This window comes from Benincasa hispida, chromosome 9, assembly GCF_027475165.1.
Source record: "Benincasa hispida cultivar pf3 chromosome 9, pf3_genome.v1.1, whole genome shotgun sequence".
Taxonomy (NCBI): domain Eukaryota; kingdom Viridiplantae; phylum Streptophyta; class Magnoliopsida; order Cucurbitales; family Cucurbitaceae; genus Benincasa; species Benincasa hispida.
In genome coordinates, this window is record NC_143486.1 from 8,931,399 (window position 1) to 9,003,487 (window position 72,089).

General features: G+C 36.3%; 1 protein-coding gene and 4 non-coding genes across 5 annotated transcripts; 4 read left to right on the forward strand and 1 right to left on the reverse strand.

Moving 5' to 3' along the window:
* The first annotated feature begins 1,287 nt into the window (after window positions 1-1,287).
* TRNAD-GUC (transfer RNA aspartic acid (anticodon GUC)) lies at window positions 1,288-1,359 on the forward strand. The gene has a single exon. It is a non-coding gene; the product is annotated as a tRNA-Asp (tRNA).
* Window positions 1,360-21,012: 19,653 nt separating this feature from the next.
* On the reverse strand, window positions 21,013-23,829 carry LOC120086217 (putative 2-oxoglutarate-dependent dioxygenase AOP1). Its single transcript, XM_039042756.2, has 3 exons — window positions 23,387-23,829; window positions 22,123-22,450; window positions 21,013-21,484 (listed from the first exon to the last, which is right to left on the reverse strand). The coding sequence occupies exons 1-3, from the start codon at window positions 23,764-23,766 to the stop codon at window positions 21,242-21,244; spliced, it is 951 nt and encodes a 316-aa protein (XP_038898684.1). The 5' UTR covers window positions 23,767-23,829; the 3' UTR covers window positions 21,013-21,241.
* Window positions 23,830-25,001: 1,172 nt separating this feature from the next.
* On the forward strand, window positions 25,002-25,073 carry TRNAD-GUC (transfer RNA aspartic acid (anticodon GUC)). The gene has a single exon. It is a non-coding gene; the product is annotated as a tRNA-Asp (tRNA).
* A 13,979-nt stretch (window positions 25,074-39,052) lies between these two features.
* LOC120087474 (small nucleolar RNA R71) lies at window positions 39,053-39,156 on the forward strand. Its single transcript, XR_005484615.1, has one exon. It is a non-coding gene; the product is annotated as a small nucleolar RNA R71 (small nucleolar RNA).
* Window positions 39,157-65,587: 26,431 nt separating this feature from the next.
* On the forward strand, window positions 65,588-65,659 carry TRNAD-GUC (transfer RNA aspartic acid (anticodon GUC)). Its single transcript has one exon. It is a non-coding gene; the product is annotated as a tRNA-Asp (tRNA).
* Window positions 65,660-72,089: the final 6,430 nt, after the last annotated feature.

Sequence of the window (72,089 nt, forward strand, 5' to 3'; positions counted from 1 at the left end):
GACGACTATAAATTAGTATGAACTAATTATTTAAAATAATGGTCTGCGGAGGTGTCCGTTTGAAGGTTGCCAGAGGTGGCGGCCATCGGCCCGTCAGAGTTGGTCGGTGGTGGTGATGGTTGGAGTCGACCAACAAATAGCAGTGATAGCCACGACAACAAAGTGGAAGTGAGGTAGATAACTTTTGAGACATTTTGATAATTTTAAGAAGTATACAAATTAGTGAGAGTTTAACTATTAAATACTTAAAAATCATTTTTCTAAAAGTTGATTTCAAGTGTTTATTCTAAACCAATTTATTTTATAAATTCATTATTTCAAAATTCGTTTTGAGTGGTTGCTAAACACTTGAATTTTTTTAAAAAAAATAACTTTTTTTTTAATTCCCTCGAAAAAGTATTCCAAACAAATCTTAAATATATTTTAAATAATGTTGAATTTTGCCTTCAAATGAAGATCGTAATTTATATATATATATATATATATTTGCTATATATATGGTTTTTGGTTTTCTAGGTCTCAAATAGGGCCTAATAGATCACATAAATATAGAAAAGCTCAATTAATTTAGTAGTAATTTATCGAGTGATACGCTTATTAATCTGTTTACATTCTTTTATAATGGATTTATTAGAAGAGGGTTGGAAATTTTATTGGCTGGTTTTGAATTAATTTAGTTGTTGTCAAGCTTATTGTTAGATGAAAATTTTTGATACTTTACAAATGATTATGTCACTATGATTAATGACAGAGTAATTACAAATTGATTAATTGTCTAAATTAAATTTGAAGGGCCAAACCTAATATAGCTTTATTGGTATATGAATGTGTTAATAACCACGAGTTTATAGTTCGAATCCTCCTACCAATTTGAAGATAAAAGAATGAAAAATTTTAAATAATGTCATGTGACTTCTTCATCATGACTTTTTGATCAAGTAAGATAACTTGATCAAATTCGACAATGTGATATTTGGGCTAAGTCCGACATTTAATTATGTCAATTTGAGCATATGACACATTACAAATTTAACTAAAAGTAGAATGTGCTTCTTTTAATTCATATAATTTTATATTGTTTTGCTCAAATAGAGAAATGGAGGTTAGAACCTGTGTCTTTGGAAGTTATTTTCACATTCGTGGATTTCCATAAATATAATTTAATTTTTACATTATGTTTACTTGGTAAATTTAGATTTTATCAGTAAAAATGAAGCCTATTATCAGTAAATGGTTTTATTTGTTGCCTGACAATTATTAAAAAAAACATTATAGGAAACAAATCAAGTCGTTGTAGTATAGTGGTAAGTATTCCCGCCTGTCACGCGGGTGACCCGGGTTCGATCCCCGGCAACGGCGATTCTTTGCTATTTGTTCTTCCTACGAAATTTTTAAGCGGAAAATCAATGAAAATTACTTCTGTCTTTCGGTATTTTTTCAATTTTTACCCCTTGAAAACAGTGAGATCAACGAACATAATCAATAAATTAAAACATCATTTTGTCGTCTATTTTGAAATTTATTCAAATTTTAGTTCTTATATTTTTAAATATATAATTTTAGCCTATATATTTTGAATGAATTTTAAATTTAGTCCCTTGAAATTAAATTTTATCAAATATGCTAAATAATAATGTCAATATGTTTTAGAATTTATAGTGAAAATATCAATAAAAATAATGATTTTTTTTTTTTTAAAAATAAACAATAAACAAGCAAGACTAAATTTAAGATTTCTTAAAAGTAGATGGACTAAAATTCAACATTTTAAAATTCATAGACTAAAATTGAACAAATTACTTCAAGTTACAAAGACCATAATGATATTTTATCTCAAAAAAATACATGTTAATTGTCGCTAAGCTATACTCATTTTGGTGAACTGTAATAAACTAATATTGATAGTTTTATATCATGCAAATATTAACAAATCAACAACTTAGTCCCTATTTGATAACCATCTTTTGTATATAAGTTTTTTTAAATTAACCTGCACTGCAAGAAATCTGGGCTTTGATGTCGGTTGGAAAAAATAAAAAGGATTTACAATGTCTGTTTCTTAAAACAATAAAAAGCATATCTTTAATGTCGGTTTTAAACTGACATTGTAGGCATATCTATAATGTCGATTTAAAACTAACATTGTAAGTGACCTACTCTTTTGACTTTGAAACAATTTTTTTAATCTCATTTTTTGTTTCTTTCCCCATTTTCATTTTCCTCTCAAATTTATTTTATTTCTAATTTAGATTTTGTACTTTTTAAAAGAAAGAAAGGAAAGCAAAAAGGAAAGTTAAATAAACTCTAGCCTCCTCTCATTTTCCCCTAAGCCCAGTCGTGTCTTCCCTCTGCCCGACCCGCTTCAGCCGATTCGCGCTTGCCCAGCTCAGTTGACCCCCGCCCAAGTGGAGCTCCAACCGACCCGCGTGTGCCTAACGATGGTGGCTCAGTTGGTTCAGATGGTCTAGACCAGTTCGGTTCAAGCTGGTTTGACCAGCTTTGACCGATTTTAGGCTATTTTGCAGTTTTGAAGGCCGGTTCAATCTTTTGTTCAAGCGGTTCGAGCTAGTTCGAAGTGTTTGGAGATGGTTCAAGGCTGTTTTCTATTTATTATTGTAATAAATGTAGCTTTCAAGTTGCTTAGGATGCCAAAACTGGTTCATTCTAGTGTGTTTATTTAATTATGCATTGTGAATGTACGAATTAAATAATTTATCTATTATGTGCATATTGTATACCATAGGATAAGTATGTAGCATGCATTGCAAGTATATTATAAGTGTTATAATGTATAGTATGCATGTGTATGATTCAATGACTTTTGATATAAGTAGTTATATTAATGCATGGAATGAATGTTTATACAATTGTTATATAAAAGCATGTTATGGATGCAAATTATGTCTATTATTCTATAAGTTGTTATAAAATTGGATTAGATATTAAAATCCATAACAAAGATAAAAGCATGCTCACGTAGGTTAACCACCTATTCTAATAGTTAAAATAGTCAACATATTGTAAAATACGGTTACAAACTCAACCGATATATAATCCTTTCTAAGGCTGGGGGTACTTAAGTTGACGGTCTATAGAACACCTCCTACCTGGGGATTATGGCCGAATAATTGAGCGTTGTTAACCAGTTTTATGAGTACACGTGAGCAGTGTGAGGTGTTAAATTTGGTTTTTCACCTAGACATCGTAGGTTAAATCCAATTATAAATGTTATACTTGGATTAACACCTAGACTTAGGTTGTTTAGTTAGTAGGAACATTCCTAAGTAAAGTTTTACCTAAAAACAAGTAGAACACTTCAGTGGAAGTTTAATTACATATATGATATGGTGTTAGAACGCTTCAGTGGGAGTTTAATAACGTATATGATATGTTGTTAAAACAATTCAGTAGGAGATTAATAATATATACAATATGTTGGTTTTAGCTTTTGTGTCCCTAAGAGTTCACATCGAGATTCATGCAACACTTTGTATCACATTGGAAGTGATCTCCATTCGGAAAGTGTTTGCATGAATCAAGATTAAGGTGAATAGGGGAAGTTGTTCACAGTAAAATCAAATACACAATGTTTTGATTTTAATTCTTACATCCCTTAAAAAATTCATACCGTGAGATTCATACGGCGTTTCGTGTCACCTTGGAAATGACCTCCATTCGGAAAGTGTTTGCATGAATCGAGATCAAAGTGAATAAGGGGAAGTTGTTCATTAGAAAATCAAATATGTGGTGCATCAGGGGTTGGAACTTGAGGCAATCCTCAATTATGAAAATTTTGAGGTCGTTTACCATGAAAAACATTTTAATGGATTCTTTCCCCATCATGTAATCGAAATCGGCCAAACTAGAAAAAGCAACTAATAGAAAATCGCTATTTGACGTATTGTTGAAAAATAAACACATTGATCTACATTAGATTTTAGCATTACTCTTTAAAAAAAAAAAAAAATCCAATCAGTTTTAGCAAAATCTAAATGAACCCCATTTAACATCTAATTTTGTAATGACGCTTGAGTGAGTTAGGACAAAAGCCATCGAAGGGTAGTCAGTTTCTCCCTTCATTGAATTGAGACACTCTCAACCAATCATTACACTAGAATAATTCTTATTCCTATGACGATCAGTCCTCATTTATTTGGTCAATAAATCATTAACTTGCTTAATAATTTCCCATAAGTGTGACCATTCATTTTAAATCCTAGAGTTCCGCCTCAATGAGCCAATCGAAGGGAAAAACCGATTGTGGCAAAAACTAAAGCGATCCTATCCATTTCTGGAGTTCACTTTGATATTGGCCAACTGTAAAAACCATCCGAAAAGGGACACTCCCAGGGCACCTCGAGGCTGTGCAAGAAGGTTTCGTAGTGCAAACCAATGAAAGAGACCACGGGACATTTTGACACGTATCCTTCTCCCACTTACTATAAATACTCTCTCCATTCACCTTGATATTGACCCATGGAAACACCATCCGAAAAGGGACGCTCCCAGGACCCCTCGAGATCACGCATGACACGGTGTGAATATTAAGGGAGAAACGTAAGTGAAAAAATGACATATCATATACATCTTTTCCTCCTGCTGAGTATTTCAACAACTTAGGGTTTAATTTACTTAGGAAAAATATGGCTAATTATTTTTACTAAGTGATTATTTAAGTTTTTCCAAAAGTAACACTTACTTTGGAAAGTTAAACAATTAAGATTAATATTCGTTAAACACTTTAACAAATGTTAATAAAAAATTTCATGCTCTTAGCAAATCTATCAAATTTACCTTTCCAGGTAGGTTCCTAGGTAGGGGTGTTCTATTTCTATTAGCTTAAGTACCCTAGCCTAGCCATAACCTACCTTAGACAAAAGGTCCTTTATAGATATATTTCCTACAAATTTAATCTTTTATTGAAATCAATTTAATCCTATTAAACCAGTTAAAAAGATTAATCTAATTTCTAATCTCATTTGAAATTTGTGAACTTAGATCTATCTCAATCATATTTTAAAACAATTTTAAAAAATGATTTCACCTAAGTTTGCATGCAACTCTTAATTATTGATTTTAATTTCTAATTTCATTTATTTATAGCTCTTATAAAGTAAATGAAACAAATTAAAACCCACATTGCAGTGATTGACATACTTTATAAAATTATCACGCTTATAAGATTACCTAAAGTAATGTCATGCATCATGCAATGTTCATTTCATTACTATATATATATATAGCACTTATACATAATAACAAAGTAATGAAAATAAATAACATACGTCACATGCATACATTCAAACTATATATTATAATGATTATAATATAAATGATGCATGACTATATTATTTATGCATGCAAGCATATAGTACAACACTTATATTATATGATGCATGAGCATGCTATAAAATTAAATCATGTATATACATATATTATAACGCCTATAATATAAATGATATATGAAATTAAATGCATAACTTATGGTGGGTTTTCAAGCTATATGACATACATTATAACATATAAGAAAAACATACATCACATGTATATTTAATCTAACAGTTGATTGATTGGGATATGACCTCTAAAAAGGAGAAAATAAAAGGCTAACTATTACAAAAAATGAGTCAACTAGTTTGAAACAGGTGAACAGGATCTTGAACTACTTGAACCAAACCGCCCTTCAAAGAACCACCTTGCAGCTAATTGTGTAGAAACCAAACCATGTGTTAAGCATCTATGCGATGAGCATTAAAGACTACACAATCGCATAGCTAGCAATTATGCGATGAGCATGAAAGTTTACGCGATGTGTATGAAGGACTGCATGGTCACTTTGCTAACAACCATGCGATGAGCAACTAAAGACCACGCGATCGTTCAACAAGCAACTATGCAATCTTGTAGCAAACGACACACGATTGTGTAGCAAACTCTACACGATCGCGTAGCATTAGCTATGCGATCGTTTAGCTGAAGGAAATCGAATATGAGGATTTCCATGAGCAGCGGAAAGATAATTTCAAATTACAATCATATATGAACTTTACAATTACAGTCATAAACAGAAACATACAGTTATGCATTCATTACAGAAATTACAGCATGATAATACAAATAATCAAGGAGAAATACTACACACATTTGTAGACTCATCGCCAAGGTCCTTGATAACAAACGCTCAAACACAGCAACCTCGAACGCTCGTCCAACATGACCGCTACACCGCACGAACTCCGTGCACTCGATCTTAGTGATCGCCTCGTTCACGAAAACCCTAATAGCACGAACGACCTCCACAGTACCTCAACGATGTTGAGTTAAGTATGACACCACCAAGAAGGCTACCTTGGTATTCTCGGTGTGAGAATCAAGAGAGTGGGCTCTATGTGGACTTGGTTTGAGGCAGACGACAGAGAAAACAACAATCGTGTAAACGATTGAGCAAGTGGGAGAAGGCTGAACCTATCGTATAAGTCTATGCCCAATCGTTTAGCAAAAGCTAAGCGATCATCTAGCAAAAGCTCAGTGATCGTTTAGCTCATCGCTTAGCTGCATGTCTGTAGCCTACAAACACTACACGATCGCTTAGCTCGCTCTAAGTTGTTACTTAGTAAATCCTATTTACTTGACAACTTCCGTGAGATTATTTTCCGAGAGAGAAAAAACTCAAGCTTACAAGACTTAACCTTACTTAAAATTAGGAAAACAATTTTCCTTTTATCTCACGGTTACCATGAAACCACCAATAACCTCCCACTCAATTGGTTATTAGAGAAAAAGATTTAATTATCCAATAATTAATATGATTATAAATATAAATGATAACCAACTTATCATACTATATTTATAACCTATAGTTTTAATATTTCGTCTCATGAAACATACAAACCATAGCTCTTTTTCTATTCCATGGCACTTAATGTAAATCTTATTTATATTAATCCTCCACTTGATGTATCTCATATACCATACTGATCATATCATATATAATTGAATTACCTCTTGACAATTTGAACATTTCAAATCAACACCAAGAACTGATCCTTAACTGAATCCATTGAGCTACCAAGGGGACCTCATAGACCTATAGCTCGAAGCTCCAACGGTATATAAATAACTGATTAAACTCTTTAGTCACGACATCTACCATTCGTTAACTGCCAGGCACTCCACTAAAGACCGACAGTTGAACTCTCTTTACCACAGATATATTATGTGTCCATCTTAACCAATTAGCAGTACGACAACCCTTCACAGATTGCTCGTAAGTACAACTGGGCCAATAACCATTATGCCCCTGTAGTTACATTTAACTCCTTAAGTACCACTGATCCCTCTAATGAACATAAGTCATAGTCCTACTATGACTGAGTCCTCTCTTCCAAAGAGAAGCTGTGGCTACTATGTTCAAGCCCCAAAATCAACCCTTAAGGGAGAAATCTCTCTACTTATACCTACTTCAGGAAAGAAGTGAATTTCATCTTGTGGATTGAGTTCCCAGCTCTCAAATCAGATAAGTCCTAAAAAAGGTAGGCATATTGAGTTGGAAATCTGACCACTCTCACCCATACTAATCAAAGGACCACCCTCAAAGGCAGGAGTTCCCAAAACACTCAGGATTGAGGTCGTGTCACCTATGGTCGTTTAGGTGAGATGTATGTCTCTAGTATCAATGGCATTATATACAGAGTCTAGTCATCTCGTGGTCTGGTCTTATACAAGCTCTTTGTATAGGACACCCCCGCTCGCACGTCTCCATATGAATGGTCAGGATATACCATCTGTAGTAGTTTACAACACTTGCAAAACTTTACAAAGCGGGTTGCATCCATAGTATCACCAGGATCAAGTATCCAACCTTAATCCTTATACTACAGACCTATTTAGGTTATCACTTAAGGTATGATCCACTTGTATATCACATATACATGTTTAAGTTCACATAAGATAATCATGGAGCTTTGTTTATTGAATATGAGTAAATGCCAGAATGAAATAACATTTATTTTATTCATCATACAATGTGTATCATTACAAACAATGAGACTCCGAGAGAATTAGGACACCAACCTCAACAATAGAAAATGCTACAAGATCGTGTAGCAAAAGTTACCTAATCGCATACCAAGAGCTACATGATCGCTTAGCTATAGCTACACGATCTGGAACCTCTGTTTCGTCTTCTCCATCGAAACAATGCTTTGCAACCCTTCTTTGAAGCCCTCGGAACATCACAAGCAACTCAAACTTACAAATTACATAATCGACTACAAGATTAATGCCCAAAAACGTAAGAGCTTTTACAAACCAAAATTGTAAATTAAAGAAAGCCAACATAGTGTTCTATCTCGAAACATCCATCAACAATTACATCCACAAACAGTCATCGCATGAAACAGAATGTAGATTATAAAATCCACCATTACTGTAAATCGATCCAATAAAAAATAGAATTTGGAATCAGAAACCTACAATCTGGCTCTGATACCAATTGAAGAAAATTTTCGGAAAAGATCCTTTGAGCAGAAGCAAAGATCGTCCCAAATTCCATTTTTATTGAAAATAAAGTTTTACAGTAAAACAACAACAAGATATGCTTTTACTTAAAAATACAACATTCTTTAAAACAAATACCTAGGGTTTCAGAAACTCTTACCTTTGAAGAACTCTTTCTTCAAGAAATCCCTCGTACAGGCCACAAACGGAACTCCTTCCATGCTGATCTCCTTCTTCAAGAACAAACACCATCACTCGAGAACCCTCTGTATTCTCTTGGGATAGAGGATTCAAGCAAGAGTTGTGGGCTTTGCTTGAATCCTTGGAAGAGGGAAAGGAGATGGAGAGGAGGAGAGAGAAGAGAAGAACTTTTCTTCTCAGTAAGTTTTTATTTAGAGAGAACACTTCTTCTCTGACAGAATTAAGGAAGAAGATGATTAATTCAACTTTTTGAATCCCACGTAAGTTAACTTAAGAGAATAGGGGGAGGAGTTATAACTCTTTCCCTTTTTATTAGTTCCAATTAAATTAAAAATATAATATAATATATATATATATATACACACACTATACGTTATATCAAATATAACATATAGCCTATAGTTTTATATTGAATCAAAAAATACATAAATTATAGATTTTATTCTCTATCAACTATTCATGAGATTTAATATAAATCACATTTATATTAAATCCACTTATATGAATCTCATCCATATAAATCATATTTAATACCTCTCAATATAAATCATATTTATATTTAATTACATGAATCTTATTCATATAATTGGTATTTGAATCATATTAAAATTCTCTCAATTATAATGTATCAAATACATTGTAATTAGTTATAGCATATAAAATTAATTCCCTCAATTAATTTGAAAACTTCAAATTAATCCAAAGAATAAATCTCAATTAAATCCCTATCGAGCTACAGATGGAACCTTATGGACTTGTAGATTGAAGCTCCAACGGTACCCAGATAATTAATTAAACTCTTTAATTAAATTATCCAACATCTGTTAACTGTCATCACTCCACCAAAGACCGAAAGTTGCACTCTTTGCACTACAGATAAATTTTTGTGTCCATTGGATATAACCAATCAACAGTGTGATGACTCTTCACAAATTGCTCGTAAGTACAGTTGGGCCAAAATACCGTTTTGTCCCTATAGTTACATCTAACTCCTTAAGTACCACTGATTTCTCTAATGAACAATAAGTCATAGTCTCACTATGACCAAGTCCTTCTCAGGTTAGGAGAGGGTATGGCCACTATGTTCAAGACCCAAGTTAGTCCTTAATGGAGTAATTTTGTCTATTTGCCTCTGCATCGGGGAATGAGTGAATTCCGTTTTGTGTAGCTATGTTCCCAGCTCCCCAGTCAGACGAATCCCCAAAATGGTAGGTTTGTTGAGTTGGCAATTTGGCCACTCTCACCCATACAAATCAAAGGACCGCCTTCATGAGCAGGAGTTCACAACTCACTCAGGATTCAGGTCATGTCACCTATGGTCATCCTAGTGAAATGTAAGTCTCTATTATTAACGGTGTAATATAAAGAAACTAATCATTTCATGGTCCGGTCTTATACACTCTTCGTATAGGATACCCCCACCCATATGTATCCACATGAGTAATCAGGATCAGATCATTTGTACCACTTTACAACACTTGTAACACCTACAAAGCGGGTCGTATCCATAGTGTCACCAAGATAAGGTACCCAATCTTATCCATCTACTACAGACCGTTTAAGTTATTATTTAAACAAGTTTCACTTGTATGTCTCTACATACTTGTTTAAATTACATGAAATAATCTCATATCTTAGTTTATTGGATTGAGTCTATGCTTATAAAATAACACTTATTTTATTAACAACAATATGTTTGTACAAAGTTAACAAACTACGAGATTACAAGGAGATTTAGGACATCATTCCTAACAATCACCCACTTGTCCTAAAGCTTAGGGAGACTAACGTACAATACAAATAAACTAGGGCATATACTATATAGTCCAAACATTCCTTGTAATGACTCCATGATTTCCCTCACAGTGAGCATGGTTTCACGCTTTTTGGTAAGCACATTATATATGCTTGCCAAAATATAAGTTCTGACTTTTTCATTTGCCTTGACCAATCTATCATAGATATCCCGAACATTTCAAGTTGCATTAGGATTGGAAAGAGGATGTTCCTCCGCTAAAACAAATCTCAGATCATCAACTACTAGTATTATGTTTATGTTCGTCTTCTAATTTGGATATTCCTCTCCATTGAATTTATTGGAGGTTAAGAGTTGTATAATTGACTTTGACATGCTGAAACATAAACAAATTCTATGAGTAAATTGCATCTAAATCCAATTTTAGCAAAAGTAATAAAGTACCCGTATTTCTTTATTTATTTGCAACGATACTTTAGTGAGTTAGAATAGATGCTACCGAGGGGTAGTCAAATACTTCTTCGCTAGCGCAAGATATTCTTAACCAAATACTATATTCAGAAGAAGTCTTATTCCTATAGTCATTTAGTTATCGTTTTCGGTCAAGAACTTACTAACACTTAGTAACTCTTGTAAGTGTGACCCTCCTTTTTCAGATTTCATAAAATGGTATGAAAATTCCCCCGAATAGAAAGACAATGTTCAAGCCAAAACTAAGAAACCCTATTCATTTCTGAAGTTTGGGTTGTTCCGAATCCTATGTTACAACCCTCTGACAGGATCGCCATAAAAATGACTAGCTAGTGCCGCCTAAAACGACGACAAGTGCAACTTAGGAGTCACATGGTTCAAACTAATGGAAGAGATCGTAGGATACATTGACACGTTTCCTGCACCCACTTATTATGAACTACTTCCCCTATTCACCTTGATATTGACCCATGTAAATACTTTCCGAATGGAGCAGTCGCGGTAAAAATGACACAAAGTCGAGCATGGAACTCTTAAAGATGGGAGAGCTAAAAATAATATATCACATATATTATTAATTTCCTACTGAAGTGTTCTAATTATTTAGGTATCTTTTGTACTTAGGTATATTTCGGCTAAAAAACATCCTAAGTCTATGTGGTTTATCCAAGTATACTGTTTATATTTAGATTTAACCTACGATGTTTAAGTGATAAACCCATTTTATTACCTCACACTACTCATGCATGCCCATAAAACTGATTAACAACGCTCAGTAATTCAGCTAAAATCCCCAGGTAGGAGGTGTTACATAAACCATCAACTTAAGTACCTCTAGCGTTAGACAGGATTGTAGACCAATTGAGTTTGTAACCGTGTTTTATAAGATAACGACCTATTTTAACCATTAAAAAAAGTTGATATTAATCCTAAATAAACATGCATCTTATCCTTGTTATAGATTTTAAATGCCTAATTCATTTTATAATTCTTATAAAGAAAAAATAGACAGCCTATAATATGAACTTAAGCATTCCACACATTAATATAACAATTATATGAACCTTATGAAACTCTACTCATGCATACTATATATATTATAACCAATTTATAATATATATCAGTGCATGAAATATGCTTTCCTATTGTGGGATTTTAAATCTATATGACACAATATATACATATATGTTTAATTTAAATATAACATACATCACATGCAAAAAATATTTAAACAACACCGATATGGACCAGCTTTAGCATCCTAAAAAAGCAAATAAAATAATTTAGTAAAAAAAAAACAGCTTCAATGTGCCTCTAGACCACTCGAACCGGACCCGAACCGGTCGAATTGGCCCCCCAATGCTCTAAATGGTCTGAATTGGACCAAATTGGGTGGAACTGGACCACTGGTAGCCAAAACCGATTGAACCGACCTATTCCCACGAATCGGTCCTATTGCACGCACATTTTTGGACTAGGATGAGCAGTATTGCAACGTTCCATCCTAGAGTTGCAACGCCTCGGGCTTCAGGATGAACAACGTTGTGACGCTCTAAGAACAACGTCACGATGCTGCAAAGGAAGTGGCTGAATCTGTAGTTTTTGCTTCTGACCTTGCTTGCTTGAATCTTTAATTACAGTCTATTTACAACTCTATTGACTCCAATAAAATTACAGACTCTTAAACATACATTAAGGCTCTTCAACCAAGAGCCAATTACAAATGAATCAAAGAGAATTCTAATGGCAAATTTGAATTAAAAACCATATCAGTCACCAAACATGCATTGCTAGAATTTCACGCACCAAACTCAAATCATGCTTTGATACTAATTGAGTGCTTAAATCATGTTATGATACCAATTGATAGAGTAAATAAACATAAAATGAAAGTAAGAACGGAATCAATAAGCATACTAACTACACTTAATTTGAGTACAAAGCATGCTTAAAAACAGTTTTTCAAGTAAAAAGGGTTTCAAAAGTACAACCTTTGTTCATTTCTTCTTGATCCTTACTGAACTCCACAAATTTGACCTTCAAATCACCAGTAGACCACCGAGAGGATTTTATCTACTATTCTCAGCCTTGGAACGAGTGGTGGAAAATCATAATCAAAAGGATTGTGATGGGCTTTTGGCGAGGAAAAAAAAGCAACAAAATTTCTCTAGAATTCAGCTTGGATGCCCATCAAATTGAAGTCAAACACTTCAATTTATAATGCAAGTCCATGCAATTCAAATTGCAAGGAAGATGTCACTTCAATTTTCATTAAATTGGTGATCCTAATTTTTCCACTTGCTAATTTAATCCAATTTTAAAACCAAAATTTGATTTAAAATGAAAAACTTAATATTTAAAATTGATTTATAAATTCAATTTTAAAATAAGTTTTTATAATATTGAATTTTCAAAAAATCCAAATTCCAATTAATCAAATTAACAATTTTGAACACAATTTTCAAAATTGAATTTTCTCAAATCGGATAATTAGTTAAACTAATTTAATTAATTTAATTTAATATCAAATATTAAATCTATATATTACCTCATCAAATATTTAAATCATTATTTAAATATTTTTGAACTCTCCAATTACAGTTAATTTCAACAAAATTAAACATTTAATTATATCAAATATAATTATTCAAACCTTAAATTGAATTTGAACATTTCAAATTAAAATCCTAATTTCAAATTTGAATACTTCAAATTCTCTTAATATTCTAATCCAAGGTTTAATCTTTTATGAGCTAGTAGAGGGACCTTATGGGCCTACAGATCATGAGCTCCAACAATTTGCGCTTAATTAACTAAACTCTTTAAACTGAATTAATCAATATTCGTTAACCATCGAGACATACCACTTTAGCTCGATGATTGTGTAGGAGTATATCAGCATGCAGCAGAAGCAACAAGGATCAATAAGCATTCTAATTCATTAATTTTGGCTATAAATAAAGCATAATCATACAACAACAAGAGGGTTTCAAGCAATACCTTTGTAGAACCTTTACAATCTCAATTTGCAGCTGCAAAATTTCTCCAAATCTCGTTGTGAACCACCTCAAGATCTTCCTTACTATTCTCTTGGAGCTTTAGATTGAGTTGTGGGACTCAAAATAAGCTTGAATGAAGGGAACTTGGAGAAGAACTAACTGCAACAACCCACTTGAAGAACAACTTCTTCAACTCAAATTTTTCAGCAAAAACTCTATTGATGCATGTCTCAATTCCACTCCAATCTTCTCTATTTACAGTAGAACTTTCATGCAAAGAATATGAATGCATGAGATGCAACTCATGCTTGGAGATTTGAAGCTTGAATGAAGTGGGTGTTATGAGAGCTATGATAACTTATAGAAATACAAGTTAATTTTGCTCTTAAGTTGGAACAACTAAGGTTTTTAATGATAGATTTTCCTCATTTTTAGAAGAAACGCATAGAAACGCATAGATTTATTCAAACATTAGCAAACTCATGCAAAAGAAGTTTTATTACTAAATATCGCGGCACTAACGCATTGTATTGCAGGATTTCAACACAAGGATTAACGCTAACGCATTAGACAAATGCCGTAGGAAAAGCTCTAACGCATGGGCCATGTGTCGGAGGGAGTTCAATGCAGAGAAGATTCATTGCTCCAGGCTGATTGTGTCACATTATCACTTACAAGTATGGGCACCTACAGCAAGCGGCGTCTGAAAAGCTTCCATGCAGCAGGCGGTGTCTGAAAAGCTTCCGAGAGTCAGGCGGCGTCTGAAAAGCTTCCGAGAGTCAGGCGGCGTCTGAAAAGCTTCCGAGAGTCAGGCGACTAATCAGGGCATGAACTTTAATACTGACCAGGACATGGACTTTGATGCTACCCATTCACCCAGTGGACGTGACCAACGCCTATAAATAGATGAAGTCCCTATAGAGTCAAGAGTTTAGAAATTATCAAGATCCTTACTCTCTGTATATTGTAGTCATAGTTTTAGTTCTTAGAAGCTGTGTTGTGGTGCTAGACGATCAGAAGGGTTGAGAACCACCACCACCGCTGGTCAGGGAGCGGAGGAAGCCACTCTTGAGAAAGACACTTCATCCAATTCCTATACAGTGATTGTACACAACGAGATTGAGCCAAAGAAATACAAGAGATTGTATTCTTTGGCTTGACTCAGTTTCCTTCATCTCATTTATCGCTTTCACTTCATTTGATTAAATATTGCTTTTGTAAAGACTCTCTGTTTCTTTATAAAATTCATATATTTGATCCATCATACTTGCCATTGTTTATTTCTTGTTTATGTTGAACGCATTAATACTTTATGCCAAACTTCATTCCAACACTCAAGCCAACTTGACAAATTAGTAAAAAGCGTCTTTAACTTAGATTGTTCGAAATAATAACTAAACTGCATCAAGCAGGACGCCTAGTACAGCTAGAGATAGACTTACTGGTGTCTATTGCATTCTGTGTTAGATCCATGCATCCTAGAGATATGTTTTGTATGTTATTCGCATTGAGAAATGTTGAATGAAGTCTAACGCATGAACAAAAGATAAGCAGATCACTCCATCTCATCCATATCACATCCTAGTTTGTGTATATTCATTTTAGACCAATGCGTCCACTTACATTAAACTCCATTATCACATGATCCATCACTAACTACTCAACTCTTTTACATCTCTTGCACAGACACAACAATTTAGTGTAAATAACACATTTCTCACATTTATTTAGGAAAACCCCTACAGTAGATACAACGCGAGGTCTGCATTTGGTTAACTGAATCCCTGAGTTCGACCCTGGACTTACCAGGAACCTAAATTAGATTTATACTTGGGTCTGGTTTAGGAAAACTTGAACGTCATTATTAGGAGTTGTGTGCATTCTGTTGCATATATCTGACGTCCCAACGCATTACAATTACTTAAACACATCAAAGCATAAATGCATCACTTATACTTAGAACTTATTTCTCCAATTTATTTTACACAATACACTCCTAGAGCAAATCACGGTAGCAACGAACAAGCTATTTCATGATATTGGAGAAAACCAACTTTCTCAAATTTGTGTTTTCCAAAATTTTTAAATATAAAATTGATTTCCAAAATCCATTTTAATTTGGAAAATGAAAACTTTATTAAGTTTATAAAAATTAATTTCACAAATTAATTTTCTAAATAAAATCAATAAATAATTAATTAAAAAATTTAATTAATTCTAATTAATTTAATATCAAATATTAAATTAATTTTACACAAATTCTACCTTAATGAATTTAAGACTTAAATCATATTTAAATATTAATTAATTCGCCAATTCCGTTTAATTCTAAAATTAAACGCGTAATTATATCTCATATAATTACTAGTTCTCTTAATTCTAATTTGAACGTTTCAAATTAACTTATCATGCTACTCTAAAGCTAATCCATTTACAAGCTAGTAGGGGGACCTCACGAACCTACAGATCATGGGCTCCAACGATCCGAGATTAATTGGCTAAACTCATTATACCGAATTAACACCATTCGTTAACTGATGGGTCACTCCATTAAATCCCATAGTTGCACTCCCCTCGCTGTAGATATATTATGTCCACTCGATATAACCATAATTAGTAAGTCAACCCTTCACAGGTTGTTCGTAATAACGGTTGGGTCAAATTTCTGTTTTACCCCTGAGATTACCTCTTGTTCCTTAAGTCCCTATCCTCTAATGAATAATTGATTTATGATCTGATCAACAAACCGAATCCCTCTCGGGTCAATGAGAGGGTGGGGCCCATTGTTCAAGACCCAAGTCAGCACTTAAGGGAACAACCTCTCTACTATCTCTAAAAGCGGGTAAGAGCGTATTCCATCTTGCATCCTATATCCCTAGCTATCTACTTGGTCTTACCCCTGAAATGGAGGTTTATTGAGCCAGTGCTATTGAGTCAACCCACCTATGAAAATCTAAGGATAATCCCGAATAAACAAGAGTTCGTAGTTAGCTCAGGATTAAGGTCAAGTTACCTAGGTCATCGCTTTAAAATAGTCAATCTTAAACAGTAAATAACGTTATAAAGTAAGAGTGACTAATTTCGTGGTCCGATCTTGTACAAACCCATTGCACAAGATGCCCCCACTCCTCATGTCATAACATGTACGAATTAGGATCACATCGTCTGTAGCACTTTACAACTCCTTGTAACAACTACAGAGTAGGTTGCATTCGATAGTGTTACCAAAATAAGGCACTCAATCTTATTCATATACTATAGATCATTTTGACTATTTACTCGAACCTGATCCACTTTTATATCTCTATATAAAGTTCAAGTACTCATGTAATAGTAATGAGTCTTTTAGGTTTATTGGATTTCTAAAATGAAATAAGCAATACATAAATTCAATAAGTTGTTATTGAATTTTCAGAATAAGTTCTATTGTTTACAAACCATGAGTTTTAGGACATAAAACCAAGCAGGTTGCACTCTCCTCACTATTGATATATTTTTGTTCACTTGATTTAACCATGATCAGTAAGTTAATCCTTCACAGGTCGTTCGTATTTTACAGTTAGCTCAAAATTACCGTTTTACCCCTGTAAATACATTTTACTTCTTAAGCTCCCATTGATCCTCTATTGAACAATTGGTTTATAGTCTAACTAATAAACTATGTCCGTCTCGGACATGAGAGGGTGAGACCCCTTTGTTCAAGACCAGGAATCAGTACTTAAGGGAACAACCTATCTGCTAACCCTAAAATGTGTAGGAGTGAATTCCATCTTGCAAGACTATGTCCTCAAGTATCTATTTGGTCTTATCCCAAAATGGGAGGCTTGTTGAGCAGTGTTTTGAACTACTCTCACCTATGCAGATCAAAGGATAATCCCGAATAAACAAGAGTTAGTAGTTAGCTTAGGATTAAGATCGAGTTACCCTAGGTTATTGAATGGAAATAGTCTGTTTTAACAGTAAACGGTCGTTATAAAGAAAAGTAACTATTTCATGGCCCGGTCTTATGTAAAACTTTTTTTCATAGGATGCCTCTACTCGCATATCTCCACATGAACAACTTCAGGATCATGTCGTTTGTATCAGTATACAAAGTAGGTCGCATCCAGTGTCCCTAGGACAAGATACCCAATCTCATCCATATACTTATATACCTTTTTGGCTATATACTATAACTTGATCCTTTTTTATGTCTCTACATAAAGTCATATTATTCATACTATTGGCATAGATTCGTTTATTGGATTTTATAACATAATGCAATTTCAATTTCAACAACATTTTTATTAAATAAATTCTTCAATAATACTTTTATTGATAAATAGAATATGTTTCCATGATTACGACCTGTGGGTTTTAAGACATTCCCAACACTACTGACACAAACAACTTATACTAGTATCAGCACTTTTCTAAATATTTTGGAGTTTAAATGTAATGAACCTTTGAAATGATACCTATTTAAGCAGTCCTCTTCAATTCATTGCATTTGGGCTTTGGCATCTAGAATTTTAGAGGATAGCTGGAGTTATTATACGGTGTTGCACTGTTGTGGACTTTTAGTATTCAAGGTCTTCTATAACTGGTAAGGTATTGTTTGTATAAATGGTAATGACTTTATCATAAAAGCCCCTTGGGACATGCATCAACTTTTAATTTTCAGTTGTAATCCATTTATATACTTGTGGGATTGATTTATCTCTTCACAATAAATTTTGTGTATCTTCATGAACAGGAGGAAAGCGAGAAAAATGGCAAGGTTTCATATGTTGGGATGTATTGTCTACACTTTCAAGTATACATGATGGATTCAACTGTGAATGCAGTATGTTAATGTTAAATATTTTAGTCATTAGACCATCTATGCATAATTAGTAAATTGTTCTTTTCAAATTTATTGTATGGTCGGATATCGTGGTCTGATTGGATGTTCTGTCAAGAGTTCAGAAGTTTGTTCTCTGCTGATGGTTGATTAATATGCATGGTAGTGCAGTTAACAATGGCCAAGGACCCAGAGGCTGCTTTTTTTAAGAGGTTGGAAGGCCTTCAACTTTGTGAGGTTTCCGAACTAAAAGCTGGAACACATATATTCGTTGTCTATGGTATAAGCTGTTGATTAATTGGTCTTTTCTTTGAACTTACTATCTAAACTAATATTTGTCACAATAACTTGTGAATGATATAACAAAATTTGTTAACAAATATAGCTGGTGATGAGTACTTGCTTGTTTTTTTTTTCTCAAAATAATGAATTTGAATTTGCGATTAAAAAAAGAAAAGAAAAAGAAATGGATGTCTCTCATCTGTGTGTTAATGATAAATGGAATGTGAAAGTGCAGCAAATAGCTTATTAATATGCGAAAAGGAAGGTGAATCTGATGATAGTGGTGAGGAGGTAGAACAGACTAAGAATGATAAGTGAGAATGTGAGGTTCATGGGAGCTAAATGAGTTTTGATTATGGCGTCTGATGTTGTTAAAGAAGATGACTGTCGAAGATCTGTTTTTTAAGCTGTTAATTTCTTTGGACGATGTTTCTTTTCAATCTCTCTTCTTCCCCTCCTTTTCTTTTTCTTCTTTTCTTCAATGTCTGGAAGGATTCAAGGTACTTTCATGTTTTATAGTATCAAGAGCCTTTTTCTGTCTTTATGCCCTTTATTTTCAGTTATGTTGTATGATCTTGTCCTATCGAGCTGGGAGCTTTTAAATTGTTGTGTAGACCTACCTAATTAACGTACTGAGATAATTTTATTTATGATATGGGTGTTCTATTTGCATCTTATTGGAAGTTAAACAACCTACCTCGTAACTATTGATACTCATATATGAATAATATAATATTAGCTTTTAGGAGAATAGGGGATAGACTTCCATAATTGGAAGGTAATTTGAAATTTTCATTATCTCAGTCCATACAGAATTGTTGGAGGTCTATGTGTTACTGATTTAATCACTTTGAATGCATCCCTCATCTCGCTGGAATTTATCAGCCTTATTTTGCAATTCAAGGGAGCAACAAGGTTTCTAACCGCAACAAAGTTTCAAAAAAGTAAGTTCTCACCCTTTTTTTATATACCAATTAGAGTTATTTGTTTTACTATATAACTTTCATGAGATCATTCATTCTTCATTAATTTGTTGATTCTCAAATCTTGTGGCATTTTAATCATTATTTTTAACCTAAATTGCTTAGACCAAGAAATTGAATTAAACTAATGTTGTTTTGTTTGGATCACCATTTTTTTTATTATTATTGTTCACCGAAGGTAATATTATATGATGTGTTTTACTTATTTGTTCAAAGAGTCGTTTACCTATTTTGTAGGTAAGAGAAACGTCTCTAGGTTTCAAGAATTGGCATCATTGAAGGCATCGTTGGGACATTCCTCATTATCTTCATACTTATTTTTAGACATTTTAACCATTTTTTAGTACATTTATTTCGAATTCTAGCACACAACTTAGCATATATACTATACTTGTTTAACGTATTAATATATATGCATAAATGGTCGATACGTAAGGATTTGTTGTCTAAACTATATGGAGTTGATTTTGATCAAAAGTATATTTTATCTTGGTTTTGGAATTAAATTATTATTCAATTCCTCTTTTATGACTTATTGAGATATTGTTATAGCAATTAGGATTTTATTTTGTGCATGTAGAGGTAACAAAGAAATATTATTGATTTGCACGTGTGTAAGCAATTTTTTTTCGATAACAAAACCATGACAAACATTTAATAACGGATACTTGAGAATAAAAAATAAGTAAAACCCGACATTAAAGTTGACGTTCAATGTCGGTTGAAAACCGACATCAAATAATTGAAAAATCTGAAAGCCCATGAATGGTGTCCTCTTTTAGAAGAGAGAAAAAGTTGGTTTCCTCTCCACTGAAGAGAAAGGAAAGGAATTGGAAGAAAACTTAAAAACACAAATCGGATATGGATCTCTGGAATTGGTTGAAGAATATGAAATCAAAAGTGTGACAAAAGCTACACAATGTGAGGAAGAACACTAATGGATACTCTATTGAAGGCCAAGAATTACCCAAAATGTAAAGAGAGAAAGAGCAAAAAGACTTTATCTAATGATTATCAAAGAACATGCTTATTTTTTAATCAAAGTCAAATTATATGAATAGTAATTCACATACGATTGAAGTTATAGAAGAAAGAAAGGGAAACATAACCTTTATTGTAGGCTTAATAGATGAGTGAATCCCACTCAAAATTTTGAGCCTATAACAACAAATTTGACGATTATGGAAAGGTGAAATATAGGATTGTTGATGATGGATGCTTTGTTGATTCAAATGCCACAATAATCTTTGATACGAGAGACATTTTGATGAGAAGCCTTGGCTTTGTCATAGGTAAGGAAATCATAGTGATTAAATGGCTTGTATCGTAGTGGATTGGCATCATCCACAAGCTCTTCAGGCACAGCAATCGTCCCATTCTTGAATGAAAACATCCCAATTGAGTATCTTGTTTCCTCTCCTCTCATTATCACTCGGTGCCTACAAGACCTTATTCTCTCGTTGCTCCATGCCTACACCCCATCAATAATAATACAATCAACGGTTCAATTATAAGTTTAGTTCTTACGTTTTAAAGTTCACATTTACGTTTTAGAAATGTTAAATTATCAAAAATACTCCTGAAGTATGGGACTGGTTTCAATTATACTCATGAACTTATAAAAATTTCATTTTAACCCTTGAATATTTGAAGTTGTTTTTTTCTTAGAAAATAACTGTTGAAGGCTTTTCTTGTTAAATTCATGGCTAGCAAAAATAACAAACAATCATGTAGGGTTGAAAGGAGGGAAGACGATAATAAATAATAATATATGTTTCACGAATGTGTCATGCATGTGTCTTTATTTGTCGTATTTATATGATTTGTTCACATAAACCAGTATAAACTTTTATGTGTATGAACTTAACAGTAAAATAAAGCTTAACAAGAGTTGTTTTGAAATAAACTTCAAACTTTAATAAGGATCAAAATGAAATTCTTAAAAGTTAAAAGTATAGTTGAAACCAACAATTATATAGTTCAATGATATTTTTTATATTTTCACATTTATATGTTTTAAGAATCACATGGTTTCACGAGACAAACTTATTTCTTTTATGATCCGATTAGGACTTAAAACAGAAAAGGATTGAGGCTAATTAGGATTACCATGAGTGCATCGCCAGCCATGACAATAAAATAGCAATGACCTGAGGGTTGAATATCAATCCATTGATCATCAAGTGATTGAACTTGAAGACCAGAAATGAGATGCTGATGAATTATGGAAAAGAAAGTGAGATCTGTATGGGAATGCAAACCAACATCGGTTTCATCTTTCTCAGGCGCCCTGTATTTGAAGCATCGAAGAAGGTAATTGGCTGACTCCATGTTTGGCTCATTTACAAGCTTCGATAGTCCATAGCTTTCCAATACCATTTTTGTTACCATCTTCTCCAATTCCGCTACCAACGTTGAGAAACGTTCCACAGTTCCACTGTCAAATCATTAATCTCAGTGTTCACAAATTCATGGAGCTACTTTGTTTTTTTAATAAGTGAATATAGGAGAGAGGGATCATGAGGTACACTAGGGATTCAGATATCTCAATTAGGTTGACACATCCATTGCATTCTTATCATGCACTGAATTCAAAAGCAATACATACATATAGATTCATGGAATTAATAGGCATTAAATTGAAGTTTTAGGATCCTATTAAATATAAAATTGGTATCAATTGAGGTCTGAGGTTCGATTCTCCCACCCCACACATTAATTACAATACCTTTGCATATATATATATATAATTTTTGGTCTCTAAACTTCAATGGAAATAATAATTTTATCTCTAGACTTTGGTTTACAACAGTTTAGTCTTTGAACTATATATGTAACAATTTAGTTCTTACACTTTAAAATGTATAACTATTTAGTGTTTATTATAAAAATTTGTGTTAATATTTAATAAGATTTCTTGCATTAGGTAGATCAATCAATTAACTAATTAGGCATGACACCAATATACTTATAAGGCTAAAAAGTCTACATCCTTTAAATAATAATAAAACAAGTCATCATTTATTTTTTTATATAGATATTAAATTGTTACAAATTTGAAAGTGTAGTGGAACAAATCGTTAAGCACTAAAATTCAGAATTGAATGTAAAGGGGTTAAATCGTTACAAATCAAAAAGTTCATGGATTAAATTGTTACTTCCATCCTATGTTGGGCTAAAAGTGGTTTTTTGAAGCGATTAAATTAAATTCTATATCTAATGGATTGGTTAACTTTTAAAATTTTTATAAACTTCAATGATCTATATGGAACCAAAAAACAAATAGAAGTTCAATGACATTTCGGAATTCATAAGAATAAAATTGAAACTAAATAGTTGACGAGAGAAGTCAAGTGTGTGTTTAATGAATTACCAGAAGTGATTATTTTCTTTAGTAGGCCACATGAGATTAGCGAAACTCTGAGTTGCTTGTAGCTCAATTGGATTGTCAATACCCATGGATTCATAGAGAGGAAGAACAGAGTATCCACCAAAATAGCCATGGTAAGGCTTTTCACTAGTGTTCTTAATTCTAGTTTCTAATGGGAGATGAAAAAGCTCTTTTGTTGCTTCAAAAATGGAGTTATGAAGCTCCAAAGAAACTCTGTCATAAACCACTGAGAAACAACCAAATTCTTCTAATCCAAGCCTCATCTCTTTGCATGCTAAACCCCATTCTTCTGTGCCACCTGCCTCTAATTTTGACAAATCTATAGTGGGAAGTACTTTGGCTTTTGCTTCAGAATTAACCATTCTGTCCTACAAGACCTTAGCTTTACTCAATGCTACCAATTTTCATTTTGTTTTGATGGCTTATTTGTAAGAGAATTTAAACAAGTTTTTAAAACAACGTCAAAGAAAAAGAAAAAGAAAAAAAATATATTATTGTGTTTTTGGTCACGGATGTAGACTTGAGGTTAAATTTAATTTGTGGGGTTAGTTGAAATATATTTTTATATGATAATATACTTGATTAATTAAATTAAATTAGCTTTCTCTGACAAAAGATTATTAAAATAAAAGAATATGACCAAAATCAACATGACATGGGCAAATCTGTATACGTATTGGAATATAGTGCTTGAATATTTAGACAAATAGATGAAGACAAAAATTTAGTTATATCAGGGGAAAAAAAAAACTATTGTATTTTAAAAATTTTTTTTCTTGATTTCAACTAGGGCTTAATAGATCCACAATCAATCAAATAAATATAGAAAAGCTCAATTATTTTTTATTCAGTGATGTGCTTATTAATATGTTTATATTTCTTTTTTATAATAGATGTATTAGAAGAGAGTTGGAAATTCATAGGCTTATTTTGAAATAATTTATTGTTAAATGAGAAATTTCGGTCCACTACAAATTATTATGTCATTATAATTTTATATTAATAACAGTATAGTTACGAATTGATGTGTGACCTAAATTAAATTTAAAGATAAAAGAATGACAATAAATAATGTCATGTATGTTCATCATGACCTTTCGATCAGATAAGCCAACTTGGTCAAATTGGATAATATGATATTTGGGCTACATTGGGTTTGAGCCTCTGTCTTTTAAAAATTGACTAATTGAGTTATTTTCGTATTGGGTATCCATAATTACAGTTTTATTATTATTATTATTATTTTGCATTATGTTTACTTGATAAATTTAGACAGTAAACATGAAGCCTATTATCATTTCAAAGGATGTCAATGGTTTAATTTCTTATCTCACAATTATCTAACTAAAAAAAAATACAATGAGATTTTGTATTCATGTGTGTGTATAATATACTTTGCTTATATTATACATTTTTTTATTTATTTATGTTTCTATGGTGCTTAATATTCACTTTTTTTTATATCGGTGATGGTCTGGGTCTGTGTACCTCGAATAATCTTAGAAGACAACCTATCTGATTTTACAATATTTAGATATCAACGAAATTCAAAATTTTATATAATAAATAAAAAACGTTTCAATTGTATAAATATCAAGTCGTTGTAGTATAGTGGTAAGTATTCCCGCCTGTCACGCGGGTGACCCGGGTTCGATCCCCGGCAACGGCGATTTTTTGCTTTTTTTCCTTCCTACTAAATTTTGCTCAAAACGGTTCGTCTGAACGGAAAATCAATGAAAACTACTTCTGTTTCGGTATTTTTGGCATTTGTACCCCCCAAAATAGTGAGATCAACAAACATAATTAATAAAATTAATTATTGTTATAAATATTATATAATATAGATGTCCATCCCAACCATGTGTCCTTAAATACATTACTTCATATGTCACAAATTTATACATGGTTACTATCCTAATAGCCACATTTTACATGTCAATTCTCCTATAAATAGTGGTCATTTATGCATTTTATAGGATGGAAAAAATGGATGAGAAATCCAAACTTTTGGGAAAAATAGAGACATTTTTATGATTTTCATATTTTCTTTATTTCTTTATTTTATTTAAGTTGTTTATTTTATATCTATATCTATATTTATTATTTTATATTTTTTTGCTATTTATTATATTATATATTATTATTATATTATATTTTTCATATCCGTATTCTCTTGTACTCTAAAATTTTACAACAATTATAACACTCTTTCAAAACGAACATATAATTAAAACACCATTTTGGTGATTCTACTTTGAGACTTATTCAATTTTAGACCTTGTATTTTTAAATATCTAATTTTAACCTATGTATTTTTAATAAATCTTAACTTTAGTCATTTAAAATTAAATTGTATCAAAATCATAACATGCAAGGAAATAAAATAAAGTGAACAAATTACTTCAAAGTAACATAACCAAAATGGTATTTTATCCCAGTTATTCTCAATTTGGTGACATTTTATAAACTAGTGTACTTTATATCATGTAAATATTAACAAATCAACACCTTACTTCCCGTTTGATAACAATTTTTTATTTAATTTTTGAAAACTAAACTTATAAACAGTACCTTTAATTTACTTACGAGCTGGTAACTTTGTTTAATCATCTATTTTAATTTCTAACAACAATTTTCAAAATTTCAAATTTTAAAAACTAAATAAAGTTATTTTTTAGAATTCAATTTCTAATTACCTTAAGAGAGATCAAGATTTTTATAAAGAAATGGTGATCATAAAATAAGCACAATTTTCAAAAAAAAAATTAAATGGTTATTAAACGACGCCTTAATAATTAAGGGAAAAATAAAGAACAATACTATATTTGTAATGAATTAATGACAATGAATATCAGTCATTAAATATTGTTAGGGTTGCGGACGAGCAGTGGTCAATCTCCCGAGGCATCTGTTGTTGTCGACGTCGATCTCCCGAGGCGGTCAATCTCCCGAGGGTTGCTAGTAGCCGTTTCAGTGCGGTCGTCGTTATCTTCGCCTATTCGGTCGTCATCTGCTACTGTCATTGTCTTCGTTCCGACGGTAAGAAGGTCGCCGTCTTATGGGTAGCAGGTAAACGGTAAGAAGGTCGCCGTCTTCTATTCCGCGACAGGTACGTTCGGTCGGGTAGGTAGAAGGTAGCAGGTTTACGGGTAAGAAGGTAGGGCACAGAGTAGCAGACTTATAGTAGTTTCTCGTCATTATGGTCATCAGCAGACAGTGAGTTTAAGAAGTAGAGGACGGTGCGAGTTTAGATATGTGGACGGTGAGGTTAGAAGGTAAGGTTAGATGGTGTGTAAGCGGTCCCCTTTAAGATTGAAGTAGATGAATGGAGGTCGAGTTGCTCAGCATCCCATTCATCTGATTAGATCGGAGATCGATTCGGGATTGAGTGCTCGTTCTTCGGAGGCAAAGGGTTTTGGGATGTATGTTGGTCGTTCTGAGAAGGGTGAAGGGTCCGATACGAGGAGTGTGGCCAAAGTGGGGTTGGGGGGAGGGGTTGACAGTGGGTGATCCAGCAGCGGTCGAAGGGTTGATCATAGAGTCAGAAGAAAATTAGGTTGAAAGGGATGAACCAGATGGGTTTAGGTTTGGGCTAGTGGTTAGGCAGAAGAGTTTGGGCTCGAGTGGAGTTGAGGTCCAGATGTGAGGAGTATGTCTAAGAGTTTTAAGGGTGTTGGGAACTCGAAAGAAAACCGAGTTATGAGGGGTGTTGGGTTGAACCTTGAGGGAGTTGGGGTAAATGGGCCTGTTGGGAGTGGGATAAGGCTGGGTGAAGGGAGTGGACTGATGTAGGGGGAGCAGGGACAGGGTCGAAAGGTGTGGAGGCTTTGGAGGGTGGGTCGTGTGGTGCTGGGCCGGAGTTGGGAGCCTCGAGGGGGCAGAAGTTAGGCCATGAGAAGGTCACACAGGTTAGCCTTATTGGAAGCGAGGGTCATTCGGTAGACGAGCGGAGTTCTCGTGAGAGGGAGGAGTCGATCCTCAAAACTGGTTTAGCGGAGGGGTTTGGTCCAAAGTCAAACTGGTTAAAGGAGTGGGGTGGTTCAGTTGGTTCCGGTTCCGGTGTGAAAGGAGAAAGTTCATGGGCGGCCCTTGGGTTAAATTTGAAGGGAAATTTAGAGTTTATTCCCCCTTTGGTTGAAAATGTCAAAGTTATTGTTGAACCTTAAGAGATTATTGATGCAGGTGTGTGTTTGTGGGAGAAATCTTTGGTCGGTCAGTTTATGGATGCCAAACTCCCGTATTCTGTTTTATCGCCTTATTCAGAGAATTTGGGGACGTGTAAAGATGCCAACTATACCTTGTTGGAAAACGGGTTGATTATCTTTAAATTTCAGAAGGCCGAGTCATGGGATTGGGTGCTGGAGAATGGTCCATGGCACTTGGGTGGCAAACCCATCTTATTACGAAAATGGTCTCTAGGTATTGGTCCTAAAACTTTTTTTTTTTTATTCTGTTCCTATCTGGATTAAACTGGAGCGTGTTCCCCTGAAGTTGTGGATGGATAGGGGTTTAGCAGTGTAAACCAGTGTCATGGTTAAACCAATCTCTTTTGATGTTGCAACAAGAGAGCGACAACGATTATTGTATGCGAGGGTTTGTGTTCAGGTAGATGGTGATTCGTTATTGCCCTCTTCAGTCACTATTAGAATGTGGGATCCGGAGTTTATTATTCCAGTAGTGTATGAGTGGAAACCTCGTAGATGTGCTTGTTGTGGTTCCTTTGGGCATACTGGGGCTGTGTGTGAGAAACAAGGTGTGGCAAAGGGTTAGGAATTGTGTATTGTGGCAGTTAATGTGGGGTATTTGGGGGAGAATGGGGGACATGAGAGTGTGAGGAAGGGGTAGGATTTGGGAATTGGTAGGAGAGAAGTTAGCCCAATGGTTGGGAATAGAGGTGCGAGGAGTGACGACGAGTTTACTATGGTTAGTCGTTGTCGGCGTGATAGAGGAGGGGTAGGGCACAGGGGTGATAGTAGGTCACCGGGTTCGACGCCCTTGAGGAGTAGAGTAGTTTATGGGTTCCCTAGAATTACGGGTTTTATAAAGCATGTTGACGAACGTAATCAGTTTGAAGTTTTGTGTGATGAGGGGGGAGACTCGTTGGCATTGGCTTTAGTGTAGACAGATCCTGATCCGTTGTCTATTATGGAGGGGATGTTCGGAAGTTTGGGCGAAGCCCAGTGGGAGGTGGTAGGTGTGATTTCTTGCAAGATTCATGATTTGGTGTTCTTGGAATGTTAGGGGATTGAATGACCCTTTCAAGTGTAGAGTGGTGGTAGACTTCCTGGCTTCCTCCTCTATTACTTTTTGTTGTTTGCTTGAGACAAGGGTTGTTGCGAGAACTTTGATATGGTGGTGGAAAGGTTTGGTGATGCTTGGAGGTGTATGTGTAGTTATAGTGAGAGGGGAGTTGGGAGGATCTGGGTGATGTGGCGGAAAAGTGTCTATGATTTTCTTATAGATGTTAGTGGGGATCAGTTCATTTCTGGAACCTTGGAGGATATTGTATCTAGTGCCAGGGTTCATATTGGTGTTGTGTATGCCTCAAATCACGTGAGTGAAAGGAGGAACTTGTGGTCTCATTTGATTGATATGTGTGCCTCATGGCAGCTTCCTGGAGTTGTTCTGGGGATTTTAATGCTATTCGTAGTAGTTCGGAGAATTTTGGAGGTTGCCCTAGCTTGAGGGAGATGAAGGAGTTTGATGGGACATTGTTGGAGGCGGATCTGGTTGAGTTGGGTGTGACAGGTAACTGGTTTACTTGGACTAGTAAAATTTGGAATGGTATCTTATGCCGGTTGTATCGCTGTTTGTCTAATAAGGCGTGGAAGGTAGCTTTTCCGTAATTGGAGGTTAGGGTTGGTCAATGGGAGATTTCTGAACATAGCCCTCTTCTGGTTTCTACGGGGGAGATGATGAGTAGGCCACCTCTTACGTTTCACTTTTTTTCTCATTGGGTGAAGGCTGATGGTTTTATTGATACTATCAAGTCAGTGTGGAGAAGGTTAGAGGATGTGTCTCCCATTGTTAGCTTTGTGCGAAATTTGAAGGCAGTGAAGTGGGTTTTACGTGCATCGTTTGGTAGGCGTATCTCTATGTTATCTGAGGAGGTGCAGGTGGCTAGGCAGATTATGGAGGCTGCTCAGGCTGAGGTGGAGAGGGATCTTCACTCAAAGTCGGTATGTGCAGAGGCGGCTCGGGCCACTGAGGTGTTCTAGTTAGTAGCTAGATTTGAGGAGGCGTCGCTACGGCAGAAGGCCAGGGTGAGGTGGCTGGAGTTAGAGGATATGAACACGACTTTTTTCCATCGTTGTGTTTGATCTCGTCGTAGTTGCAGTTGTTTATTTACGGTTGTGAATGCTGGGTGGACGCGCCAAACGATACATGATAGAGTAGCAGGGGTGGTGGTTGAGTTCTTTCGAGGTAGTTTGGGGTCTCAGCCATTAAGGTATAGGGATCTTACTGCCCGGATTGGGGATATTGTGCAATTCAGCTGGTCCGAGGAGGGGATGGAGGCGCTTGGTAGTTTAGTGAGTTGGGATGAGATTCAGAAGGCTTTATTATCGATGAAGTCTAGGAAGGCTCCTGGGCCTAATGGATTTTCGGTGGATTTTTATAGAGCTGCATGGAGTGTGGTTGGGGATGATTTCTATGATGTTGTGCTGAACTTTTTTTAGTCCTGTTACCTGCCTAGAGGAGTTAATTCTACTACTATTACTCTTATCTCAAAGAGGTGGGGAGTTGAACGTATGGAAGAGTTTTGCCCTATTTCTTGTTACAATATTGTGTATAAGTGTATCTCGAGGATCTTAGCTGAGAGATTGAGGTTGTGGTCGCCTTCTTTCATCAGTGGTAACCAGTCTGTGTTTGTTCTTGGTAGGTCAATTTTCGATAAAATTTTATTCTGTCAGGAGCTTGTGGGGGGCTACAAGAAGGGCAGAAGAAATCCACGTTGTATGTTGAAGGTAGATCTTCAGAAGGCATACGATTCGGTCAATTGGGATTTTCTGTTTGGTGTGTTGCTGGCTATAGGTACGCCCCTTCAGTTTGTCAGTTGGGTGAGGGCTTGTGTTACGTCACTACGTTCTCTGTGATGATTAATTGTTCCCTTGAGGGGTTTTTTTTTCCTGGTAGGAAGGTGTTGAGGCATAGGGATCCGTTGTCTCATTTTTTGTTTGTGATGGTGATGGAGGTCTTGTGTAGGTTGTTGAATAAACCTCATGTGTAATTTAGGTACCATGATCGGTGTGAGCATGTTGGCCTGACTCATTTGGTTTTTGCAAATGATTTGATGATTTTCTGTGCAGTTGAAAGAGATTCTTTGGAGTTTGTGAGGTAAGTCCTGGCAGATTTCGCAAGATTGTTTGGGTTAGTTGCAAATGTTGGGAAGAGTTCCATGTTTGTTGCAGGTGTGGAGCCTGGTGAGGTAGAAGAATTAGCTGCGTTTATGGGATTCTCTCTTGGTTCGCTGCCTGTTAGGTATCTGGGGTTACCATTATTGGCTGATCGGTTGAGGGTTGTGGATTGTGTGCCTTTAATACAGAGGATTACAGCTCGTATTAGAAGTTGGGCGACGCTATCTCTCTCTTTTGCTGGGAGGTTGCAGCTTGTTAGGTCTGTTTTACAGTTTTTTCAGGTGTTTTGGTGTAACATCTTTGTGTTGCCTGTGTGTGTAACTCATGAGGTTGACCATCTGTTACGTCTTTATTTATGGAAGGGAAGTGTGGTGTGCTTGTCGTTGAGGGGGGAATGGGGGGTTGGGTGAGAAACATGTGGCTTCATGGAATCAAGGTGCTATAATGAAGCTGCTCTGGCTTCTCTTAATTAAATCGAGTTCATTATGGGTGGCATGGGTGGAGGCGTATGTTTTGCGTGGGCGGTCTCTATGGGTTGTTCGAAGTGAGGATTGGAGGTCTTGGTGCTTGAGGGCTATCTTGTGTTGTAGAGATAGATTCACGCATCTTGTTCGTTTAATGATCGGCGATGGACGGTCTTTTTTTGTTTGGTGGGATCCACGTTGCCGGGGGGTGCAATTTTGGATTCATATGGGTCTACGGTTGTTTATGATGTAGGAATTAGTTTGGAGGCGCGGTTGTCGGAGTTCTTAGATAGTAAGGGAGGTTGGAGGTGGCCTATAGTGACTTGGGAGTTGCTTAAGATCTAGGGTCTTATTTAGGCAGTGGGGCCTAGGGTGAAAGAAGAGGATTATTAGGTTTGGGAGCCGGGTGCTAGTGGGCGGTTTTCTATCGGAAGTGCATGGGAGAGTTTGCGTCCTGATCGTCCTAAGGTGTTTTGGGCTAGTATTTTGTGGGCAGGGGGTGATATTCCGTGCCACTTCTTCTGTGCGTGGTTATCTATGAGGGACAGGTTGGGTACGTAGGATTGGTTGAGAAGTTGGGGTGTGTTGTCAGGGGGGAGGGGGGGTGTCTTCTGTGTGGGGAAGGTATAGAGTTTTGGGATCATTTATTTTTTGAGTGTGGGTTTAGGAGAGAGGTATGGTCTGGTATGTTGCGTCAGTTGGGTTTGTTGTATCGGGTGGCGGGTTGGGATGTCGAGTTGAGTTGGTTGTGTTGAGTGGGGTCGGGTAAGGGGTGTGTAGTAAGTTGTTCCATGTATTCTGGCGTGCTTCCATCTACGACATCTGGCAGGAGCGTAATCGACAGCTGCATGGAGGTCGTTCGAGGGCGGTGTTTGCTTTGTTTCACCTTATGGTCTCTACAGTTCGTGCTCGAGCTACTTCCTGGCGGGTTGATCTTCTTGGTCTTATCTAGCATGTTTACAATTTTTTTTCTTCTCTTTGAACTTGCTGTTGCTCTCTGTTTTGCTGTTGTCCCTTATTGTAGGATTTTGGTTTCTCTTCTTTGGCTTTCTCCCTAGTGTTTTGGGGGTTTTTTACGTTATGTTTGGTTTGCTCAGGTCTTTTCTTGTTGGCTTTGTTTGCATTTTATTACCCTATCTTTGCATGTGCTTTGTTACTTTGATGCCCTGATCCTGGGCTGTGAGATCCTTCTTCTTGTTGTATAATAATATCATCTATTCTAAAAGAAATAGTATATTTGCAACAACTTTTAGTTAAACAAGTCACCATAATGCGACTAATAAATCTTATACCATTTTGAATGTACATAAGTACTGTAAAAACACTTTCATCAAATTATATAAAGAGTAGTAATCCAATGAAAGGTATTTGATCCCCTACCCATGTCTGAACATGTAGAAGAAAGAAAGAAAAACTCAACTATATATTTAATATGTGCTTAATAGATAAATGAATCCCACTAGAAAATTTTGAACTAATAAAACACACGCGAGATGCGGCTATTGGAAAGGTGAAGTATAGCTAAAGATTGTTGGTGATGGGTGCATGAGGAAGTTTTTGTTGATTTAAAGGCCACAAGAATCTTTGATATAAGAGATAAGTTTATGAGAAACATTAGCTTTGTCATAGGTAAGGAAATCATAGTGATTAAATGGCTTGTATCATAGTGGATTGGCATCATCCACTAAGCTGCTCTGTGTGTGTGTAAGAAGATACAAACGAGTCAAGTACAGGATAAGGGGTCATGTGGAAAATGGAGTTTGATGCAAGTGATATGCGTCGATCTAAGTTAGATGTACACGAACAAGAATATGAGGCAAATGAGATGACTTGTTTATCTTCGTTTATGCGTTAGACTCTATTCGGCATTTCTCAATGCGAATATCATACAATACCTATCTCTAGGATGTATGCGTCAATCACAAGATGCAATAAAACACCAGTGCGTCTATCTCTAGATGTACTCGCATTTCTAACTTGATGCTGGCTTACTTATTCTCTCGAATAATTTAAGCTAAAGCTGCTTTTACCAATTGATTTAGTTGGCTTAAGCTTTGAAATGGAATTTTGCATGAAGTTATAGATGCATCCAACATAAAACAAGAAATAAACAATGGCGAAGTATGATAGATCAAATATGTGAATTTATAAAGAAACTGATTGTCTTTACAAAAACAACACTTAATCAACTGAAAAGATGAAATCGGTAAGTAGGATGAAATGAAAAGAGTCAAGCCACAGAGTACAATCTCTTGTCCTCTTTGGCTCAATTCTAGTTCGTGTACAACCACTTATGGAAGAATTGGAAGAAATGTCTCTCTCGAGCTCAACTTTCTCCGCTCCTCGATCGACGATGGTGGTGGTTCTCTTCCCTCTTGTTCTTCTCGACACCACAACACAGCTCTACGATCTCAAAATTTCAGAATTATGCAATGAGCTAAAAGATTAAGATCAAAAGGATTCGTTCATCTGGTGGGATTTCTTTTATTTATAGGCGTCGGTCTTCTCCAACTTGATGATGGGCAGCATTAAATTCCATACCCTGGTCAGCCGCTGACACTCAGATGCTTTTTAGATGCCACCCGTTGTAGATGCCCATGCTTGCAAGTGGTGATTTGACACAAACAGCCTGAATCAATGAATCTTCCTTGCGTTGAATACCTTCGACGCATGCCCCATGCGTTAGACTTTGCCTGCGACACTTTTCTTAATCATGCGTTAGACTTTTGCTGAGATCCTGCAATATCATGTGTTAGTGCCGCAGTATTTTAGCAATAAACATTCTTTTTCATGAGTTTGATAGTGTTCGAGTAATTCCATGCGTTTTCTCTAAAAATGACGAGATTTTATCATTAAAGACCCTAATTGTTCCAACTTTTGAGCCACAATAACTTGTATTTCTATAAGTTATCAAACCCCTAAATTTGACCAATGCTTGTCCTCGAGCATTCCACAAATAATTCTTGTTATCTCCATTGTCTTTAGTATGTAGAGTTCACCTCTCATCATATTCACTTATAAGCTTGAGACTGGAATTTGGAAAATGCAACGCAGGTTGATTCTTTTCTAAAAGGAAGAATGTTTTATTTCAGGTGCCCTTTTGTCAGCTACTCCTTTCGTTTCTTAAAACATTCTCGTTTTTTCTAAACCAGCAATGCGTTAGATGCTTTTAAAATAGATGCCGGTTAAAAGAAAAAGTATAAATTTTCGGTTACCCATGCGTTGTTCCAGGTGTCCCACTTTCATTTTGGCTTGCCCCCACGGGTGTCATGCAAGCATCCAACTACGGCTAAGTTCCTGTTCCAATTTTTAACTCATGCCAATTTGAGGTTTTCTTTTAAAGTATCGATAGAGGAGTTTGCATTGATCATCTTTCTATTTTGTTTCCTTTCTTTTTGATGTACTTGATGAATGCGCCTTAACTCGGATTTTCCTCATCCCCAAATTTTGGAGATCAGCTAAATCCTCATTGCTAAAAGAGAAACAAAATTTCGAAATGAGTTTTGATTTAAAGCTTGCATGTGTTAGAAAGAAAACATGTAGACTTTTCAGAAAAGTTTAGGCTTTGTTGATTTTCCTAACGCCTACTCTATACTTATAAATTTCATATTACTAATATCATTGAGGTAAAACAAAGCACAAGACGAGAAAAATAGCTAAAGAACAAAAAATGTATGCTAAGGACAAACGCAAGGATGAAAAATGATAGAAATTTCATTCATTTCATTGGATAACTCAGTAATGGAATAAACAAACATAACAAACAAATAAAAAAGATTAATAAATAAAACAAAGTAGCCAACACCCCTAAATTTATTGTGTTGGCACGTCATCCCTACGTTCTTCTGCAGGGTCTTCATTTATGAAGTGTATAGAGTTCCTTAGGTGAGCAGGTAGCGGTGGCAAGGCAAACATTCCAACCAGGACTTGATTAATATACTGCGTTGTGTAGACAAACTGGTCCTGCATTCTTCTTGTTTGCTGCCACAAGTAATCGCTTAGAACCCTAATTTGTTGTTGAAGAGTTTCAATGGATGCAGCCAGTGGTCTGAGTTGATCGCTAATGAAAGGTTTCAACTCGTCAAGATCAATGCGTGGTTGTGGCAATGTTGGCTCTTCAGCTCTTTCAACTGGGTCTTCAATATTTCCTGCGTTGCTTGACCCTAACCCAGTTGGTTAAAAAATAATTGGAGGCGGTACAAAAGTTGGAATTGGAGTTGGTAAGGGAGAAGGAAGGGGCTAGGGATTTCTTGATCTAAATTTGTGGTCTCGTGTTGCGTTGGATCAAGAATCCCTTCTTGCGAGGCCAAAGGTGAGTTTGGGAGAGGGATGTTTACGTCTGGCCACGCTTCTTCATCAGTAAAAGCATGCTCCGCTTCGTAATCTTCATTTTCCAAAGCTTCATCGCTGTGTTCAATCACCCGGACGCATCTTCTTTTGGGGCACGTTAGGAGGGTCGAGGTCTGGCTGTCGCGTCCTTGCAAGGTAGGGCAAACTGGTGTGGCGAACCGCGAAGAAGATGCCTGATTAACTTGATATCCATCAGACCATCAATTTCCTCATAATCATCCCCCAGAGGGATGCCTCTGCGTTCACACAACGCACAGATCAACTAAGGGAAATAAAGTTGTCCTCATGGTTTCGCTTTAATGGCTTTGATCTGGTCCCTTATTATCCTCCCTACGTCTAGAGGAATGTGCTGCATGATACAGTAAGTGGCCAGGACGTGTTCTTTTGATAATGTTTCATCATGCGTTGTAGGCATAATGCTTTTCTTAATCAAATAATACCATAAGTTTGTGTCTAGTTTCAGATTCCTGAAAGCTAAGATCTTTACTCTATTTCTTGATGTTTGCCATGTGCTTCCAGGTTTGGCCACTACTCTTAACGCATCTTCTATCTGGCTTGGAGTTGGATGTTCCAAGATGCGATTTCCCTCTGCGTCTGAGTTACTTGCAATATTGAACACTTCATTAATTTTGTCAGCTGAGAAGCACATCAAAACACCTTCAACGAACGTCGTATTTCTCTCCATATCAAACTCACTGTTATAAAATTAGCGGACAAGGTTGGGTCAAATCCTCGTATGCCCAACGCATAGTTGACCCCAGCCCATTGCATCCACAGTTTCGGTTATATATGCGGCAATGGGTTGCGCTCGGGGAAGAAGCCCTTCTCGGCAAGGATGTCACTAAACTGGCGCTTCCTCCCTTTGGTCTTTTTAGGTAACGCGTCAGTTACCTTGCGTTTGCCCGCCTCGTGTTCTTTAGCTTCTCGTGTCAGCTCCCTTAATTCATTTTCCAACTCTTTTTGGAGGGTAGACTTCCTTCGCCCTGGTCGTGTAGGTTGGTACTGCTTCAATTCCTTTTCCAATACTCTAGACCTTGAGCAGCTCTTATGCGTTGCACCCTCAGGACCAGATGGGAACTGTTTTTCTTCATCCTCCAAAATTAATTTCCTTTTTCTCATCATTCTCCTTCCTTTCAATGGCCCTTCATCCGTGTCAGATTGGCAAGGTTGCGATGCATCCGGGCCAACTTCCCTTTCTCTTTCTTCTTCTTCTTCCAACTCTGCTTCAAGCATCATCGCATAATGCTCCGCTTCATCAATTTCATGTGATGCGTCGGTTGGGTTAAGACGCATCACTTGTTCCTCTTCGACTTGGCCCTGATTCAAACTTGCCAAAATCGCTCAAAAAACTTCTTACTCATCTCTTCAAGCCAATTCTGCAAGTTCTGTGCTATTTCGCTCTGACACAGAACTATCAGAGTTGGGCCTGAGAAGAGTGATTGGTGGGGTGCTGGATGGGGTATGCGACGACTCGGGAGATGAAATGATAATGGGTGAAGGCGGTGGAAGGGTTGGCTAGCTCCTTCTGGTTTAATGGGGTAAATCGTGGCTAAGGGTTGGATGGATAATGGGGGAAGTGGACACACTGCGAGCGATGGTGCAGTGTGAACATGAGTGGGAATAGGGTCATGTGTCGCACCCACCGACGTAATATTTCGAATAAATTGTGGTGGAGCGGGCTGTGTGTAGGGTTTCTCGGCAGCTACGGCGGAAGAGGGCGTTATCGCCTCGGTTTGGTGGGAGTTTTAGGTTTAGGTTTGGCGGCGGTATTGGGTTTTTGGTGGGTTTTAGAGGATTTCGGATTTGTGATGGTTTCTATGGGTTTCGACCGAGATGGTCGCTGGGGTGTGGAGGAAGATCCACAGTGCGAAGGCTTGGTCGGAAAGGGGGTTTTTGAGGTTCGGCGAGGGTTTAGAGGGGGCGACATTAAAGTAGAAGAAGATGAGAAGGAACTTACCGACGACATGGCTCCGTAGCTCATTGTTTGGTTTTGGCTGTCAGATGCTGAAGACATTGTTGCCGAAGGATTACTGGAGTAACGAACTTGATCGAAGGGAGGTAAAGTTTTGGGAGCTAGGGTTTTTTTTTTCGAAGTAGGATTGAAGAAGATGGAAGAAGAAGAGATTACAAAGGTTTGCATTTTATAGGTCTGGGGGAGAGAATGTGGTGACGTCAGGCGGCGCCTGACATCCTCATTTATTAGGCAGACAGAAGGACGTGCCTAGGGTTTCTAGGCAATCGAGTGCTTTGTGTTTTCGAGATGCGTCCTTTCGGTTTGGGCCATGCGTTGGCTTAAGTCCAACGCGTTAGTTTTATTCCCATCCTAAGCTTCTTCCAGTTGTACACATTATTTTTTTTATTATTTAAAATAAATAAATCTCTTAAATAAGAAAGCAATAACAATCATCAATCAACTTAAAATGTAATGCAAAGACAAGCAAACAATCAGAGTAAACATAAACGCAGTCATAAAATACATAATGCAAAAGAAATGAAGGTAGAAGAAGCGTCCCTAGAATGTGTGTCGATGTAAACGCAGGGATACTTGGACGCAAGCCTCAGTTGGCTTTGCGTAATACGAGGGATGACTTCTATCGTTCTACACCATCTTTAAAGTAGGGCTTCACTCTTTGCCTATTTACCTTGAATGTATTTGTGCCATCCTCCTGCGTCAACTCTTCTACTCTGTTGATATTCCCTGGGGTTTCCGTGTTGCTGGACAAGACTCTTGGCTACCGATTTTTCAACTCATTCACAATCTGCCCCACCTGTATCTCCAGAGTTCTGATGGAAGACGCCTGGCTTTTTAGCAATGCGTCGTTCTAGGCGATATACTCCTTCAAGAGGTTTTCAAGCAGAGATGCTGAACTCGACGCATGACCTCCTCTATTAAAGGATTGTTGGTGCGGCTGCTGCATTGGCTGGAATCCAGGCGGCGGTCCTTACCTTTGCTGCTGGTTTACCCCTGGGTGGTGTGGCTCCAGTTGTTTATCTGCCTAAGAGAAATTTGGATGGTTCCTCCATCCGGGATTATATATGTTTGAGAATGGGTTATTTTTAATAAAACATATCGATTGTGGATTTTGTGGGCAATCAGAATAGGAATGGGGATCTTCACAGCCCACACAGCTAACCATGGATTGTACGCATGTTTCTACCTGATTTACCTTTTTCGAGTTTGATGTGTTTCCCAATGACATATTCTGCAAAAGGTTTGTCATAGTAGCCACTTTTGCAGAGAGCGTGGCTATTGCGTTAGAGTCAATAGAATTCACATTCTGAGATCGTCTCTTCTTTTCTGCTCTTGCGTCGTAAGTGTCATCCACCCATTCCATATTATGCTTGGCTATGCGGTCCAGTATTTCCTTAGCTTCATTATAAGATTTGTCCATGATACCGCCAGCTGCAGCTGCATTGGCTGCCATTTGAGACGCTCTGTTTAATCTTCCATAGAAAGTCTCCATCTGATGGTTAACGGTAATCCATGATTGAGGCAATTCTTGACTAATTCTTTAAAGCGCTCCCATGCGGCACTCAAGGTTTCAGCTTCTTCTTGCTCGAAGTTCATGATCTCTTTCCGCCTCCTTGCGTTTGTGGTGGGTGGGAAGTATTTCTGCATGAATTTCTCCATCAACTTTTCCCAGGTCGTTATCTCTCTAGGCTCTAAAGTACTTACCCATTGCTATGCATCGTCACGTAGAGAATTTGAGAATAAAGATAACCTGATAGCTTCTGGAGTGATTCCAAGAATCACAAACGAGTTGCACGTCTCCAGGAAATGTTTCATGTGGGCGTGAGGGTCCTCTCCCCGAGCACCCTCAAATTGTCCAGCTGTTTGGAGCATTTGTAATATCACAAATTTCATCTCAAATCTTGTCCCATCTGGTGTTGGATATATGATCCCTATTGAGAAATCATACAACCCAGGAGACACATACTCCCGCATGGGACGCGTACTACTGTTTGCCATTATGATAGGATTTTGCACAGCGGGCTAGCTGTTGAGCTAAGTTATGGTTCGCTTGTTCGTCCGCTATTTGTTGTTGCTTGGTTTGTTGTCTAAGTAGTTGTTGCCTTAACCTACTACGACGATTAGATCAATTTCTTCGTCAGAAGGTCCTTTCAACTTCGGGGTCGTATATAAGTTCAAGGGTGCTTTCCCTTCCGTTGTAACTGTTGTAGAAATGAGTTATTTACACTAAGCTATTGTGTGTGTATGGGCAAGAAGATACAAACGAGTCAAGTAGAGGATAAGGGGTCGTGTGAAAAATGGAGTTTAATGCAAGTGATATGCGTCGATCTAAGTTAGATGTACACGAACAAGAATATGATGCGAATGAGATGACTTGTTTATCTCCGCTTATGTGTTAGACTCTATTCGGCACTTCTCAATGCGAATATCATACAATACCTATCTCTAAGATGTATGCGTCAATCACAAGATGCAATAAAACACCAGTGCGTCTATCTCTAGATGTACTTGTATTTCTAACTTGATGCTGGCTTACTTATTCTCTCGAATAATTTAAGCTTAAGCTGCTTTTACCAATTGATTTAGTTGGCTTAAGCGTTCGAAATCGAATTTTGCATGAAGTTATTGATGCATCCAACATAAAATAAGAAATAAACAGTGACAAAGTATGATAGATCAAATATGTGAATTTATAAATAAACTGATTGTCTTTACAAAATCAACACTTAATCAACTGAGAAGATGAAAACGGTAAGTAGGATGAAATGAAAGGAGTCAAGCCACAGAGTACAATCTCTTGTCCTCTTTGGCTCAATTCTAGTTCGTGTACAACCACTTGTGGAAGAAGTAGAAGAAATGTCTCTCTCGAGCTCAACTTTCTCCGCTCCTCGATCGGCGATGGTGATGGTTCTCTTCCCTCTTGTTCTTCTCGGCACCACAACACAGCTCTACGATCTCAAAATTTCAGAATTATGCAATGAGCTAAAAGATTAAGATCAAAAGGATCCGTTGAACTGGTGGGATTTCTTCTATTTATAGGCGTTGATCTTCTCCAACTTGATGATGGGCAGCATTAAATTCCATACCCTAGTCAGCCGCTGACACTCAGATGCTTTTTAGACGCCATCTGCTGCAGATGTCCATGCTTGCAAGTGGTGATTTGACACAAACAGCCTGAATCAATGAATCTTCCTTGCGTTGAATCCCTCCGACGCATGCCCCATGCATTAGACTTTGCCTGCGACACTTTTCTTAATCATGCGTTAGACTTTTGTTGAGATCCTGCAATATCATGTGTTAGTGCCGCAATATTTTAGCAATAAACATTCTTTTGCATGAGTTTGATAGTGTTCGAGTAATTCCATGCTTTTTCTCTAAAAATGATGAGATTTTATCATTAAAGACCCTAATTGTTCCAACTTTTAAGTCACAATAACTTGTATTTCTACAAGTTATCAACATCCCAATTGAGTATCTTGTTTCCCCTCCTCTCATTATCACTTGGTGCCTTACAAGATCTTATTCTCTTGTTACTCCATGCCTACATCATCAATACACACAATGTACAACTACAAGTTATACTTGTGAACTTTGAAGAGTTTCATTTTAATTTTTGAAATTTAAAGTTTGTTTTTTAACAACCATTGAAGACTTTTGTTGTTAAATTCATGGATGTAATGGAAATTTTCATGTATGTTTATGTTTTACTTAAGTGAACAAATTTAAACACATATAAGAAGTAAATTTGAAATTTTATTATGGTTGGGAAAAAAAATGATAAATGATAGAATAGAAAATTAGAGGTATGGAGATGAAAGGAATACTACAAGAAATTTAGCTTTTGATGTCGATTGGAAAAAAACTAAAAACAAATGTACAATGTCGGTTTCACAAAAAAAAAAAAATGGATAACCAAAATTAAAGATATATTTTAACTAGACAGTTCGTTTAGAACCGACATTGTAGCTACCCATTTATTTTTTTCCCTTTAGTAAAAATATGCCCTCTTCATTTCTCCACCTTTTTTCTCTCTTCTTTCTCACAAAAACTCTTCTCCTCCAAAACTCTCTTGCCATTGCCTTCACTCATTGTTGTCTTCACCACTCGTCCATCAATCGTGAGTGAGTGAGTCAGATCTGCTTGTCGATCTTGATCTCATGCAGATCTCAACGTCTTTATGAAGGAGTAATATAACATGAAACGAAAGAATTAAGAATTAATAAGCACTTAAACTACACTTAATTTGAGTTTTAAACATGTTACTTATGAGGTTTTCATAAGAGGGGTTGAACAAGACAATACCTTTGTAGTTCTCTTCACCATTTCAACAGAATCTCCACAAGTTTGACCTGGATTCTATAGATAGACCACCAACGAGATCTTCTGCTCTATGCTCAAGAAGGAATGTGTGGTGGAAACACTCTCATGAAGCTGAATTAAGGATAAACTTTAGAGGGTGTAGTAGGGTTTCAGTTTTGCAGCAACTTAGATAAAGAACTCAGAATTCTATCCCATGCATGAAGCTTCATTATATAGACTGATTTCATGCATTAGAAGATGGTTGCATGTAGGGCAGCTCCTACTTAGAATTAATTAAAGAACTTATGGTAGAATTTGATGATAAAATACCATAAATGATGTTAGTGGTTTTTTCTAATTTTTGGGAAAAATCCATTAATTCTAATCAATTTCGATTAAATTGATTTTGCTTTTAAATAAAACTACTTTATTTAAAATTTAGTTTTATATAATTAATTCAAATTAGTTAATTTGAATAAAACTAATTTATTAATTAAATATCTCAATATTAAATTAATAAAACATCAATTCTACCAATATGATTCAAATTCATATAATCAATATTTAAATCATAATTTAAATATTAATCGATTCTCCAATCTCGTTTTAATTTCAACTAAATTAAATATTTTAATTGCATCATATACAATCAATTGAAAACCCTAAAACTGAATTTGAACATTTCAAATTCATAACCCTAAATTCAAAATTCATCCAATCAATACTCAATTTATTATTCCAATTTATGAGCTAGTAGAGGGACCTACTGAACCTATAGATCATGAGCTCAAACGATTTGTAATCAATTGGTTAAACTCTTTAAACCAAATTAATTACATTTCGTTAACCATCAAGACATACCACTATAGCTCGATAATTGCACTCTCCTCACTATAGATATATTTCTTTCCATATTAACCATAATCAGTAAGTCGATCCTTCACTGGTTGTTCGTATTTACAACTGGGTGAAAATTACCGTTTTATCCTTGTAAATACATTTTGTTCCTTAAGCATCCACTGACCCTCTAATGAACAACTGACTCATAATACCACTTATGAATCATGTCCCTCTCTATCATGAGAGGGCAGGGCCCTGATTGTTCAAGACCAGGAATCAGCACTTAAAAGAACAATCTATTTGCTAACCCTAAGATGGGTAGAAGTGAATTCTATCTCGCAAGGCTATGTCCCCAGCTATCTATTCGATCTTATCCCCAAAATGGAAGGCTTATTGAGCAGTGTTGTTGGACTACTCTCACCCATGCAGATCAAAGGACAATCTCAAATAAACAGGAGTTAATAGCTAGCTCAGGATTAAGATTGAGTTATCCTAGGTTATTTTAGTATGAAATAGTCAATTTTAACAGTAAACGGTCGTTATAAAGAAAAGTGACTATTTCGTGGTCTAGTCTTTATGCAAACACATTACATAGGATGCCCCCCCTCACATGTCTCTATGCGAATTATCCATGGATCACATCATTTGTATTAACTATATAAAATGGGTCGTATACAATAGTGTTACCAGGACGAGTTACCCAATGTCATCCATATACTTATAGAGCATTTAGGCTATATACCATTAACTTGATCCTGTTTATGTCACTACATAGAGTTAAAGTATTCATACTATAGCCATGGATATGTTTATTGGATTTTCATAATAGAATGCAATATCAACAACTTTATCGAATAAGATACTCAATAATATTTTATTGATAAATAAAATCTTTAACCCAAAATTTACGAACTACGAGTTCTAGGTCCTTCCCAACAATCTTCCACTTGGACTAATACTCCAGTGAGAATAAAAAGAAAATACAATAAACTAGTGCATCTATAGTACCATAGATACTCTCCCACTTGCCCTAGATTATGTTGCTCGTAGTTCTAGTCCAACTAGATGGCCCTCGAACACTTTAGCCGAGAGGGCCTGTGTAAATGGATCAGCAAGGTTGGCTTTAGAGGCTATCTTCGTGACGATCACATTTCCTCGGTGCTCGGAGGTCTGTCCTCCTATTCCAGCTCCAAACGCCGCTCAAAATGTTCAGAAGGCGTACGAGCGATGGACACGGGCAAACGAAGGCCCGAGCTTATATCTTGGCCAGTCTTAGTGACGTGTTAGCAATGAAGCATGAGCCCATGGTCTCAGCGCGTGAGATCATGGAGTCCCTACGGGGGATGTTCGGACAACCATCTGGACAGCTCAAGCACGAGGCTCTCAAACACATCTTCAACTCCAAAATGGAGGAAGGCACCTCTGTTCATGAACATGTGCTTAACATGATGGTCCACTTCAATGTGGTGGATTTGAATAGGTCTAGAATCGATGAGGGCAGTCAGGTTACCATAATCTTGCATTCTTTGTCGGAGAGCTTCCTCCACTTTGTTAGCAATGCGATTCTTAACAAAGTGGAATATACCCTTACAACTCTCCTTAACGAGTTGCAAACATACCAATCTTTACTGAAAAGTAAGGAGAGGAAAAGGGGTGAGGCAAATGTTACTTCATCTTCTAGGATGTTCCATCGAGGTTCGACCTCAGGGATGAAGCCTGCACCTTCTACTTCTAACTCTGAAAAGGGAAAGAAGAAGAATGGTGGTAAGGGCAAGGGAAAGCACCTGCTAACCCGCCACTTGTCCCCCCGAGGAGGCATTCGCCACAGGTTGAAAAAGGAAAGTTTCCACAACAACTAGGATGGAACTGGAAGAGGAATTGTCCTTGCTCGGTAAAGGAAAGGAAGGTCGCCAAGGCTAAGACCAAGGAAGACAAAGGTAAATATGATTTACTTATGCTAGAAACTTGTTTAGTAGAGAATGTTGATTCTTCCTAGATAATTGATTCGAGCGTCACTAATCACGTTTGTTCTTCCTTTCAGGGGATTAGATCTTGGCGACAGCTGGAGGCTTGTGAATGACGATGCGAGTAACCACCGGGCACATCGTCTCAGCTGTGGTAGTGGAGGCATCCAATTAACTTTACATAATAGGTTTTTTGTATTAAAAGATGTTTTTGTTGTTCCTGAATTAAAAAGGAACCTTATTTCATTAAAGTGTCTGTTACAGTGTAAATATACACTTTCTTTTAATGTGGATAAAGTGTTTATTCATAAAGATGGTGTTGAAATTTGTACAGCTAAACTGGAAAATAACTTGTATATGCTAAGACCATTGGCCTTAAGTTCCCTCCATAACACAGAGTTGTTTACATCTGTCGTAACTCAGTCTAAACATCAACGAATTTCTCCAAAAGAAAATGCCCAACTTTGGCACCTTCAATTAGGGCACATCAATCTGAATAGGATTGAGAGATTGGTGAAGAATGGCCTTCTAAGTGAGTTAGAAGAAAATTTCTTACCGGTGTGCGAATCTTGCCTTGAGGGTAAGATGTCTAAAAGACCTTTTACTGGAAAAGGTTATCAAGCCAAAGAACCTCTTGAGTTAGTACATTTGCGAGCCCGAGGTGGTTACGGGTATGTTTATCTGATGCAACAGAAGTCTGAATCCTTTGAAAAGTTCAAAGAGTTCAAGGTTGAAGTTGAAAATGCATTGGATGGACAGATCAAAACACTTCGATCAGATCGAGGTGGAGAGTTTTTAGATTTAGGATTCCAGGACTATTTGATAGAACATGGAATCGTTTCCCAACTCTTAATATCGGGTACACCTCAACAGAATAGTGTAGCGGAGAGGAAAAACAGAACCTTGTTGGACATGATTCATTCGATGATGAGTTACGCTTCCTTATCGGACTCGTTTTGGGGTTTCGCAGTGGAGACTGCGGTATACATACTCAACTGTGTTCCTTCCAAGAGTGTTGCAAGAACACCTCTGGAGTTGTGGAATGAGCGTAAAGCTAGTTTACGTCACTTCCGCATATGGGGTTGTTCAGCACATGTGCTTGAGGAAAATCCCAAGAAGTTGGAACAAAGATCGAGGTTATGCCTCTTCGTAGGCTACCCCAAAGGTACACGAATGGGTTATTTTTATGATCCGTCGAAAAATAGGGTTTTTGTTTCCACGAGCGCTACTTTTCTGGAGAAGGATCATATGAGGGAGCATAGTCCACGTAGTAAAGTCGTGTTACGTGAGCTTTCCAACAAAACTACTGAAACTTCAACAAGAGTTATTGAAGAGTCGTCATCAGTAAGAGTTGTTGACAATAGTTCATTTAGTAGGTCCGTTCCATCTCAAGAGTTGAGGGAACCTCGACGTAGTGGGAGGGTTATAAACCCGCCCGTTCGCTATCTGGGTTTCACAAAAATCCTAGTTATGGTAACAGATGGCGACATTGAGGATCCGCTGTTTTATCAGAAGGAAATGGAGGATGTTGACAGGGATGAATGGGAAAAAGCCATGGATCTCGAGATGGAGTCGATGTACTTCGTCTCAGTATGGGATCTTGTAGATCGGCCTGATGGGGTAAGACCTATAGGTTATAAATAGATCTACAAGAGGAAATGGGATGCTGATGGGAAGGTGCAGACATTCAAGGCTCGACTTGTGGAAAAGGGTTATACCCAGGTAGAGGGAGTCAACTATGAGGAGACTTTCTCGCCTGTTGTCGTGTTAAAGTCTATCTGCATCCTCCTGTCCATTGTAGCTTATTATAAATATGAGAACTGGAAAATGGACGTCAAGTCGACCTTTCTGAATGACAATCTTGAGAAGACCGTTTACATGGTGCAACCCGAAGGATCCATTGCCCAAGGTCAAGAGAAAAATGTGTGCAAACTGAATCACTCCATTTATGGGCTGAAACAGGCGTCTCGATCTTGGAACATTCGGTCTGATACTGCGATCAAATCGTTTGGCTTTGACCAAAACGTTGATGAACCTGTCTACAAGAAGATTGTCAAGGGTTCAACAGTTTTCTTAGTGTTGTATGTAAACGATATCCTACTAATTGGGAATGATGTAGGTCTACTGACTGCAGTTAAGAATTGGCTAGCGACTAAATTCCAAATGAATGATTTAGGCGAGACTCAGTTTGTTCTGGATATACAGATGTTTCGGGATCGTAAGAACAAAGTGCTAGCACTATCTCAGGCATCATACATTGACAAGATATTACTCAAGTACTCGATGCAGAACTCCAAAAGGAGCCCATTTTCGTTCAAGCATGGAGTCACTTTGTCTAAGGACATGTGTCCTAAGACGCCTCAAGAGGTTGAGGAAATGAGATGGGTTCCATATGCATCTGTCGTTAGTAGTTTGATGTATGTGATATTCTATACTAAGCCAGACATCTGCTATGCTATGGGAATTGTCAGTAGGTATTAGTCTAACCTAGGCCAGGGTCACTGGACCATAGTTAAGAATATCCTTAAGTATCTTCGAAGAACGAGGGACTACATGCTCGTGTATGGATCTAGGGATTTGATCCTTACTGGATACACGAATTCTGACTTTCAGACTGATAAGAACTCTCGCAAGTCCACTTCAGGGTCAGTTTTTACTTTTAACGGAGGAGCTATAGTGTGGCGAAGCACTAAGCAGGGGTGCATAGCCGACTACACTATAGAGGACGAGTACGTAGCGACTTGTGAAGCTGCTACGAAGGTCGTCTCGCCCAGGAAGTTCCTAAAAGAGCTAGAAGTTGTTCCAGATATGTCTATGTAGCAAACTCCAAGGATCTCGGGAGTCACAGGCGCGACAAACACATAGAGTGGAAGTATCATCTGATCTGTGAGATAGTGCATCGAGGGGAAGTGATCGTCACGAAGATCGCTTCGGAGCACGACGTTGCTGACCCATTTATGAAGGCTCTCACGGCTACAGTGTTTGAGGGTCACCTTCAGAGCATGGGTCTACGGGATAGCCCGCGGCTGGACTAGGGTAAATGGGAGATTTTATTGTACTGAGCCTTAGTGCCCTAGTTTATTGTTTTGTACTAGCTTTTGTACACCCCATATGCTTTAGGACAAGTGGAAGATTGTTGGGAATGATGCCCTAAAGTCTCGTGCCCTGTTGTTTGTAAACAGTTTGTATGAACGCTTGTGATGTATAATATATGATATTTACTTCAATTCTTGACTTTGCACATTGGATGTTTTATTTGCTTTACCACAAACCAATAAACTAAAATCCCTGATTGTCTCTATATAACATAAGCATGTATGTGGTGACATACAAGTGGATCATGTCTTAAGTGATAACCAAAATGGCTTGTAGTATATGGATATAAGAGGGAAACCTTATCCTGGTAACACTACAGATGCAACCCATTTTGTGGAATGGTTACAAGTGTTGTAACTTGCCATAGATGGTCTAATCCTAACCATTCGTGTGGGGACATGCGAGCGGGGGCGTCCTATACAATGAGTTTGTAAAAAACCTGATCACGAAGTGTTAACGTCTCATTATGTAACATCGTTCATGACAGAGACTTCACTTCACTAGAATGACCGTAGGTAACATGACCTCAATCCTGAGTGAGTTGGGAACTCCTGCCATTGAGGGCGGTCCTTTGATTTGCATGTGTGCGAGTGGCTAGGTCGCGACTCAAACCCACCACTTCGGGGATTCATCAGATTTGAGAGTTGGGAACTCAGCTACACATGATGGAATTCACTCCTTCCCCGAAGTAGGGGTAAGTGATAGATAGCTCCCGTAAGGGCTGATCCCAAGGCTTAAACGATGCGGCGCCACACACCTTCTCATGGCCCGAGAGGTGTTGACACATAGTAGGACTATGTTGTATTGTTTATTAGAGGGATCAGTGGTACTTAAGAAGTAAGATGTAACTACAGGGGCAAAACAGTAAATTAGCGGCAGCTGTACTTACAAGCATCTGTGAAGGGTTATCGTACTGATTATTGGTTATATCCGATGGACACAAAAATATATCTGTGGTAAGAAGAGTTTAGCTGTCGATCTTTGGTCGAATGCTTGGCAGTTAATGAATGGTGGATCTTGTGGCTAAAGAGTTTGGTCAGCTATTCACATACCGTTGAAGCTTTGAGCCATAGGTCCATAAAGTCTCCTTGGTAGCTTGGATACAAGTTGAGAATCAATTTTTGGGTCAGTTTGAAATATTCAAATTGACAAGAGGGAGTTCGATTATATATGATATAATTGAACTGGTTAATTATATATGATATGATTGACTAAATATATGAGATACATTAATTTGGAGAAAATTGGATATAAATATGATTTATATCTAGTGGAGGAGAAAATTCTATGATTGATATATGATATCAACTATAGATTATGAATATAATATGATTATATTTATTATTTTATTAATTGGATAGTTATGGAATAATTGCCCGACGTTTTCTCCGTAACCGTGTGTTAGTGGGAAGTTCATTTCGGTTTTCCTAACTGAAGAATAAAATGAAAATTGATTTCATTTTATAAAGAACACGCAAAATTGCTTACGGAATGTTTGGCATTCGATCGCTTGGTAATTCAGAGCTTATACGATAGCGCCAGTTTACTAGGCGACCGCTTACACCTGCGCGTGCTTGTACTAAACGATCGCTGACATTTTACTAAATAATTGCTTAGGGCCCGAGCTTTACTAAACGATCACCTAGCTTTTCCTACATGATCGTGTACCTCGCCTAAACGATCAAGCATCCACACTAGACGATAGTCGTTACCTTCTCCCACTTGCTTGATCGTAGTACACGATCTCTTTTCCTCCTCGCCTCTACCAAATCCAAACAGAGCCCACACTTTGGATTCTCACTCTGAGAATAATAAGGGCTCAAAGTGGTGGTGTCGTCCCATTTTCTGCCGTTCGTGGTAGACGACCAGGGTGTTGCTAGATGATTGCTTGCTGTTCTAGCGAGAGCAAGAGGAGTTCGTTGTGGAGAGAGTGAGATTTTTTGAGAAGAAAGTGTTCAACTGGTAAGTTCCTTGTTCTCTTGTATATTTATCTTGAAGCATGCCGGTAATTTAGTAGTCTGAATGCATATCTGTTTGTGTGAATGTAAATGTGAAAATTCTGTCACAATAAATTGGAAAGATCTACTTCTACTCATAGATGCTTGTTCATTGCTATCGTGATTCAAGCTAGGAGTGTATTGTATAAAATAATTTGGAAAATAATTTCTAAGTATGAATGATGCGTTGATGCTTTGATGTGTTGATGTATTCGTAACGCGTTAGTGCGTTAGAGATGTGCAACAGAACACATGACACTCCTCTATTGACGTTCCAGTTTTCCTAAATCAGACCTAAGTATAAATCCAATTTAGCTTCCTGGTAAGTCCAAGGTCAAATTCAAGGATTCAGATTAAGCTAACGCAGACCTTGCGTTGTAACTATTGTAGGGATTTCCTAAATGTATGGAGAAATGTGTTATTTACACTAAGGTGTTGTGTGTGTACAAGAAGATTCAAAAGAGTTGAGTAGAGAATGAGGGGTGTGAAAATGCATTTTGATGCAAGTGGTATGCGTCGATCTGAGTTGAATGTACACGAACTAGAATGTGATGTGAATGAGATGGCTTGCTTATCTTTGTTTATGCATTAGACTATATTCGATACTTCTCAATGCGAATAACATACAAAACCTATCTCTAGGATGTATGCGTCAAACACAGGATGCAATAAAATACCAGTAATTCTATCTCTTGATGTACTTTGCGTTCTACATGATGCTGGCTTACTTATTCTCTCGAATAATCTAAGCTAAAGATGCTTTTATCAATTTTAGTTGGCTTAAGCGTTTGAAATGGAATTTTGCATGAAGTATAGATGCATCCAACATAAACAAGGAATAAACAATGGCAAAACGTGATAGATCAAATATGTGAATTTATAAAGAAGCAAATTTCCTTTACAAAAGCAATACTTAATAGGATGAAAGCGATAAATAAGATGAAAAGAACTGAGTCAAGCTGCAGAGTACAATCTTTTGTCCTCTTTGGCTCAATTCTAGTTGTGTACAATTACTTGTATAAGAATTGGATGAAGTATCTCCCTCAAGCTTGGCTTCCTCCCCTCCTTGATCGGCGGTGGTGGTCGTTCTCTTCCCTTTTCCTCTTCTTGGCACCACAACATAGCTTTAAAGATCTAATACTACGAATAAGCTAATACTGAGAGTGAGAACTTGAAATTTTCTGAACTTTGAACTCTGGAGGGATTTCTTCTATTTATAGGTGTTGGTCATCTCCAGCTTGATGATGGGCAGCATTAAAGTCCATGCCCTGGTCAGCCGCCTGACACTCAGAAGCTTTTCAGATGCCGCCTGCTGCAGGTGCCCATGCTTGCAAGTGGTGATTTGACACAAATAGCCTGAATCAGTGAATCTTCCTTGCGTTGAATCCCTCCGACGCCTGGCCATGTGTTAGAACTTTGCCTGCGACACTTCGTAATCATGTGTTAGCCTCTTGTTGAAATCCTGCAATATAATGCGTTAGTGTCACAGTATTTTAGTAATAAACATTCCTTTGCATGAGTTTGCTAATATTTGAGTAATTCCATGCATTTCTTTTAAAAATGAGGAGAATTTATCATTAAAAACCTTAGTTGTTCCAACTTAAGAGCAAAAATAACTTGTATTTCTACAAGCTATCACCACTCCCAAATTTGAACAATGCTTGTCCTCAAGCATTCCATAAATAATTCTTTGTTATCTCCCTTGTCTTTAGTGTGCAGTGTTCACCTCTCATCATATTCACTTATAAGCTTGAGACAAGAATTTGGAAAATGTAATGCAGGTTGATTCTTTTCTAAAAGGAATAATGTTTTATTTCAAGTGCAGCAAGTTTTTTGTCAACAACTCCTTTCGTTTCTCAAAACATTCCCATTTTTTCTAAACCAGCAATGCATTAGATGCTCTTTTTAAAATAGATGCCAGATAAAAAGAAAAAAAATGAATTTTCAATTACCCATGCGTTGTTCCAGGTATCCCACTTTCGTTTTGGCTTGCCCCCACAGGTGTCATTCTAGCATCCAACTACGGGTGAGAACCCTTCACAACTAAACTTATATCTAACATTCATGCGTTTCATGATACAACTTTTTTAAACTAGATAGAGGAGTTTTATGGGACACATTGGTCTAGGAGACTTAACTTCGTTTTGGCTTGCCCCCATGGGTGTCATGCGAGCATCCAACTACGGCTAAGTGCCTGTTCCAACTTTTTAACTCATGCCACTTTGAGGTTTTTCCTTTAGAGTAATGACAGAGGAGTTGCATTTAACATTTTTCTATTTTATTTCCTTTCTTTTTTATGTACTCGATTAATGCATCTGAACTCGGATTTCCCATATCCCCAAATGTGGAGATGAGCTAAATCCTCATTGCTAAGAGAGAAACAAAATTTCGAAAAGGCTTTGAGAGTTCCGAAAGGAGTTTTGAATTAAAGCTTGCATGTGTTAGAAAGAAAACATGTAGTCTTTTTAGAGAAGTTCAGGCTTTGTTGAACTTCCTAACGCCTACTCTATACTTATAGATTTCATATTATTGATATCATTGAGGGAAGGCAAAGCACAAGACTAGAAAATAGCTAAAGAACAAAAAAAGTATGCTAAGGTCGAACGCAAGGAAAAAAATGAGAGAAATTTTTCATTCATTTTCATAGGATAACATGAAATAAACAAACAAGGCAAACAAATACAAAAGATTATCAAATAAATCAAAATACAAATAACCAACACCCTAAAACTTTATTGTGCTGGCGCGTCATCCCTACGTTCTTCTGCAGGGTCTTCATCCATAAAGCGCGAAGGGTTTCTAAGATGAGCAGGTAGGGGAGGCAGGGCAAACATTTCCACTAAGACCTGATTAATGTACTGTGTTGTATAAACAAACTGGTCTTGCATTCTTCTTGTTTGATGCCTTAAGTAATCCCTTAGAACCCTGTTTTGTTGTTGAAGACCTTTAATGGACGCGACCAATGGTCTAAGTTGATTACTAATGAAAGTTTTCAACTCCTCAATGTCAGTGCCACGTTATGGTGGTGCTGGCTCTTCACTTCTTTCAAATGGGTCTTCAAAATTTCCTGCGTTACTCGACCCTAACCCAGTTGGTTCAAAAATGGCTGGAGGAGGCACAAAAGTGGGAATTGGAATTGGTGAGGGTGAAGTAAGGGGACAAGGGATGTCTTGATCTACATCAGTAGGCTCTTGGTGCGTTGGATCAAGACTCCCTTCTCGCGGGGCCATTGGTGAGTTTTGGAGAGTGAGGTTTAGTTTTGGCCGCACTTCTTCATCCGTAAGTGCAAACTCCACTTCATAATCTTCATTCTCTGAAGCTTCATCGCTGTGTTCAATTATTCGGACGCGTCTTCTTTTGGGGGCGCATTTGGATGATCGAGGTCTCACTACCACTTCTTTGCGAGGTAGGGTAGGCTGATGCGGCGAACCGTGAAGCAAATGCCTGATTAACTTGATGTCCATCAGACCGTCGATCTCTTCATAATCATCCCCCAGAGGGATGCCCCCGCGTTCACACAGTGCGCAGATCAGCCATGGAGAATAAAGTTGTCTTCGTGGTTGTGTTTTGATGGCTTTGATCTGATCCCTTATTATTCTCCCTACATTTAGAGGGATGCACTACATGATATAGTAGGTAGCCAAGACGCGTATTTTTTATAATATCTCATCATGCATTGTAGGCATGATGCTTTTCTTAATCAGATAATACCATAAATTTGCGCCTGGCTTTAAGTTCTTGGAAGCTAGCATCTTTTCTCCATTTCTTGACGTTTTCCATTTGCTTCCAGGCTTGGCTACCACTCTTAACGCATCTTCTACTTGGTTCACGGCGTTGGTTGTTCTAAGATGTAGTTTCCTTCTGCTTTTGGATTACTCGTGATATTGAACACTTCATTGATCTTATCAGCTGAGAAGCGCACCAATACCCCATAAAAAAATGTTGTATTTTTCTCCATGTCGAACTTATTGTTGTAAAACTGGCGGATAAGGTTAGACCAAATTCTTGTGTGCCCAACGCATAGCTGACCCCAACCTATTGCTTCCACAGTTTCAGTTATGTATGCTGGCAATGGGTGGCGTTCGGGAAAGAAGCCATTTTTTGCAAGAATATCACTAAACTAGCACTTCTTTCCTGTGGTCTTTTTAGGTAACGCATGGGTTACCTTGCGCTTGCCCCCCTCATATGCTTTGGCTTCCTACACTAGCTCTCTTAATTCATTTTCCAATTCCCTTTGGAGAGCTGACTTCCTTCACTCCTGCCTTGTGGGCTAATAATGTTCCAATTCCTGCTCTAACTCGTTGTGCCTTGAGTAGCTTCCACGCGTTGCATCCTCAGGACCGGATGTGGTCTACTCATTCTCTTTCTCTAAGATTAATTTTCTCTTTCTCGTTACTCTCTTTGCTTTTGAGAGCCCTTTATTCGTGTCAGTTTGGCGAGATTGTGAGGCGTCTGGGCCAACTTCCCTTTCTTCATCTTCTTCATCTTCTTCTTCTAACTCCGCTTCGAGCATCATTGCATAGCGCTCTGCTTCATCCATTTCAAGTGATGTGTTGGGTGGGTCAGAATGTATCACTTGCTCTTCTTCTTGGCTTTGATTCAGACTTGCCAAGATTGCTCCAAACACTTCTTACTCGTCCCTTCGAGCCAATTCCGCTAATTCTTCGAGGTTTTGCTATAACGCAGTACTGTCAGAGCTGGGCCTTGGTGGAGTGAATGGTGGGGTGTCGGATGGGGTATGCAGCAACCTAGGGGATGAGATGATGATGGGTGAACGCGGCGGTTGGCTGGACGCGTCTGCTTCAATTGGGTAGATGGTGGCCAAGGGTTGTATGGATAGTGGAGGAGGTGGACGTACGGCAGGCGATGGTGCGTTATGGAGGTAGGCTGGGATGGGGTCATGCATCGCACCCACCAAAGAGATATTCGGGATGAATGGTGGTGGGGCGGGCTTGGTATATGGTTTCTTGGCAGCCATCGATGATGAAGGACGCTGCCTTGGTTTTGAAGGGGTTTTAGGTTTTGGTTTTTGGGTGGTTTTGGGCTATTGGGTGGGCTTAGAAGAGGGGTTTGTGGTGCCTTTGGTGGGTTTCGACCGAGACGGTCGCTGGGAGGTGGAAGATGACCCACTGTGCAGAGGTTTAGTAGGAACGGTGGTTTTTAAGGTCTATCGAGGGCTTGGGGGAGGCGATGTTGAAATAGACGAGGAAGAGAAAGAGCTTACCGGCGACACGTCTCCAAAGCTCATTGATTGATTCTGGCTATCAGACATTGAAGACATCGTTGTCGAGGTATGACCGGAGAAATGCTCAAACGGCGGTGAAGGAAGCGATGGGCGCTAGGGTTTTTTCTTTTCTTTCGCAGAGGGCTTGAAGGTGATGGAAGAAGAAGAAAATGAAGGGTTTCAACTTTTATAGGCTGGGGAGAGAGAGAGGTGACTTCAGATGGTGCCTGACGTCTGCATTTAATGCAAAGTCGAAGGGACGTGTCTTGGACTTCCAAGCACTCGAGTGTTTTGAATTTTCGAGACACGTCCTTTCGACTTGGGCCATGCGTTAGACTTAAGTCTAACGCGTCCGTTTGTTCCCATCCCGATTATACACAACTTTTTTTTGTTTTTTTTTTTAATTTAAAACAAGTAAATCTCTAACTATGAAGGCAATAACAATGAACAATCAATCTTAAAACGCAAAGACAGACAAACAAAGTAAACTCAAACACAATGATAAAATACATAATGCAAAAGGAATTAGGGAAGAGGAAGCGTCCCTGGAATATGTGTCGATCTGAATGCAGGGATGCTTTGACGCAAGTCTCAGTTGACTTCGCATAATACGAGAGATGACTTTTGTCGTTCTATGCCATCTTCAAAGTAAGGCTTCACTCTCTGCCCATTTACTTTGAAAGTATTTGTGCCATCCTCTTGTGTTAATTCTACTACTCCGTGGGGAAAGATTGTTTTGATAATGAATGGTCCTGACCACCTTGACTTTAATTTTCCTGGGAACAAATGCAATTGTGAATTGAATAATAAAACTTTTTGGCCAACAACAAACTCTTTCTGACTAATGCGTTGGTCATGCCAATGTTTTGTCTTCTCCTTGTAGAGCTTGTTGTTCTCATATGCGTTCAACCGCCACTCCTCAAGCTCATTGAGCTGTTGCGTTGATCGCCCACGGCGTCCAAGTTTAAATTTAGCTTCTTTACTGCCCAAAAACTTTGTGCTCCAACTCTAGGGGTAAGTGACAAGCTTTTCCAAATACTAAAGAGTATGGAAACATACCTATATGGGTCTTGTAGGCAGTTCTGTAGGCCCAGAGTACCTCATCCAGCCTCTGTACCCACTCTTTCCGCGATGCGTTGACAACTTTTTCCAGTATTGATTTTATTTCCCGATTTGATACCTCAGCTTGACCGTTCATTTCTGGGTGGTATGCGGTAGCAATCTTGTGCCTAACATTATATTTGGCAAGTAATTTAGAAATGATGCGATTAATGAAATGCGTACCTTCGTCACTTATCAGGGCTTTTGGCGTTCCAAAGCGTGTGAAAATGTTCCTGGTAAGAAACTTAGAAACAGTCGATGCATCATTTCTGGCACAAGCTACTACTTCTACCCACTTTGATACGTAATCTACTGCAAGCAGAATATATTGTTAACTGCTGGATAGGGGAAAAGGTCATAAAATCAATGCCCCAGACATCAAATAATTCAACTTCAAGAATATTGTTCAAGGGCATTGCGTCCCTTGATGAGATATTCTCGGTGCGTTGGCAAGGGTCACACTTTCGAACATACTCCCTTGCGTCTTTGAAGAGGGTAGGCCAGAAGTATCTACTTTGAAGAATCTTCGCAACAGTTATTTTCCCTCCAAAACGTTGTGTCTAAGTATGAATGATGCGTTGATGCGTTGATGTATTCGTAATGCGTTGGTGCGTTAGAGATGTGCAACAAAACGCATGACATTCCTCTATTGACGTTAAAGTTTTCCTAAATCAGACCCAAGTATAAATCCAATTTAGGTTCCTGGTAAGTCCAAGATCGAACTCAAGGATTCAGATTAAGCTAACACAGACCCTGCGTTGTAACTATTGTAGGGATTTCCTAAATGTATGGAGAAATGGGTTATTTACACTAAGGTGCTGTGTGTGTGCAAGAAGATATAAAAGGATTGTGTAGAGAATGATGGATCATGTGAAAATGGATTTTGATGCGAGTGGTATGCGTCGATCTAAGTTGAATGTACACAAACTAGAATGTGATGTGAATGAGATGGCTTGCTTATCTTTGTTTATGCGTTAGACTATATTCGATACTTCTCAATGCGAATAACATACAAAACCTATCTCTAGGATGTATGCGTCAAACACAGGATGCAATAAAATACCAGTAATTCTATCTCTTGATGTACTTTGCGTTCTACATGATGCTGGCTTACTTATTCTCTCGAATAATCTAAGCTAAAGATGCTTTTATCAATTTTAGTTGGCTTAAGCGTTTGAAATGGAATTTTGCATGAAGTATAGATGCATCCAACATAAACAAGGAATAAACAATGGCAAAATGTGATAGATCAAATATGTGAATTTATAAAGAAACAGATTGTCTTTACAAAAGAAATACTTAATCAGATGAAAGGATGAAAGCGATAAATAAGATGAAAGGAACTGAGTCAAGCCACAGAGAGCAATTTCTTGTCCTTTTTGGCTCAATTCTAGTTATGTATAATCACTTGTATAAGAATTGGACGAAGTGTCTCTCCCAAGCTCGGCTTCCTCCGCTCCTTGATCGGCGGTGGTGGTGGTTCTCTTCCCTTCTACTCTTCTTGGCACCATAGCACAGCTCTAAAGATCTAATACTACGACTAAGCTAATACTGAGAGTGAGAACTTGAAATTTTCTGAACTTCGAACTCTGGACGGATTTCTTCTATTTATAGGTGTTGGTCATCTCTAGCTTGATGATGGGCAGCATTAAAGTCCATGCCCTTGTCAGTCGCCTGACACTCAGAAGCTTTTCAGACGCCGCCTGCTGCAGGTGCCCATGCTTGTAAGTGGTGATTTGACACAAACAGCCTGAATCAGTGAATCTTTCTTGCGTTGAATCCCTCCGACGCATGGCCCATGCATTAGAACTTTTCCTACGACACTTCGTAATCATGCGTTAGCCTCTTGTTGAAATCCTACAATATAATGCTTTAATGCCACAGTATTTTAGTAATAAACATTATTTTGCATGAGTTTGCTAATGTTTGAGTAATTCCATGGGTTTATTTTAAAAATGAGGAGAATTTATCATTAAAAACCTTATTTGTTCCAACTTAAGAGCCAAAATAACTTGTATTTCTACAAATTATCAGTGCTCTTGTATAAGAGTTCCTTCAGAACCAGCCCAGATGAACCCAAATAGCTCGAATCGAAGAAACCCCGAACCGAACTGGACCAATGGACCACGAACCATGCGCGAACCAGAGCTGAACTGCATGAGATCTCCGTCTCGGAGTTTCGCAACGCCGTGTCCTAGTATTGCGATGCTACACAGATTTTTTTTCGTCCGCCGCATCGCAGTGTTGCGACGCTACTGTACAGTTTCAAACTTGTTCGAAACTCTTTCGATTTTCACCTTATTTTCTCCAGAAATTGACTGGGAACATCATGAACGACTCAAGAACATAAAATTACAAACTCTATAGCAATTTAATGCCCCAAAACATGGGCCCTTACAAAGCAATTTTGTAAATTAAACAACGAATCTATACTGCCCAATCCCGAAACCATCTATTAATTGCAAACAAACATTCATAGTATCCATCTCATGAACAATACAGAATGCTAAAACCCACCATAAACTGTAAAATTATTCTGAAATATTGGAAAAATTTTGGACAAAAACTCTGGCTCTAATACCAATTGAAGGACCCCTGTTAAAGGACCTTGAGTGGAAGTGGGAATCGAACCCAAATCCCAATATTCACAGAACACAGAAGTTTACAGAGAAAGAATAAAATTATGCCTCTAATGAATTTACAACATGCTTACACTAAATTACACAGAAGAAATTAGGATTCATAACCCATTACCTTTGAAGAACAGTTCTTCAACTGAATCACTCAAACCAATGAACACCACCATAATGGCTACCTTCGTATTCTCTGGGATGAGAACCCAGGAATTTGTGGGCTCTGGCTATTTTGGTGAGGGAATTAGAGAGAAGAAAAGAGAGAAGGAAGATGACAGTAATGTGAGATCTCTCAAAACTTTCTGTATACTCTGTGAAAGAAAACACCAGAGAAAGAACATGAAACATTCTGTCCCACTATCACGTAGTGGAGAGAAAGAGGGGGAAGGAGTTACAACTCCTTCCCAAAAAAAATGATTTTAAATAAATTAAATAATTAATTATTTAATATATAAATTTATATGATAAGTACCTTATCATATAATATATATTAAACTATATGTTATATCAAATATAACATATAACCTATTGTTTCTATATTGTATCATATACAATATAACTTATTATATTCTTTCACTAATGACATTTAATATAAATACCATTTATATTAAATTTAATCATATGAATTAAATTCATATAATTAATATTTGAATCACATTCAATCATTTATCTCCTTTCAAATATACTTTATAATATAATGTATCAAATACATTATAGTAATTATATCATATATAATTAAAATTAAATTAATTATATTATATATAATTAACTCCCTCAATTAATTTGAATAATTCAAATTAATTTAAAAACTGATTCTCATTTATTCTCGTTGAGCTACAGAGGGGACCTCATGGACCTGTAGCTTGAAGCTCCAACGATACGTGAATAATTAATTAAACTCTTTAATTAAATTATTATTAATTATTCATTATCCATTAATTTTCGGGCACTCAACTAAAGACCGACAGTTGCACTCTTCGCACTATAGATATATTTCTTTGTCCATTGGATATAACCAATCAACAGTATCATGACCCTTCAAAAATTGTTCGTAAGTACAACTGGGCCAAAATTACCATTTTGCCCCTATAGTTACATTTATCTCATTAAGTACCATCGATCCCTCTAATGAACAATAAATCATAGTCCAACTATGATCAAACCTCTCTCAGGCCAGGAGAGAGTGTGACACCATATTGTTCAAGCCTTGGAATTAGCCCTTAAGAGAGACATTTTTATCTACTTACCTCGATGTTGGGGAATGAATGAATTCCTTCATGTGTAGTTGTGTTCTCAGCTCCTCAATCAGACGAATCACCAAAATGGTAGGCTTGTTGAATCGGCAATCTGACCATTCTCACCCATACAAATCAAAGGATCGCCTTCATAGGTAGGAGTTTACAACTCAATCAGGATTCAAGTCATGATACCTATGGTCATCATGGTGAAATGTAAGTTTCTATTATTAACGACGTTATATAATGAAACTAAACATTTCATGGTCCGATCTTATACAAACTCCTTTGTATAGGATATCGCCATATGTCTCCACATGAATGATCAAGATCATATCATTTGTTGCACTTTACAACAACTATAGCCTCTACAAATCAGGCTATACTCGTAATGTCACCAGGATAAGGTATCCAGCCTTATCCATCTACTATAGACCATTTAGGTTATCACTTAAAACATGATCCACCCGTTTGTCTCTACATACATGTTTAAGCTACAAAATAACCTTGGATCTTAGATTATTGGTTTGTGGTTAATACAACTAAAAATGAAATAAAACATCATATATTTTATTAAATAAATAAGATGTTTGTACGTTACAATTACAAACTATAGAATCCTACGAGATTTAGGACATCAACCCCAACAAGATCAATGGATGAATGATTGTCTTATAACCTATATTGAAAATGATTTATTTGATAAGTTAGATATTGAAGTTATCATGGATAGATTTTAAAACATAAAAACTCATAGATGGCAATTATAATATACTAAATTAGTTAATTTATGAAATTATGAATACTTTTTATATTCATTTATAGATATATTTTTTTTTTTTTTGCATATAGTGCTCTCCTATATAAAATTTTGGGCTCTACCAACCAGAATAGGAACCCAAACAAATTTAAAAAAAGAAAAAGAAAAAGGAAAAGAAATAATAAGAACCAGAATACATTTTTTGGAAGTTTAATAAGTTGAGATTTGAAAATTAGTTTTAAGGTTGAATTTATGTGAATGGAGTGAAATGATCACACTATTAATACACATGGAGTGGATTTAAGCAGAGGTGCTACACAATCAAACTCATGTCCAATAAAAATACATTTCGATGAATTTATTATAGCAATTGATCATTCCAATTTTACTTTCAGAACCTTGTGCTTAATGCTTATGTAAACCAAACCAAAGGTGTACGGGCTTCTAGTAAAAATCAAATACCAAAAATTTTAAGATTTTGTTGGTTAATCATTTTGTTTTTTTTATTTATGGTTTTTGAAAATGAAAGCTATTTTCTCTCTATTTCTCACCATAATTTGTATCTTTTTTAAGTACAATGGTTGAATTATTAGCTAAATTCCAAAAACAAAAGCAAAGTTTTAAAAACTATTTTTTTTTTAATTTTCAAATCTTGACTTGTTCTTTAAACAATTGGTAAAAAAATAGATAACAAAGAAAGAGATTTAGAAATGGAAGTAGTGTCGATAAACTTAATTTTAAAAAACAAATAAATAAAATAAAATAATTAAACATAGCCTAAAAGATTAGTTCATTAAAGGAGGGAAAAAAGTTTAGAATCTAAAAATCAACCCATCCATTTCCATTTGATTCCAAATAAAGGATTTAAAAATACAAAATGAAGAACACGGAAAGAAAATAAGAACTTTTGAATGGATAAATCTAGATGCATTGAAGTACTACTTTAAAGCCCTTGAGAGTGAAAAAAATCGTGTCATCACAAAGACGCTGTATGGAGCGTTAAATTGAGATAAGATATTTAGAATTCATATATCTGTGAGTTCATATTGGGTATCTGGCGAGTTTTTTGAACACTAAATAATATGCTTTTATAATTACTATTTTTGTTTTGAAACTTTTTATTTAATAATTCTATTCATCTTTATTTGAATAAAATATGGATTGTAATTTTTTTCTTTTAATTTTTAGAACTTTTTTTTTTCTTTTTTCGCAATGAACAACAATTAACCCATTACATTTATATAGTCAAATAAAATGAGAAACTAAAGTGAAATCAAAACTTTCTAGTCAATTTTTCTCCATAAATTTCATTATCATCTTCTTTTCTTTCTTCTTCTTCTTATTGTTGCTTTATATTTTTACTATGTTTTGTATTTCTTTTTTTTTTAATTAAATCTCCCCTATCATCGTAAAAGCCAATGGAATGTCACCATATTTCTTCAACAGTTTCACTTTAATTTTCTCTAAATTTAGAGGATCATCAGAGAACAAATCTTTATTTTTCACTAATTCTTATTGGAAAATATTCAAAGAAAAAAAATTCATTTTATGGTTTTTTTTTTTTTTGTTATATGTTACATACTTTTCAACTACATACATACTTTTTGTCTAAATATTCTTAACACTCATTTGACATGTGAATTCATTATATATAAATATTGCACTTAATGTAGACAAAATAATATATTTTATATAATCAACAATCATACAACATACTTTAACTGTCTATTAGTCTTATAATAGTCGGAAGTGGTTGTCGAAGTTGATTATGAAAGATTATTTTTGCTAGAGTTTGTAGCCGGAAGTGGTTGTTGGAACCTAAAGTTGGTCACATGAAGGTGTGTTGGAGTTGGTTGTCGAAGTTTGTCATCAGAGATGGTTTTCGAATCCCGGAATTGAGCGGCCGAAAGTGGTCATCGAAGTTGATCATCAAATATGATTTTCGCTAGAGATTATAGTCGGAGGTGACTGTAGGAGCATAAAGTTAGTCACATGAAGGTGGTATTATAGTTGGTTGTTGGAGTTTATCGTCGAAGGTGGTCGTCGAAGCCTTGAGTTGGTCGTCAGAGTTGCTCGCCCAAAGGTGATCATCGAAGGTGATTTTCATCGGAGTTTATTGTTGGAGATGGTTTTCGGAGCCTACGAAGGTGGTTGTCGAAGTTGGTCATCGGAGTTTGTTGTCAGAGCCATTGGTCGTCGGAGTTAGAAGCGCGAAGGTGGTCATCAGAGTTGGGGCACCAGAGGTGGTTGTCGGAGTTGGTCATGCGAAGTTTGTCGAAGCCTGGAGTTGGTTGCCAGAGCTGTTATCGGAGGTGGTTGTTGAAGTCTGAATTTCGTCGTCGGAATTGTCATCGAAGGTGGTTATTGGAGCCTATCAGAGGTGATTGTCGGAGCCCAGAGTTAGTTCTTGGAGTGTGATAATGGACGATGTGTGGAGTCACTGAAAACCTGGAAAGAATGGAGAGTCGGGGTGAGTTGGTAAAATATACTAACTCAACTCCACCAAGCTTTAAAGTTGGTGGGCCAAAGAATGAGTTGATATATTATAACTAACTCAACTCAACTCATGTTAGTGAGCTAAACACCCCCTTAAAAGAGTATTTCTGGATGATTAAGAGGTAAAAGAAATGGGAAATCTCATAGCGACTAAATAATAGAGCCTAGTATTTAGTGTTGGTTGGCGTCAGAGTAAGGGTCGGGAGGGGTGCCACTCATAAATCCTAAATTACTACCAACTTTTGGAGGAAAAGAAAAAAAGAAAAAACGGATTAGAGACAACGAGGGAGGAAAATAGGGACCACTGTTTATTAAAAAAAGGTAAAATAGAAATACGAAAAGAAAATAGAAATCTGAATTTGAGTATTTTGCTACATGTGCAAAATCACAAATTTCAAAGACATATTTGCAAAATACCTAATTTATTTTGCTACCCATTACAATTTTTCTAAATATTATATCATTTTGAATATAAATAAGTGAGAAACTGCTAAAGACTTGATCTAATATATGGTTATCAAGAACATGCTCATTTTTAATCAGTGTCAAATTATACAAAGAGTAGTAATCTACTAAGAGGTATTTTTACTACACATGTGTATACACATAGAAGGAAGAAAGAAAAACATAACTATATATTTAATATACGCTTAATAGATAAGTGAATTGGAAAGGTCAAATATAGGTAGGATGGTTGGTGATGAGTGCATGAAGAAGTTCTTGTTGATTCAAAGGCCACAATAATCCTTGATAGGAGAGACAAGGAAGTCATGGTGATTAAATGGCTATATTCTCTCTTTGCTCCATGCCTACATCATTTCTACCATTACACGTTTGGTCCATATTTTGAAGTTCTCGTTTTTACGAGTAGATTTTTATTAATCTTGTTTCTAGTGGATTTATAAATTTTTAAAAATATTAAATTATCAAAAATACGTATAAAATATAGATTTGGTTTCATTTATATTTGTAAACTCTGAAGAATTTCATTTTAATTTTTGAAATTTAAAGTTTGTTTTTTAACAACCATTAAAGATTTTTGTTGATAAATCCATGAATATGATGGAAAAATTCATGTATATTTTTGTGTTACTTAAGTGAACAAATCTAAACACATATAAAAAGTAAATTTGATGGTTAACTATGGTTGGAAAAATATAATAAATGATAGAACAGAAAATTGGAGGTGTGGAGTTTAAAGGAGAAAGACGATAACATACTCTATTGTTCACAAATGTATACCATGTGTCTTTATTTTTCTTCCAGGTATGTTTTTAGATTTTGTTCGCATAAGAAGATATGTAGAAACTTTTCAATCTATGGATTTAACATCAAAAGCTTACTAGAGTTATTTTAAAATAAGCTTCAAACTTTAAAATTAAAATGAAATTCCAACCCCATAATTCAAATATTTATATTTTTTTTATAATTTAACCTCTTAAAAAAAATTTTAAAAAAAGTTCATGGACCAAATAAATACAAATATTCCATAAAATTGATAGACATAATTTATAATTTCGTATTTATATTTTTATATATCTTTTAAGTACACCATTTTAATTTCGTATTTATATTTTCATATATCTTTTAAGTACACCATTTTGCTACTAGCTAGATTGCAACCAATTTTTGCAATCCAACCTTGTAGCCTCCAATCACATGGTTTTACGAGATAAACTTATTTCTTTTACCATATACATGTTTGATGGTTTAAAGATCTATACCGACGAAGATTTAAAAGTTCAAGGACTGAATTTTGATACGAAAAACAGAAAAGGGATTGGTTTGTGGTTACCCTGAGCACATCGCCAGCTATGACAATAAAGGAGCATTGGGTTGAGGGTTGAACATGGAGCCATTGATCATCAAGCAATTGAATTTGAAGACCAGAAATGAGATGCTGTAATAAGTAGGAGATGCAAGAGCCATTGATCATCAACTATGTTTATTTTTGGTATAGGATAAGTAGGAGAGAAGGAGATGCAAGAGATTTTTTCTATTTTACTTTTTTGAAAAAATAATTAGTTATATATATATTTTTAGAAAGATTTAATTTTTATTCATTTAAATTTGAAGGTTAGTCCTAAACTAACACGTTTTTATATATTTGATCTCTAAAATTCAATAATGTTTAATAGATCAATTTTGTAAGTTGTAGGCCCCTAAAGTCTCATTTGGTAATCATTACGTTTTTTTATTTTTGGTTTCTGAAAATTAAGCATATTTTCTCTCAATTTCTTACAAATTTGCATTTTTCTTTAATTACAATGGTTTAATTCTTAGTTAAATTCCAAAAACCAAAAAAACTTTTGTTCCAAGATTTTGGCATGTTAGTTAATGTCATCCTTAAATAGATTTCATTTTTAAACTTTAACATACTCATGAAAACATCATCAAGTCGTTGTAGTATAGTGGTAAGTATTCCCGCCTGTCACGCGGGTGACCCGGGTTCGATCCCCGGCAACGGCGATTTAAGCTTTTTTTCCTTCCTACTAAATTTTGCTCAAAATGGTTCGTTTGAACGGAAAATCAATGAAAACTACTTCTGTTTCGGAATTTTTTGCATTTGTACCCCGAAAATAGTGAGATCAACAAACATAATTAATAAAATTAATTATTATTATAATTATTATACAATATAGTTGTCCATCCCAACCATGTGTCCTTAAATACGTTACTTCATGTATCACAAATTTATATATAGTTAGTGTCCTAATAGCCACATCCTACATGTCAATTCTCCTATATATATATATATATATTTATTATTTTATATTCTTTTGCTATTTATTATATTATATATTACTATTATACTATATTTTTTCATATTTGTATTCCCGTTGTGTTCCCCAATTTTACAATACGTTATCAGCACGAGCTCCTGTCGTTTTTCCCACTAAAGGTAGGTTCTAAAGGTATGCCGGTTTTTTTCTTTTCATTATAATTAATAAATTTAATGTTATTTTGCATATTCAATATCTATTAAATTTCTAACATAAGTATAACATTTTATGATAGTGCTACCATGACAAATCTCACAAAATTAGAATTTTCCGCCCTTGATATTAACGACAATAATTATTTGTCATAGCTTGATGTCGAAATCCACCTGGATGCTATGAATCTTGGAGAGACTATTAAAGAAGGAAATATGATATCCAATCAGGACAAAGCAAAAACTATGATTTTCTTTCGTCATCATATCCACAAAGGATTAAAAATGGAGTATCTTACAATAAAAGATCCTCATATCTTGTGAAAAAAATTAAAAGAGATGTATGATCATTAAAAGACAGTTATTCTTACTAAAGCTCGTTATGAGTGGATGCATTTGAAGCTACAAGATTTTAAATCAGTAAGTTATTACAATTCCGCATTATCTAAAATCAGTTCAAAATTTTTGTTATGCGGAGAAAAAAATTACTGTTGATATATTAGAGAAGACATTTTCTACATTTCATGTCTCGAATATGCTCCTGTAGCAGCAATATCGAGAGAAATGTTTTAAACAGTATTCTGAACTAATTTCATGTCTTCTCATGGCCGAACAAAATAACGAGTTATTGATGAAGAACCACGAATCTAGACCAACCGGAACAACACCATTCCCTGAAGTGAATGCTGTGAATTTTAATAATAATCGTGGTCGAGGTCGAGGTTGAGGTCATGACCGTGGAAGAGGAAGAAATTATTATTATTTTCTTGGTGGTCATTCTAATCATTTAAATTTCAAAAGAACCACACAAAATGATGATCATAAAAGAAAAGCTCCACAAGATAAAAGTTTAAAGAGTGTTGAAAATAAATGTTTCCGATGTGAAATGACTAAGCATTGGTCACATACCTATCGTATGTCAAAACACTTAGTTGACCTCTATCAAGCCTCTCTCTGAAAGAAAAAGAGAAAAATGTGGAAGCAAATTTTGCATACCAGAATAATGATATATTTGACCCTTCCCATATGATAAATTTAGATGTGGCAGACTTCTTTAAATCTCCTGAAGAGAAGATTGACACAATTGGTGGCACATCAAATGTTTCTTTTGACTTTGAGAATATCAAGACTTAATGTTGTTGTTTTCTTTTATCTATCTTCATGTTTTTTTTTTAGTAACTTTTGTATATTTTAAGTGTTGTTTTTCTTATAGTAATTATTTTCTTTCAATGAAGAAACATGGATCATTTTCATATGTTGGGTGTTTAAAAAATGAGCAAAGAAGATCTATGTTTGGCAGACAGTGCAATTACACATACAATATTTACAAATAAAAAAAAATACTTTTCCAAATTGACAATGCTGAAGGCAAAAGTAAATAGAATATTAGGTTCTGCAAACTTGATCGAAGGTTTTGGAAAAGCAAATATTATTTTGCCTAGAGGAACAAAATTTACAATTGACAATGCATTGTTCTTTAGTCAATCAAAGAGAAATCTTCTAAGTTTTAAACATATACATTGCAATGGTTATCATATTAGACTGATAGTAAGAATAATGTGGAATATCTATATATAGTATCCACTTTATCAAATGAAAAACGTATATTCGAAGAGTTGTCTACTTTATCTTCTGGACTATATTATAATCATATACGAGTAATTGAAACATATGTAACAATGAAGCTGAAGTTCATGAATCCAAACATATTTATAATTTGGCATGACCAACTGGGTCGTCAAGGATCTATAATGATGAGGAGAATTATTGAGAATTCAAATGGATACCCATTGAAGAGCCAGGAGATTCTTCAATCTAATGAATTATCATGTAATGCTTGTGTTAGGTTTTATGTCCTAAAAACTTGCCGTTTGTAAAATGATAAACATTTTCTATTATCAATATACTTGTTATTGATTTCATAGATTGTACGAAAGTCTAAATCCAATAAACTAAGACCCACGACTATTGTATGAGTACTTGAACTTTATGTGGAGACCTAAGAGTGGATCGGGTTCAAGTAAATAGTCAAAATGATTTATGGTACATGAATGAGGTTGGGTACCTTTTTTGGTAACACCATTGGATGCGGCTTACTCTGTAGTTGTTACAAAGAGTTATAAAGTCCTACATACGATGTGATCCTAATACGTACATGTTATGACATGAAGAGTGGGGGCGTCCAATGCAATGAGTTTGCATAAGATTAAGACCAAGAAATAAGTCACTCTTACTTTATAACGTTATTTACTGTTTAAGACTGACTATTTCACCTAGATGACCTAGGTAACTCGATCTTAATCCTAAGCTAACTATGAACTCTTGTTTATTCGGGATTGCTCTTAGATTTACATAGTTGAGGGTTGGCTCAACAGTGCCGGCTCAATAAGACTCCCATTTTATGGGTAAGATCGGATAGATAACTAGGGACATAGGGTGCAAGACGGAGTTCACACCTACCCGATTTAGGGATAGGAAAAAGGTTCTTCTCTCAAGTACTGAATCCAGGTCTTGAACAAGGGGCCTCACCCTCTCACTGGGTTGAGAGAGTTTGGTTTAGTGATTGGATCACAAACCAGTTGTTCATTAGAAGATCAGTAGGGACTTGAGGAATAAGATGTAATCTCGGGGGTAAAACAAATATTTGACCTAGCATTTATTACGAACCACCTGTGAAGGGTCGACTTGCAGATCATGGTTAAATCATATGAACATAATATATCTACAGTGAGGGGGCTGCAACTATGGGCTTTAGTGGAGTGACTCATTAGTTAACGAATGAGGATTAATTTGGTCTAATGAGTTTAGCCAATTAATCTCGGATTGTTGGATCCCATGATCTATAGGTCCACAAGGTCCCCTTACTAGCTAACACACTAGCTCTAAAATAGCGTGATAAGTTAATTTGAAACATTCAAATTAGAATTAAGGGAATTAGTAATTATATGAGATATAATTATATGTTTAATTTAGAATTAAACGAAATAGGAGAATTTATATATTTAAATATGATTTAAATATATAAAGATGGATATGTGTTAAAATTAATTTAATATTTGATATTAAATTAATTAAGTTTTTTTTAATAATTAATTTATGAAATTAATTAAATTTTTCATTTTAAAATCAAAATAGATTTAATAAAATGAAATTTTGATTTTTTGAGATAAAATTGAAAAAGGAAAATAAAAAAAAACAAAACACATAAAATGGAAAAAGAAGTTTTTCTATTATCCATCATCAAGTAGCTCATTCAAATGGCATTATCATTGCCTTGTCTTCTCCAAACATGAGCTGCAACTCATGCAACTTCTCTCTTTGCATGTTGATCTGCAATATAATGAAGAGATTGGAGTTAAAATCGGGCATGCAATCTATAGAGATTTTGAGAGAAAAATTGGTTTGAAGAAAGAATTCTTCAGCTGATTTTCTATAGTGAGCATTTCTTTTTCTACCCTTGATTCAAGCTTGTTTTGAGTCCCACAACTCAATCTAGAGCACCAAGAGAATAATGAGGAAGATCTTAAGGTGGTCTACAACAAGATTTGGAGAAGATGGCAGCTAGTGAAGGAGCTTTGAAGAAGTTCTATAAGAGGTATGTCTTGAAACTTATTTAGGAGCTTTGAAGAAGTTCTACAAGAGGTATGTCTTGAAACTTATTTTTTTCTGCAAAAGCATGCTTTATATTTTGCTAAAATTAGTGAATTTGAATGCTTATATGATCCTTGTGCTTCCGCTACTGTTGATATAATCCTTCAATTGGTATCAGAGCATTAAATAAGCATTCAATTTGGTTTAATTTTGGTTTGGTTGGTGTTTTATATGAGAAATATGAAACTGATGCACTGATATGGTTTTTTGAGTTTTGGATGTTTAATTCTCTTTAATTTCTCATTTAAATTAGCAATTGGCTCTTGTTTGATGAGCATATATGTATTAGCTAGAGTCTGTAATTTATTTTGAGTAATTAGAGTCGAAATTAAGATGTAATTGAAGAAACAAGTGAAAGAGGTCGAGCTACTGTTCCAGTTTTTCAGTTTCTGCTCAGAATCATTATTGAGGTTCCAGTTGCTAAACGATCATCTAGCTCTAGAAGCTACACGATGTGAAGAAAAGGTAGACGATCGTATAGCAATTGGCGCTGGTCGTTGTGATGTTGAACGCTAGACAATCGTGTACCTGCGAGAGCTAAACGATACGTTCAATTTGCTATACAATAGCATTAAGCGATCATTCAACTTTTGTGTGGGAACTAAACGATATGTTGAATTTACTATATGATGGTACTATGCGATCGTGTAACAATGATGTGTGCTACGCAATGCAATGAAGTGCTACGCGATAACACTAAGTGATCGTTTAGAAGCGTAGCTAAGCGATCCTGTAGACGAAGTGCTAAGTGATGCGTTGAAGTTTCTATGCGATGGAACTAAACAATCGCTTACCTACGATGCTGAACGATACGATGATGTTCTATACGATGGAGTTAAGCAATCGTTTAGCTACGGCGGATACTAAACGATGACATGAAGCGCTAGACGATAGTGTTAAGCGATCGTTTGGTTCTATGTGATAGAACTAGGCGATAGTTATGCGATAGCTATACGATAGCTAAGAGATAGCTATGTGATGGAGTTTGAGCGATTGTGTATTTTTATACGATAGAGCTAAGCGATCATTTAGCTTCGACAGACACTAAGCGATCGTGTAACTTTATGCGATAAAGCTAAACGATCTTTTAGTTGAGGCAAACACTAAGTGATCGTGTAGTACATCCACAATACAAGGCGATGGAGCAAGATGATAATCTTTAGCACTATACAATTGGACTTTGCAAGATTTTGAGTTGGACCGAGAGTAGCCGGTTCGACCGGTTTTCTCCAGGTCCAATCCGATTCAGCCTTAAAAATGTTTTGGCTGGTTCGGTTCATACTCATCCAGTCCGGTTCAAGATGTTTGGGTTTGGTTTGGAGCAGTTGAAAGGCGGTTTTGAAGCTGATTTGTAGTAGTTAGGCTTCTGTTTGCTTGTTTGTCAAAACTAACACCATATCAGTCTGTGTTTAATTATTTATGCATTTGATGTATGTTATAATCAAATAAATCTTGTATGTGCATATAGTATACCATTTAGATTTAAAATCCCATCACAGAAAGCATGTCACATGCATTGAAAGTATGTTATAATTGTTATAATATATAGTATGCATGTTAGGATTTCTTGTATTTAATATAAATGTTCTATTAAATTTGAATGTCTCATGTATGTTATGGATGAATAGCATGTATAAAGTTTTATAAGTTGTTATAAAATTGGGTTAGACATTTAAAATCCATAAACAACAGCTACATGTTCACGTAGGTTGACCATCTGTTTTAATTGTTAAAACTTATAAAACCTATGTTACAAACTCAATCAGTATATAATCCTGTCTAAGGTTGGGTGTACTTAAGTTCATGGGTTACGGAACACCTCCTTCCTGGGGATTATGGCCGAATAATTGAGTGTTGGTAACCGATTTTATGAGCATACGTGAGTGATGTAAGGTAATAAAATGGTTTATCACCTAAACATCGTAGGTTAAAATCCAATTATAAGAGTTATACTTGGATAAACCACATAGACTTAGGGTTATTTTATTAGCCGAAAAGAACCTATGTATAAATCTACCCAAAATAGAACACTTCAGTGGCAATTTAATAACTTTTATATGATAGAGTTATTAGAATACTCCAGTGAGAGATTAATAACATATATGATACGTTATTTTTAGCTCTCACGTCTCTAAGAGTTCACAATCCAGATTTAAGCGGTACTTCGTGTCACCCTAGAAATGGCCTCTCTACAGAAAGTATTTTTAGCTTAAATCTAGATTTCGGTGAATAAGAGAAAGTTGTTCAAACATAAGTCTATTATACGATAAATAGATTTCAGCTACCATGTCTCCACATAGTTTACACCGTGAG

Excerpts from the sequence above, each read along its gene's own strand:
- LOC120086217 (XM_039042756.2), bottom strand. The coding sequence starts at position 23,766 with ATGGTTAATTCTGAAGCAAAAGCCAAAGTACTTCCCACTATAGATTTG. Across the intron at positions 22,451-23,386 it reads AAAGAAAATAATCACTTCTG|TGGAACTGTGGAACGTTTCT; the intron begins GTAATTCATTAA and ends ATGATTTGACAG. Across the intron at positions 21,485-22,122 it reads TGGCTGGCGATGCACTCATG|GCATGGAGCAACGAGAGAAT; the intron begins GTAATCCTAATT and ends GATGGGGTGTAG.